This window comes from Zingiber officinale, chromosome 3A (assembly GCF_018446385.1).
Source record: "Zingiber officinale cultivar Zhangliang chromosome 3A, Zo_v1.1, whole genome shotgun sequence".
Classification (NCBI taxonomy): domain Eukaryota; kingdom Viridiplantae; phylum Streptophyta; class Magnoliopsida; order Zingiberales; family Zingiberaceae; genus Zingiber; species Zingiber officinale.
This window is the reverse complement of record NC_055990.1, coordinates 3,607,945-3,680,033: the sequence shown is the minus strand read 5'-3', so window position 1 is coordinate 3,680,033 and position 72,089 is coordinate 3,607,945. Positions and strand designations below refer to the sequence as shown.

General features: G+C 38.0%; 3 protein-coding genes and 1 long non-coding RNA gene across 8 annotated transcripts; 2 read left to right on the top strand and 2 right to left on the bottom strand.

Annotated features, from left to right (window-relative positions):
* Positions 1–15,183: 15,183 nt before the first annotated feature.
* LOC122053516 lies at positions 15,184–16,912 on the top strand. 2 transcript variants are annotated; one of them, XR_006132215.1, is made up of 4 exons: positions 15,184–15,204; positions 15,314–15,499; positions 15,867–16,035; positions 16,849–16,912. It is a non-coding gene; the product is annotated as an uncharacterized LOC122053516 (long non-coding RNA). The 2 variants fall into 2 exon arrangements; XR_006132216.1 differs by having other exon boundaries at positions 15,867–16,045.
* Positions 16,913–35,353: 18,441 nt separating this feature from the next.
* LOC122051065 (receptor protein kinase-like protein ZAR1) lies at positions 35,354–38,831 on the bottom strand. The gene is made up of 2 exons (XM_042611999.1): positions 37,217–38,831; positions 35,354–36,283 (listed from the first exon to the last, which is right to left on the bottom strand). The coding sequence occupies exons 1-2, from the start codon at positions 38,829–38,831 to the stop codon at positions 35,595–35,597; spliced, it is 2,304 nt and encodes a 767-aa protein (XP_042467933.1). The 3' UTR covers positions 35,354–35,594.
* Positions 38,583–48,187, top strand: LOC122051066 (very-long-chain 3-oxoacyl-CoA reductase 1-like). Of its 4 annotated transcripts, none has more exons than XM_042612002.1 (4): positions 38,583–38,717; positions 44,435–45,301; positions 45,660–45,729; positions 47,767–48,187. In XM_042612002.1, exons 2-4 carry the CDS (start codon positions 44,661–44,663, stop codon positions 48,022–48,024), a joined length of 969 nt encoding a protein of 322 aa, XP_042467936.1. In that variant the 5' UTR covers positions 38,583–38,717; positions 44,435–44,660; the 3' UTR covers positions 48,025–48,187. The 4 variants fall into 4 exon arrangements, with proteins under 4 accessions (XP_042467936.1, XP_042467937.1, XP_042467935.1 ...); XM_042612003.1 differs by having other exon boundaries at positions 38,589–38,717; positions 44,441–45,301; XM_042612001.1 differs by lacking the exon at positions 38,583–38,717 and adding an exon at positions 38,858–38,996 and having other exon boundaries at positions 44,441–45,301.
* A 911-nt stretch (positions 48,188–49,098) lies between these two features.
* Positions 49,099–55,319, bottom strand: LOC122051064 (protein RETICULATA-RELATED 1, chloroplastic-like). The gene is made up of 8 exons (XM_042611998.1): positions 54,741–55,319; positions 53,327–53,491; positions 53,028–53,120; positions 52,854–52,969; positions 51,055–51,153; positions 50,674–50,979; positions 50,419–50,583; positions 49,099–49,792 (listed from the first exon to the last, which is right to left on the bottom strand). Exons 1-8 carry the CDS (start codon positions 55,209–55,211, stop codon positions 49,519–49,521), a joined length of 1,689 nt encoding a protein of 562 aa, XP_042467932.1. The 5' UTR covers positions 55,212–55,319; the 3' UTR covers positions 49,099–49,518.
* Between the last annotated feature and the right edge of the window lie 16,770 nt (positions 55,320–72,089).

Here is a 72,089-nt window from a genome sequence, read left to right as displayed (position 1 = left end):
AGGACTTCCTTCTGCCTGGCTTCACTCACCAGGACTTTCATACTGCCTAACATCCCAGTTAGGACTTCCCAGTCAAGTATCCAGTCAACCTTGACCTACTTGACTCTTCTTCAATCAATATCTTATTGTCAAACATCTAAACCCAAACCAAGACTCAGCTTGGTTACCTAGGTCAACCTTGACCTGAGGGATATTGCACCAACAAAGATGTATGCTTAAAAGGTAATGATTCTTCAAAAAAAAAAAAAAACAAACAAAAAAAATTCATGTTAAATTCGATTTACCTGAACTTCAATCAGATTTAGAAAAGAGACTCAAAATTATTGATTTTATCCAAATATTCGTGAAAGAGTCTAGATAAAATACTATTTAGATGGTGCTTTCCAACCTCACATACATGAATTTCTATAAACATTAATCCAGGGAACTTTTAGAAGATTTAATCATGCGTGGTTTGATGAATTTAAATGGTTGATGTTGGACCCCATGGTAGTTTTGATGTGATCAACTAAGTTGGTTAGGTCCTGCTGTGTTTGATCCCTATGTCTGAGTGTGCAGGAGCTTAGGAACACAGGAAGTCGAGCGGAAGACGCAGCTAGTGAGAAGGACGGCACGGGAAGGGAGCCGACGGGCTCGGTATGTCCGAAGGACGAGAGAGCTGCGGAAGAGTACTCCGGTGGGCGTGAAGAGCGTGCGCGGCGTTCGAGGGACGTTAAGCCGGGATGGAAGGCTACTCGAGGAGAAGGCCGGGAATTAGGTTCGGGTGAGTCCTATTCCGGTTGGCTGCAATCACCCAAAAGAACAGAGCATCGGAAGCTGAAGAAACCAAGCTGAAAAATGGAGCTGCAAGCTTGGAGGCGCCTCCAGCAGGCTTGGAGGTGCCTCCATCATGAAGGCGCCTTCAACCCTGTTGAAGGCGCCTTCAACAGGTCAGATTTGACCGTTTGCGTTGCGGATAAAGTTTTATCAGCTGACCGAGCTGGAGGCGCCTTGAACCTTGTTGGAGGCGCCTTGGACCCTCAGGATAGACTTTCCAGAAGCTATATAAAGGCCCCTGGAGCTAGGAATTCAAGAAGAACTCAAGCAATCAATCTGTAATCAATTCCTAGCAACTAAGTGAGCGTTCTAAGTGTAAAAAGGCTTCTCCGCCTACAGTAAAGGAGATTCTGATAGTAGTGCTTTTTCATCGCCCTGGATTAACAATCTCCTTGGTTGTAACCAGGTTAAATTCTGTTTCTGTTTCTTTTTCTGTCTCCTTAATTTAGTTGTTATTTTATTGCTGATTTAAATTCTGAGTTGAAATCCGAGGAGGGTATAGTTTGTTTTTGTTTTCAGCAATTCACCCCCCTCTTGCCGGTCTCCGCTGCACCAACAAGTGGTATCAGAGCCTGATCGCCTCAGAAGGACTAACCGCCAACTGAAGCACTACGATCAAGACGATGGCCGGAGCGAACATCCATCCCCCGAAGTTCGGCGGAGACTTCGCCACCTGGAAGCGCAAAATAAGGTATTTTTTAAAACGGATTTTGATATTCTTATTACAATGAAATATGGTTTTGCAGCGCCGAAAGACAAAGAAGAAAACACATGGAGCAAGAAGGAGCAAGCCGATTTCGTCGCCAACGGAAAGGCGGAGTTCCACCTGCTTAGTGTGCTGCCACCACAAGAAGTAAATCGGATCGGAAGCTACGACTCAGCGAAAGATCTCTGGGAGAAATTCCTGGAGCTTCACGAAGGTACTTCCGAAGTGAAGCTAGCGAAGCGCGACATCCTCCGGAACCAGTTAACGAACCTCCGGATGAACCAAGGCGAGAAGGTAGCGCAACTCCAAGCGAGAATCAAGGAGCTAATAACGCAACTAACGAACCTTGGAGAAGAGGTAACCAACCGGGATTCCATCCGATACGCGCTCAATGCCTTCCCGAGAACTCCGGAATGGGCCTCCTTAGTAGATGCATATTACATCTCTAAGGACCTCGAGGTAAGTACTTTAGAACAATTATTTTCCACTTTTGAACTTCACGAATCTCGAGTTTCAGAACCCAACGGAGTAGAGAAGACAAGTCAGAACATTGCCTTAAAGGCAAAGCTGAACAGTTCTGACTCCGAAGTCTCAGTCGATGAATCTGAAGCGGCACTACTGGTAAGACGCTTCAATAAGTTTTTTAGTACTAATAAATTTAAATCGCAGAGGCATCATTGAAAGAAGAGGACGGTTCGCTGTTACAACTGCAACGAAGAGGGGCACATCAAAGATGACTGCCCAAAGCTAAAGAGAAAGGAGAAAGAAAGGGAAAAGCCAAAATACAAGAAGCCGGAACCCTCCAAACACAAGAACCTAAAGGCAACGTGGGATGATTCGTCATCCTCCGAATCGGAAGTCGAAGAATTCTCAGGACTAGCACTGATGGCCAACCACCAGCAAGAAGAAACGTCCAGCTCAGAAATGAGCATCGACGAAGGGGGAGGAACGTCAGAAGAAAGTAGCAGTGAAGGGGGAGCGTCACCTGATCAGGTAAGTAAGGTACGCAATCTAACCCCATCTCAGTCATTTCGATTTATTAAATCGCTTTCTAAAGATTTATTCGAATTAGAAAAAGAAAATAAAGAATTAAAAATGAAATTAGTAAAAGCATGTCCACTTGAAATGTACGATAGTATGAAATCAAAAAATGAAAAATTAAAATTAGAAATTGAAAAATTGAAAAATTGAAAAATTGAAAAATGATGCATGTTTAAAGAAATTTCCAAAGTCAAAAATTAGAATTTATGGTAAATTAAATTGTTATACAAGGAAGCATCAAGGACAACTTAGGAAAATACCAAGAAACAATGTACCCCCTAGATTTTTGAATAACCCTATAGGAAGGAACCTCTATTGGGTTCCAAAATCTGTATTTAATTAATCTATCAAAAATTAAAAAGCTTACAGTGAGAGAATTAAACATTGAAATTCTTTATGGAAGTTTTGTCTAAGGAAGTGGTTGTTGCTCCAATAACCAAGAAGGCTTAGTGCCTCGCCACGACCTGGAAGCTAAAATATTGAAAGAAAATGTTTAATTAACTTTCTGAAAAGCATTAAACAAGTATTAAATAATGCTTTAAAAGTTTTTAAATCTTTTTAAAATTCAAAAAAAAAAAATCAGATTGTGAAAATTCAAAAATTTAAATTTGACTTAGAAAATTTTTTTATTGACTTAGAAAATTTTTCTAAAAATTCAAAAATTTGACTTAGACATTTTTTTAAAAATTCATTTTGACTTAGATTTTTTTTTAAAAAAAAATTCATATTGACTTAGAAATTTTTTTTTGAAAATTCAAAAATATAACTTAGAAATTTTGTTTAGGAAAAACGAATTGAAAATTCAAAAATATAACTTAGAAATTTTGTTTAGGAAAAATTCGTTTTTGACTTAATTTGGACTTAGAAGATTTTTTTTTAAAAAAAAAAACTCAAAAATTTAAATTTGACTTAAATATTTTTTTTCCATTTTTAACTTAGAAAATTTTCAAAAAACTTCAATCTTACTTGAAAATTCTCAAGACCCCATTTTTGCTGTGATCAAAGGGGGAGAGAAAAGTACAAGTTTAGGGGAGTTAGATAAATTTAAAATTTCTTTTATTATAAATGTTTTGGGGGAGTTAAAAAAAAATTTAAAATTTCCTTTATTTTTATAAAAAGTGTTGCAATTTTACTAATTGCAAAAATTATGTTTAACTTATTAGTTTAGTAATTTTTCTTTAAAATTACTTTTTATATCTATTTTAACCCTAACTTGAACTTGGGTTGATGCACATCAAAAAGGGGGAGATTGTTGGACCTCATGGTAGTTTTGATGTGATCAACCAAGTTGGTTAGGTCCTATTGTGTTTGATCCCTATATCTGAGTGTGCAGGAGCTTAGGAACACAGGAAGTCGAGCGGAAGACGCAGCTAGCGAGAAGGACGGCACGGGAAGGGAGCCGACGGGCTCGGTATGTCCGAAGGACGAGAGAGCTGCGGAAGAGTACTCCGGTGGGCGTGAAGAGCGTGCGCGGCGTTCGAGGGACGTTAAGCCGGGATGGAAGGCTGCTTGAGGAGAAGGCCGGGAATTGGGTTCGGGTGAGCCCTATTCCGGTTGGCCGCAATCACCCAAAAGAACGGAGCATCGGAAGCTGAAGAAACCAAGCTGAAAAATGGAGCTGCCAGCTTGGAGGCGCCTCCAGCAGGCTTGGAGGTGCCTCCATCATGAAGGCGCCTTCAACCCTGTTGAAGGCGCCTTCAACAGGTCAGATTTGACCGTTTGCGTTGCGGATAAAGTTTTATCCGCTGACCGAGCTGGAGGCGCCTTGAACCTTGTTGGAGGCGCCTTGGACCCTCGGGATAGACTTTCCAGGAGCTATATAAAGGCCCCTGGAGCTAGGAATTCAAGAAGAACTCAAGCAATCAATCTGTAATCAATTCCTAGCAACTAAATGAGCGTTCTAAGTGTAAAAATGCTTCTCCGCCTACAGTAAAGGAGATTCTGATAGTAGAGCTTTTTCATTGCCCTGGATTAACAACCTCCTTGGTTGTAACCAGGTTAAATTCTGTTTCTGTTTCTTTTTCTTTTTCTGTCTCCTTAATTTAGTTGTTATTTTATTGCTGATTTAAATTCTGAGTTGAAATCCGAGGAGGGTATAGTTTGTTTTTGTTTTCAACAATTCACCCCCCTCTTGCCGGTTTCCGCTGCACCAACAGTTGAAATATAGCTTAGAAAAGGATGCAACATTCTGTCTTTATTGTTATCTTTTTAAGAATGAGTTGGGTCACCAAGGAGGTGGTGATACTTTTGTCATGAGGTTTCAGAGATTAGAAAAATAAAGATAAACTTCTTAAGCATGAGGGAGGACATAACAGTGCTCGTAAAAAAGCTTTGAGTAAATGTCAGGTTTTACTCAATTAAAATCAATATATTAAAACTAATTTAGCTAGATCATCTGAGCAAACCAGACTAAATTTTAGAATTCAACTAACTGTAGTAATTGATTGCATTAGATGGCTTTTGGCACAAGGACTTCCTTTTCATGGGCATGATGAATCTCAAAATTCAATCAATCAAGGAAACTTTCTCGAGCTTTTAAAATTTCGCGCGCATCATAATGAGGAAGTGGGAAAAATTGTATTTGATAAAGCCACTCGGAATGATAAGTTAATATATCACAACATTCAAAATGATATCATTAAAGCTTGTGCATTCGAAACAACCAATGTGATATTGTGGGGCATGCCTAAATCCATCAAATTCATTTGCTGCATTTGACAAACAACGATTGGTTAATCTGGCTTAATTTTACCCAAAATATATTTCACCTATTGAGCTTTTGCTACTTTCGGATCAACTTGAGAACTTTGTGATGGATATGTATGTGAATGTTGAAGCTTCTGAATTACATGAGCTTAATGATATTTCTAGAAAGATGGTTCAAATAAGAAGAGATGTTGTGGCATATCCATTAGTTTACAAGCTTATGACTTTGACTTTGATTTTATTGGTTGCAGCCGCTATAGTGGAGAGAACATTTTCTACAATGAAGATTATTAAGAATCGTCTTCACAGTCAATATTTGAATGATAGTTTAATTACTTATATTGAAAAGGATATATTTTGTAGTTTATTAAATGAAGTTATTATTAATTATTTTCATAATATGTCAAGTGTAGGAGTCAATTGTAAGTTAAATTTAAAATTAAAAAATATTATTTAATTTTTGTTATGTAATATATATATATATATATATATATATATATATCTCTTTGTCCCTCCTTGATAAAATTTTTAGATCCACCATGCGGTATATCAAAACTATATATACACACACAAATGTTACCCTACACATCTGCATGAGCACCCCTCACATGTTCGAGACGCCTTAGATGATCTAAGGGACCTCAATAATTTTTTTTTAAGTTTTCGGTTGTGTCAGTAAGATTTTTCCCTTTAGGTTTAGGGGTTACGTTATAGTATTATGCATAAAAAAAAAATTTGAGTGTACACGGAGTGTATAGAATAAGATGTGTAGTGTATATACATATATACAGAAATGATATGCCGCCCAACGCTTTGTGTGTGACCATGAGCGATGTGTTAGAATGTATACTAAAAGTCTAACTTTTGATATAAACATTTATCTAGAAACAAGAATCACATTGGTCAAATATCTACATTTATGATAAATGTAGTTGTTCAATTAATTTATATTATAGATAACATGGTGTGTGGTGTCACACACAGAGGATCATGTTATCAGTACCGTATAAATTATAAACAGTAGCTCACGACCAAGATGGAAAGGAACAAACCATTGGAAGGTCGTAGTGTAATTATGTATTAGTTTATCTTAATTATATAATTACACTAGTATACTTAGAGTGTATTGAGTAGGACCATTAGAGGTCGTTTCTTTTTATACTGACTTTATAAAGGAACAAGGACCTCAGTTATTATGGAAGTGTGTGCTCTTAATCCTAATATAATAACAAGCACATATATTTGATATTTATTTCTTTAATTTATCAATGGGTGAGATTTAGTTCGATAAATCAATAAGCCCGATAAGTTGGGAAATGATGTCACTTATAGTGTGTAACAAACTGACTTAACCGATTGAATTTAAATTCAGTTTAGTTATTTTATAATTTTATATTTTTTAAAAAATAAATTATATTGATTAATTCTGTTCAATTTCAATTTTAAAATTTTTTATTCAATTAAATTAAATAAACTAAAATTAAAAAAATTAATCAATAAATTCTTACATAAATGAACTTGTAAATTCCTAACTAAGCCACAAATCTATCATAAATTCAATTAATTGAGTTAATTCGATCAAATTAATAAATATTTTATTGGTTCAATTTGTTCAGTTTTTATTAGAAATTCACCAGTTCAGTTAGTTAAAAAAACTTTAGTTAATTTAGTTCGGTTCAGTTTGATTTTAACTAAAATACTTAATTCTATTTGAAGGTATGTTGAATCATGTATTTGTGTATAAATTATTCATTATTTTTATGCATATATTGATTTTGAGATAGCAGGAGAATTTGAGAGAACAAAACAACTTTATTATAGACTACTTGATCTGAACAAGCATTTGAACATCAGGATTAGTTATGACAAGTTTAAAGCTTTAGAAGATGAAGATATGGACAACAAGGTGCATAAGAAGAATGATGATAATGATCGAGCTACAAAGGGAGAAGATCAAACGATGCAAGGTAATTTAGCTCAATTTTTTTTGTTTGTGATTTCTTATCTTCAGTAATTGTAAAATCATAGCAGCCCTCAATCTCCTCTTTGATAAAAACCTCTCCTGTAACGTTTTTTATTATGAATAATTTTGATATTTATATACTTATGGACAAAATCTAGGCGAGAACATTTAATTTTTTATGGGTGGAAATTTTTCATCCAAATTGAATTTGACTGATAATATTTAATTTTTTATTGATAAAAGTTAGATTTCATCATTTTAATTTCTGTACTAATAAAACTTATTTGGTCAGTTTTACTCCTATCTAGAGGTGAGTAAACCTAATATTTTTAAAATTTCAATTTAGCTATTTAATTTTTTTCTAAAAAAATCAGTTCAATTCAGGTTTAATTTTAAAATATCTTATTTGATTGAATTGAATAAATCTAAATAAAAAATAACCAGTAAAAAGTTTAGTTACAATGAATTCGATTTAAGGTGATTTATGATAAATTTTTAGATTATAATTAGAAATTTTAAATTAGCAAAAGCAAAGCAAAATTAACTGAAAACAAAAGTTAATTTGTATTGCTATAGTACAGTTTGTATATGAGTCAAGAAATTTTTTAATGAAAGTTTGAATTGCTATCTAAAGGATCATACTATTCTTCTATATGTCTTAGTTTTACAAGGAAAATTCCTTTTGTCTCTCTTGATTGCAAGTCTAGCTAGTGCAAGGTATTGTGAGCCAGTGGATACGTACATAGACATTATGGGTATCGCAGTTGATCTAATTGCACATCTTAAGGTTATGTTTTTCTATATTCTAAAATTCAAATGGAAAACTTATTATGGCAAAAGGTGAATATGTTCGCCTCCAGCGCCCCCACCAATTCGTCCCAGGACCAACACAGAGGAGGTAAATCACGGGCGACTACTAGCCTTTGGAATAGTGACTAGCACATAAGGGAGGTATTTACCTCGGCTTTGTCGAGATTTAAACCTCAGACCTCATTATGATAACACCTCATGCGTTAACCATTAGACTCATCCGACGAGATTAATTGATCTCACTTACAAGAAATGACAAGAAATAATCTTCCGTACCATAAAAAGCTTCTTTGAGCTAGCAAGAAATAAAAGCAAGAGTCTAAGAAAGGGATGCAAATTAATGCATTCTCTCCGCGACGTTGAGAATATATATATATATATATATATCGCAACCCTACGCCCTAGGGGTGCTCTGGTTTTTATTTATTGACTGAGGTATCAGGTTGAGTTCCTATCTATGCATGCTCTTATCAATTTAAGTCATTATTTTGAGCACTGTTGACTGAGGTGCCGCATTCGAGCTCTCTTATCAACTCTTTATCCGTCGGATACGTAGTACTGAGGCTCCTCAAAACATCCCTTTGAGGATTTCTGAGATATGAGGCCGCGGAGCAATGAGCTCAGTTACATTAAAAAATTTATCCTACCTTAATCAAATGGAAAAATTATGATATCATATGTCGTCGTCATTTGTTTGATAAATTTTCTTTGAATTAAAACTTGTTTTTTCCTTTCTCCCACTTTTTTAAATCTTTGAAGTAGGGTCAAAACGGACTAAATTTAAAATTTTAATTTGAGTATTTTAAAATTTTATTTTTAAGAAAAAAACAATTATATTAGTTAATTCAGCTCGATTTTCAATTTTAAATTTCCTTATATGATTAAATTAAATAAATTAAATAAAAATTAGCCGATAAATTCCTAAGCAATCAACTTGTAAATTCCTAACTAATTGATAAATCTCCCATAAATGATTAATTAGGTTAATTCAATTTTTAACTGAATTAATGGATATTTTATTGATTCGATTTATTTAATTTTTATTGAAATTTCGGTAGTTTGGTTACTTAAAAAAATTGATTTATTTGATTTCAATTAATTTGATTCAGTTTAATTTAATTTTAACTGAATATTTAACCCTATTTGAAAGTACCGACATGTATCTGTGTATAATTCGTTCATTATTTTCAGGCATATATTGATTTTGAAATAGTAGAAGAATTTGAGATAACAAAATAATTTTATTTTAGACTACTTGATCGGACCAAGCACTTGAACATTTGGATTAGTTATGCCAAATTTGAGGCTTCTATTGGCATAGAAGACAGAAGATATGCACAATGAGATGGAGAAGAAGAATGATGATAATGTAGAGCCACAAGAGGAGAAGATCAAACGATACAAAGGTAATTTAGCTTAATTTTTCTTGTTTGTGATTTCTTATCTTTAGTAATATCATTAGTAATTGGAAACTCATAACAGTCGCTTAATCTCCTCTTTGATAAAAACCTCTTTTGTAAGGTTTTTTATTATGAATAATCTTGTTATTTATATGTTTACCTATTTTTTTTTCAACTCACAAAGAAAAGTTGAGTTTTATGGGTGCAAATATTATCTGCCAAAGTTAGATTTAATTGGCAATATTTAATTTTTTACTTATTAAATCTAGATTTAGTTGGTAATATTTAATTTTTTACTGACCTGATAATATGTAATTTTTCTAGTTAGATTTGTAATCTTTGACTTTTTATAAACTAAAATTAGATTTGGTCGGTAATATTTAATTTTTTATTGATGGTTAATGAGACTTCCTCTCCTATTTAAAGTTAGATTTGGTTGTTAATATTTAATTTTTTATTAATCAAAGCTAGATTTGACTAGTAATTTTAATTTTTTTTATTGAATAAAGTTATATTTGACTGATAAATTATAATTTTTTGGGGACTAAAGTTAGATTTCACCTGTAGTTTTTAAGTAGGGGTCTAATTAAATCGAGCCCAGTTGAATAGTAAGAGATTTGAGCTCGGCTCAATTGATTTTTCCTAAGCTCAAGTTTGACGTAAGCTCGATTCGAACTTTAATTCTATATATATAAAGAGAGATTTAATGGCCTACACATCACCTCATGGTGCATCTGAGACACCTCCGATTAACTTACTTACCTGAGCTTTTTTTCCTTTATTTTTTATAGTTTAGGATTTAGAATTTAAGATTTATATAGGGTATTGTATTTAAACTAATTTTTTTTTAAAAAAAAACACTTATTCACATAAGATAATTAAGGTAACAACTCTCTAGTTTTATAACAGTAGTTATAATTTAGGTGGATAAAATCGGGTTTAGGTTGAGTTGATTTTTTTTCTAAATTTAACTTGAAATCCTTAAATTTAAATTCAAACTGACCTGAATTATCGAAAACATAATTCAAAATGACTTTTTTAAAATTATTTTCCAGATAATTCTTCACTTTTATTTCAATACTCCATTATTATTATTCTATATATACTAGTGTGATCGTGCACACGCGTTGCGTGTGTAATATAATAATATATAAATTATTTAGGTCTTTGAAAATTCGAATTATTCAAAACCAAGAATTAATTATTTTAATTTAATATTATACTTATCTTAGTAAAACAAACTAAGAAAAATATATTTTTTAATATCATCGGCCTAAAATATTTATAAAAGTTTTTTTGATTATAGTGTCGTCAATTCTAAAATGTGGGACTAAAGAAATCTATAATTTTTTATATAAAACAACCAAAAAAAATTAATGATGAGAAAAATTCATAATAATACGTCGTAGCTGAGTTTCGAACTCTAGATCACTGATTATTTCGCTTGTGAAATTACTAATAAACCTTGAAATTATTTTTAGCGTGAATAGAAAAAAGGACAGTAACGTAAATTCATTTTAGGCTTCACCAAAGTTAGTTAGTAAAGGGGGGAGATTTTTAATAAAATAGTAATATATATATATATATATATATATAAACATCTTAATTTTTAAAATAAAATTTAATTTAATTTCAAAATTTTCACTAAATCCTAAATTTGTGTTAACCCTGGTCGATTCGAAAATTTTCAACCCAAAACCCTTCAATTTAAACTCGATCCAAATCTGAAAATATCCAATCCGATTTTTTTTTTTAATCAACTTAGATTGAGTCTTCAAATCGGATTTATTTTTGACACCTCTATTTAGGACGTAGAAAAATACTACATTACATAAGGGATTCTATATCATTTGCATAAAAAACAATGCAAATCTTGGCTCCTCGTGATTCATTTTTGGGAAAAGAAAATGAAGTAAAAAAGAAGCAAAAAGGGAGTAGAATTCCAAATCGATGCAACTAATGAAGAGTATGTTGGTCAATCCATAGGGAGACGAACTCTAGGAAGCTTGCAACCTCAACAACTCCTAAAGCTTACTCTTCTCACATCATTTTTAAGTGCAAATATTTCAAAATTCAATAGATGAAGTTGAACTCATTCCAACAATGTTGTTAAGCGAATTCAAACCTTTACATGTTTGGCCATCACCCTTCCTCTCCTTTAATGAATGAGAAGTTCAAATCCTTTGAATGCCTTCCTTACATGTAGAATCACCTTCCCTTTTGTCCATAGTCCCTCCTAGCAAGAGGCAACGATATACCAACCAAAATTGTACCATCAGCATAACCTAATGACAAGTCATGTTGTCACTCTTTGAAACACATTGATCTTAGCCTACCAAGCTCAATGCCACCCAATTGAGCATGGAAGGTGTTAGGATTTGGAGATGGAAACCGAGTAACTGACGTGGCTCTAAATTCAACTCCACCTCGCCCAAAGCACAAAGATGATGATATAAGTGTTAGAGTGTATACTAAAAGTCTAACTTTTTATAAACATTTATTTTGAAATAAAGAATCACATTGGTCAAATGTCTACATTTATGCTAAGTGTAGTTGTTCAATTAATTTATATTGTAGATACATGGTGTGTGGTGTCACACACAGAAGATCATGTTATCAGTTCATTATAAATTATAAACAGTAGCTCACGACTAAGATGGATAGGAACAAACCATTGGAATAGTCGCAGTGTAATTTGGTATTAGTTTATCTTGACTATAAAATTACACTAGTACACTATGAGTGTATTGAGTAGGACCATTTGAGGTAGTTTCTTTTTACACTGACTACATAAAAGAACATGACATCTGTTATTATGGAAGTGTGTGCTCTTAATCCTAATATAATAACAAGCACATATATTTAGTATTTATTTCTTTGACTTATCAAAGGGTGAGATTTAGCTCGTTGAATCAATAGGCCCGATAGGCTGGGAAATGATATTACTTATAGTGTGTGTTGTTGATTATAGAAGGAAACTATTGTTGGTTGGTCCTAGGAAGATCGTACCGGTTCCACTGTACAAAAATTTTATATAAGTGTCGAACCTTCCTAACAACCTATTGTGTTCTTTAGAAATTAAATTAGGAATTATAAACGGAACTTAACATTATTGATTCCAAATTTAACTTATTTGTTCTTAATAGTTTAGACTTGGATCGCAAACGATGCTTAACATTATTGATCCAAATCCACCTATGTTATAAATTTAATTAAATATTAATTTCCAAAATTGGCTTCCAGGACTGCATGGCGAGACACTAGTCCTTCTTGGGTATGAGATCATCCACCACCGCCTAGACAAAGCCTTTTAAAGAAATCTAATATTTAATTTCCTTATATACACTACAAGAACTTTTAGATTTAACCACACCTAATAGACAACAGTTTTTCGAGAAACTGTTGTCTTTTTGCCATTTAACAACGGTTTTATTGAAAACCGTTGTTGTTCACCATAATTTTTTTTAAATGACAACGGTTTTTAAAAAACTGTTGTCTAATGTATGTCAAAGACAACGATTTTTAAAAGACTGTTGTCTAATGTATGTCAAAGACAACGGTTTTAAAAAACTATTGTCTTTTAGCGTTGCTTACATGATAATATACAACAGTTTTATTAAACTGTTGTCTATTGAATGTTGTTGAATCTCAAAAAAATAATAGTTTTTTTTAACTTCACGAAAAAAAACTCACGAACAAAGAGTTTTTTTGTTCGCGTGAGGCTAGGTCATCACTGCTGATTCCCCTTTCCCCTCCTTCCCAACCCGACGCTGATCCTCGCCGCCTATCGACGCCGCGATACTTCTTCTCCCCGCATACATAACCACTAGCCAAGAGTTACTCAACGCCGGCTGAAGCCTCATTGAGTCGTGCCTTGCTCCAATCAACGCCATAGCTGCCGTCGCCGAGCCCTAACTCTTCCCCGACGCCGGAGCCACGAGGAAATCGATCGCGCTAGCACCAAGCGTCCACCGCCGGCTAAGGCTCTTCTCCACTGATCACTGGAGTCCATCCGGAGATTTCTCTTCTCCTAGAGTCGCCGACCCTGCATTGGTGGATCTCCGGTTAAGAGGGGTTTGAACCCTAGATCTAACCTCCTGCGGCGTCTCTCTACACATCGCAGCTTCAACGATCGAACCAGGTTTGCTCTAACCGATCTTTACTCTAGTGTTGGCATTGCCCTATTCCTTTGTCCCAGTTCACCGCCACAATAACCTCCCGAGCCCTCCGAGAGAGATATCAGATATGGCTCGAGGGTAAGTTGTTTTTAGTGCTAGATTTGTGTGGACTTGATTGTATACATTGTTTGAGATGTTGAGTTTGGTTGTGTGATCATTTATTACAGATCCGTCCAGCCAAAAAACATATGCCGCCTTCTCAATCGCCAACCGCAACTCCCCCACCGCGCCCTCACCGAGAAGCACCCTGACGCCTCCTCCGCCGACGGCGAAGACGATCCCCTCCACTTCTCTGTGACTCTTCAACAGTCTTTATGCTGCCTATGCTAGAACTGATAACTTCCATTAAAATCAAATGATTTCTCCCTTTTGCAGTAACATCCATTTAGTTCTTCGCTTCTGACTGATTAATATCTTTCTAGTTCCTTTGCTTTTTGAATTTTGGTGTATATGCAAGATCCAATGATTTTAAATCACATTTTCAGATTTGACTTAATGTGTAGTGTCCATCTCCATTCAATCCCTTAGTAGATCAAGAAAGTAACGACCCAATTTTCCCCATTTCAAGTTTTAAAAGTCCATAAAAATATTTGGAAATACTTTTAAAATATTCTAAAGATTTTTAGGAATTTTTAGAGTATTTTTACGTAATTTTTAGAGGTCGTTTAGTATGTTACAAAAAGAAAATAAGAAGTTTTGACCAAAAATGTTGAAGGTGAGACTCGAACCCAAGACCCCCGGCCGAACCCGACTTAACCTAACGCAGCCAACCAATTGGGTTGCGCGTGATTTGTTAACCAAGTATATAGCGAGATGTATTTAAGTTATAGTAAAGGGCAGAAATAAAACCTAGGTTATAAAGGGTTAATTTCTTTCCCGAACCCTAATGCTACTCTTCTTCCTCTTCGTGCGTGCGCGACTCTGCCCGAACGAAAAGCCGAAACCCTAGTTTCCTCCCTCCGACGGTCGGTGAAGGTTTTTCTCCGGCGAACCTCACAGATTCGAGCTTTCCCCGTCGAAGAGGGTCTGTGGGCGCAAGGGAGGTTGAAGATCCGAACTAACCGAAGCCCTAGAGTTTTTTTTCCCTTCGGTTGTAAGTCCAAGAAAGCATTGTAAGTACTACTCACCTGTGGTAGGAGTTGCTAGCTTCGATTTGCTTTCCTTGCTTTCGGATTTTCCTGTGCAGGGTAGGATTGTATGCTAGAGTTTTCCTTTCCTTGCTTGGTTTTGTCAAGCCGAATAGCTATACCTATTGGCGTGGAAAGTCTGAGTTTTCTGTGATTAATTTGCCTCGATTGTATCAGTCCGAACAGCCTCCAATTCTGGCACCTAACTCACGTTTTAAGCCTGCATCAATGGGAACAGCCGGACAGCCTTAATTCCAGCATGTTGTTCATGTTTCCAGCATGCCTGCAGCATTTCAGTGTAGTGTCCGTGTACATCTACTTACTGCTCATATTTTCCAGCAAGTTGTTTTCCTTTTTGGGCCACACAGATGAGCATAAACAGCCCTTGACCTTTAGCATTTTTGAGTTAGGTAATCCTAGATAATAAGTAGGCATGATCAGCAGATGACCCTTGGCAGTAAGCATGCTTCTACATTCCTAATGTTCTTCTCTTGTGTATATATATCTTCCATTTTCTATGTATAAAGTGGATATGTTGACAACTGGTGTTGTATAATTTTCTGCAGGGAATTTTGTGCTATGGTCCGTCAGATTTTTATATACACAAAAGAGGAGGTCCAGAAGATGGATTCAAGTACCTTGAACCCAAAAAATGAAGATTGTCCTGATATGAAAGAGAATGTCAAGGAAACAAAAGGCAGTCAATCTGCATCATCATCTAATTCAAAAAACTCATAGGCTTATCCTGCAATGTAAGTAGGAATCTCTTTTTGTTTAATATAAATTGCCGTGATAATCATTTTATCCCATCATTTCCCAAGTTATTGAGATGTTTTATTTGAAAACTATGATAGGTTAGGTCCTTCTCCATTAATTCAACATTTGAAAGATAACTCCAACAGTTAATCCCCGAGTACTTCATACTCATATTACAGCTAGTCAAGTATTTATGCAACATGTTATCTGTCAATGAAAATTAAACTGCATCCTTTGCAAGAAAGACTGACAATTAGAAAAATAGTTCAATATCGCTACTAGTATTTCATATTTGGAAATTGATTTAAGCGAGAAGTTTGCAGGCTGACGACATCTTTGCCATGTGCAATTCAATCTTTGTAGGATCTTGAAGCACAAACAAAGTGATTGTTTGTGCTTTATCTAAGTGATTGTTTGAACAGTTTTATAGCATGCATCTTGACAATTAATATAATTTTGAAGATCACTATCAAGGAAGAATGTTCAAAGGAAAGTAAAGGCTTAGGAGAAGATCACGTAATTAACTACACGGGTAGGTTTCCGTAAGAATTCAACTTTTTCTTGATCTATTCTTATGTAGTCCATGGTACACATTAAAGATTTCACTGTAGCTTATTTTCAGTATTCTAACATGTAAATTAATACACTTCTGTGGATCCTCCAAACAATCTAAGTTGTGATGGATTGATATCCCTTTATGTTCCAAACCTTTGTTTTTTTTTTTGGAGCTTGTAATTTTCATTGCAAACAATCCATATGGTGTATGAATTACATTCAGTCCAGTATAAACCTAGCACTTTCGCTTCAGAGGCAATTTATGGGTTTTATTCTACAATCATGTTTACTAATTGATCAGATTGATTAAGAAGGGCGTTGGAGTAGCTTGGTAAATTTGTTTTGCTAGGTTATGATAAATTAGCATTCATCAGAATAGATGTTTGGATTTCTTCTTCAAATCACACAGTAATATTTCTCTTGTCATTGGTGAAACAATCAATCCACTCTCATTATAACTTCCACAACATAAAATTTTATGTTATTTGCCTACTACTAATGCAGTTTAACTGATTTTACATTGACTGAACAAGGTTGATTTTATTTAGGTATCAAACTCTCCCATTTGTTTTAGATATTACATGTCTTGTTTGTTAATTTCTCCAAACCATTATTTCTCAATTTGTTAACAAGGAAACTCATGTTAGCATAGTCATGATCAGAGCCTAATTATAGTTTACAATTATCTGAGTGTTATTGATTAACTGTTCTGTCCTTTCTTCTGATTTTTTTTTTTTAAAATTTATACACTCATTTAGATGGTTTATTATTCTTGTTGTGATGAATTCAGGTCTAGTGAAAATACTGAAGAAGTATGACAAGAGAACAGGAGCACTTATCAGGCAACCCTTAATTCATCGAAAAGGTGCTGCAGCAACCATTCTTTACAACTGATCTCCTATACAAACTCGTGAAGGAGTGTGTGGCTATGCTCGACCACCTCTTCCCCAGCAACAACCTGTCAATTTCAGCAGAATGCGACGGACAAAATGGAGTGCCAAAGCCGGCACAATCAGGTGGGAGGGTTCCGGAGTTGGAGGAGATTAAATATATGCAGAGCTTATACATGAAGAGCACCGTAGCAGCGCTGCGGTCCTTGAAACATATTAGGAGCAAAAGTTCAACAGTCAAAACAGATTAGAAAATCTCGTGTTATATTGTTCTACCTTTGTTTTAATAGTGTTATCATTTTGTTGGTTGCTTATGAAATTTTGTTGGTTGCTTATGAAATTTCTTCAGAATGTTATAGATATTATTTTTGAATGTTAGAAAATTGTATATTAAATTTTATTTTGAAATTTAGTATTTTGAATGATTTATAATATTGGAAAATTGTGTATTAATTTTTTTTATTTTTTATCTAAAAAAGACAACGGTTTTTCACCGTTGTCGTAGATAGTTTAAAACTGTTGTTGAAGACCCTGTTATTAAAGATAGACGCTCAAAGACAACGGTGAAAAACTGTTGTTTTTGAAGGAAAAGACAACGGTTTTTCACCGTTGTAAAACTATTGTCTTTGCCTTCAAAGACAACGGTTAAAAACTGTTGTCTTTGGGCACCCATTTTAACAACACGACCTTTAACAACAGTCCGAAAGAGGCTACGACAACGGTGAAAAACCGTTGTTGTTAGGCTTTTTTCTTGTAGTGATAACTCTAGGTTTAACTAAAAGCAACAATCGAATCACAAGATCAAAATAAAATAAAATAAACACAACTTCGAATTATAAATCCGAAAATCTAGAATCATATGTCACTTGTGTTTGGAATTCATACAAAGAAAAACTAGCATGATGCGAAAAATAATTACTAGTTGTACCTTTCTTTGTATGCAACGACCTCTTGATCTTCTACCGTATTCCTCGCCTCCTCTTGGACATCGTGTGGGCGACGATCCTCCAAGATGAACACCACCCAAAAGCTCCTCCTCCTTCTCTAAGATTCGGCCACAACCACCACCAAGGAACAAAAGAGATCAAGAGGAAAGGGTAAGGGAAAGGGTCGGCCACAAGAGAGAGCACAAGCAAGAGAATAAGAATTGATTCATCATGAGGCCTCTCCTCCCCTTCTTTTATAATACTTGCCCAAGGTAAATAAGGAAAGATTTTTACAAAAAATTAAAATCTTCCTCTTGTTTTCCTTTCCTTCCTTTTAATTCCTTTTTCTCCTTTTAATCGATTTAATGGTCGGCCCCTTGCTTGGACACCAAGCAAGGGTGGCCGGCCTTTAAAAGAAGAAAAAAAATCTTGTAAAAATTTTATAAGTAAAGAAGGAAAGCTCTTATAAAATTTTACAAGCTCTCTTTTAATTTCCTAACGTGGATGTTTTTTTTAAAAGGAAAATTTTAAAACAAGTTTTAAGATTTAAAACTTCTCATTTAAAATTTCCTTTTTAACATAGTTACAAAAAAGGAAAGTTTCAAATTTAAAACTCCTTTCTTTTTTTTAAAAACCATGAGGATGGTTAAAAAGGGAAAGTTTTAAAACTTTTAAACTTTCTTTTAAATCATGTAGCCTAATTCAAATAAGGAAAGTTTTATAATTTTAAAATCTCTCTTTCAAAACTTGTAGATATCTGATAATGAACATTTTTATTGGTTATTTTGGCTCTTAGACTTAGTATTTTTACCTTCTCACATGCTTAATTTGGTGTTTATATTATATTTTGTGAGTAGGAATTCATTTTGGACTTAAATGTAAATTTCCTATAATTATGTAATTTAATCTCATGTTTTTACGTGGTTTTGTAGGAAATTCAAAGAGCCGTGGATTAGGGTCGAACCGGATCGAATTTGGTTTGATTTGGAGGTCAAACGGAGGAGATCAAGCTGAATTAATGTGGACCGTTGATCAAGATCCAGTGAGATTCTGCCCCTTCATTCAGATCTAAGTGATCCAACCCTTCATCATGATTTAAAGCGATCTGGACCGTTGATCTAAAGCTTAAGGCATCCAAGGGTTCATCCAAGGAGTGGAGCTCTAATTCAAACCCAATCCAAAAGTCCACTCTTCAAGCCCAATTTCAAAAGCCCAATTTCAACCTCTTAATGGATCCGGATCCCATTAACCCAAAACCTCAACTTCTCAACCCAATATCCAAAATCCAAAAGTCCACTTTTAATCCTATTGGTTATTGGATTCGGATTCCAAACCCGAAACCCAAACCCATTAAGAAACCTACCCTTCTTCTTCTCCTCACGCACGGCACAGTAGGGGGGAGATCCTATTCTGTTCGCGTTTCTTCTGGCGGCGTGCTAGGGCACGCGACACCAGCACCCACCGGAGCCTCTTCTTCTTCCTCTTTCTCCGGCCGGCGGCTCTTTCTTCTCTTCACTGCCGCCGGCCGGCCAGCCACATCCCATATTCCTCTTCTAGATTTCAATCGGCGAGCGACAGCGGCAGCTTTCTCGGCGGGCAGCAGGTTTTCGGCAGCGATTCCGGTCATCCACCTCACCGGAGGGGTTCTCCGGTGTGATCTCCACCGTCCAGCTTCTTCCTGGCAGCTCCACTGCTTGGGGTTCAGGCGGCAGAGCAAGGAGCAGCAGGCGGCGGTTCGTTCCAGCATAGCATTCCACCATTTCCCGCCAACTTCACCTTGCCGGAGGGGTTCTCCAGCAAGATTCGTCTCATCCATTGTCGTTGGCAAAGTTTGCAGCCACCAGCAGATTGTGCACTGTCCACCGGCTTTCGGGTTCGGAGTCGGGTCTTCGTGTGACGGCGGAGATAGTCGTTGGTATTTGAGAATTGAAGTGTGGATTGTGGTTGGATTAGTTTAGATTTTCTTAGTTTAATTCTGTTAATTTTGTTAATTTACTTGTGTTGAAGTTCTATTATTGAATGCTTGTAGTTAATTGGACCTTTCATGTTTAAATTGTACTTACTATGCTTAATTAGTTACACGCTTACAAAGTGTTCGATGAAATGCTTCAACCAAGTGTTAGGTTTATTATAATGCATTTTGGGTTGTTTAATTCTTGCTTTACTTTGCTTTTTTCAATTTCATCAAGTTCTAGTTTTCATTTGAATACCGTTAGGTTAGATTAGATTTCTTTAATGCTCTAGGTTTATTTCGATGCTCTGTTATTCCATTCCTTAGTTTAATTCTACCCATTGATAGATAATCTTGTATCGTAGTGTGACAATGCGATGTAGGAAAATCTTCAATGGTTAGTTAGGATAGATATAATTTTCTTTATTTGCATTGTCTTTCATTATTTAGATTAGATTTCATTTGATGCTTTGCTATTTCATTCCCTAGATTAATCGTGTTGATGATTAACCCATAGCGTAGAGTGAATGCGTTGTGGATTAGTTATTGACACCTAGTTAAATTTCATTCCAGCATTAGATTAGTTTATTTCTTGTTTTGCTTTTCATTTCTTAGATTTAGAATCAAAAACCCAAACCCCAATTCCATATTAAAAACCCCTAAAAAAATAGAAATAACACACGATCCTAAGTTTACCATCCTATCGTTGCTTTCGTTGGCGGACGACCCGAGTCATTCCTATGCTACATTAGCGTAGGAAGGGCTTGGTACTTCATTGTTTGATACCCAATTCGCGACAAAATTGGGCCCTAATCAATATCTACAAAGAGAAGATTTTAAAAAAATTTAAAACACCCCTCATACTTTGAATTATGTGGCTGACCCCCTTCACATTGCTTGTGGTCGGCCCCCTTTGAGAAAGTAGTGGCTGGCCCTTGGCTTAGTCACCAAGCCTTGGGCCAGCCCCCTCTTGGACATCAAGATGAGATTTTCATGGGTGGATATGAGACATTAATGAGGCTACGACAGGGACCTATAGGAGAAATTAGTTTTGACCTCCCGACGAGCTCGAGTATCCCGTGTTCGCCCCGAACACACAACTCAAGTTCATCAATAATAACTCATTCCACTAGAGAGTTATTATTGCACTACCGCACAAATCTCAAATTACATTATGGGCTCCTTCTTATCATGAGTGTGTTAATCTCCCTGTGTTTAAGATATCGAATGTTCATTAATTTAATGAGTTACTGACAACTCATTTAATTAACATCTAGCTCCGAGAGTAGTACCACTCAACTTTATTGTCATGTCAGACTAAATCCACCTGTAGGGTTTAACATGACAATCCTTATGAACTCCTCTTGGGGGCATTATCAACCTAGATTACTAGGACACTGTTTCCTTCTATAATAAACAACACACACTATAAGTAATATCATTTTCCAACTTATCGGGCCTTTTGATTTATCGAACTAAATCTCACCCATTGATAAATTAAAGAAATAAATATTAAATATATATGCTTGTCATTATATTAGTATTAAGAGCACACACTTCTATAATAACCGAGGTCTTGTTCTTTTATTTAGTCAGTATAAAAAGGAATTGCCTCAATGGTCCTACTCAATACACTCTAAGTGTACTAGTGTAATTATATAGTCAAGATAAACTAATACCTAATTACACTACGACTATTCTGATGGTTTGTTCCTTTCCATCTCGGTCGTGAGCTACTGTTTATAATTTATAAGGAACTGATAACATGATCTTCTGTGTGTGACACCACACACCATGTTATCTACAATATAAATTAATTGATAAGGAACTGATAACATGATCTTCTGTGTGTGACACCACACACCATGTTATCTACTATATAAATTAATTGAACAACCACACTTAGCATATAAATGTAGACATTTTTGACCAATGTGATTCTTTATTTTAAAATAAATATTTATAAAAGATAGACTTTTAGTATACACTCTAACAATTGTGTCCTAGTAATCTAGGTTAATAATGTCCCCAAGAGGAGCTCATAAGGATTGTCATGTTAAACCCTACAGCTGGACTTAAGTCCGACATGACAATAAGGTTGAGTGGTACTACTCTTGGACTAAGATATTAATTAAAGTGAGTTGGCAGTAACTCAATTAATTAGTGGACATCCGACATCTTAAACACAGAGAGATTAACACACTCATAATAAGAAGGAGCCCAAAAATATAATTTGGGATTGGTACGGTAGTTCAATAATAATTCTTTAGTGGTATGAATTATTATTGATGAAATTAAGTTGGGTGTTCAGGGCGAACACGGGAAGCTTAATTTCATCAGGAGACCAAAATCAATTCCTCCTCTCGGTCCATATCGTAGCCTCTTATTTATAAAGTATTATACCCACCTATACCCACCTTCTTACCCACCTTAAGGTGGCCGCCCAAGCCTAGCTTGGAGCCTAAGCTAGGGTCGGCCAAACCAAGGTGAGTTGGATCTAAGGTGTGGCCGGCCCTAGCTTGAACCCAAACTTGGTGTGGTCGGCCACATTAAATAAAAAAAGATTTTATTTTTTAAAATTTTTCTTATGTGGAAGCTATGGTTTTAAAAGAGAGTTTAAAATTTAAATCTTTCCTTTTATAGCTTTCTACAAAAGATTAAGTGAAAGGTTTGATATCTTTCCTTATTTATAGTTAAAAGGAAGATTTTAATTTTTGATAAAACTTTCCTTTTATGAAATCATCCTCATGATTTTAAAAGAGAGTTTTAAAATTAAATCTTTCCTTTTATAGTTTCTACAAAAGATTAAGAAAATATTTGATATCTTTCCTTATTTATAGATTGAAAGGAAGATTTTAATTTTTGATAAAACTTTCCTTTTATGAAACCATCCTCATGATTTTAAAAGAGAGTTTTAAAATTAAATCTTTCCTTTTATAGTTTCTACAAAAGATTAAGAAAAGATTTGATATCTTTCCTTATTTGTAGATTGAAAGGAAGATTTTAATTTTTAGAGAAAATTTTCCTTTTTGTAAATCATCCACATGTTTTAATAAGAGAGATTTTAATTTATAAAAGTTTCCTTTTATAACCAACGGAAAAGTTATTAGAGAAATTTTTTTAAAAAAATTATGGAAATAAATAAGGAAGTTTAAATTTTGAGTTTAAAACTTGCCTTATTTGGAGTATGAATAGGGCCCGGTCATAGAAGGGGTTAAAAGGAATTTTTATTAAATTTTTCTTATTAACCAATGGCAAGGAAAATAAAGAGAATTTTAATTATAATTAAATTTCCTTATTTGTCATGACCAAGGATTATAAAAGAGAGGGTAGGGGTGCCTTCATGGGTGACAACTCTCTTCTATTTTTCCTCTCTTTTCCTCCTTGGTGGTGGCTGGCCCTAGCATCTTCTCCTCCTTTTCTTCCTCTCTTGTGGCCGAACCTCATCAATCTCTAGGAGCTTGTTTTGGTGGCCGGATCTAGCTTGGAGAAGAAGAAGAGAAAGGAGGTTTTTGTTTCCTAGTTTTCCTTGGAGCTTGGTTGGTGGCTGAGACTTGTTTTTCTTGGAGAAAGTTGCTTAGCCGAAACTTGGTAGAAGGAAGAAGAAGGACTTGGGTGGTTCTCGTCTCGGTAGATCGTTGCTCACACAACGTCTAAGATAAGAAGAGGAATACGATAGAAGATCAAGAGGTTGTTTCTTACAAAGAAAGGTGATCCCGTCCGGAAGCTAAGTCAGACGGACCGTCAGGTGAGGTGGCGAGAATGTTGACCGAGTCGCGATGTCCCGGTGGGGGGGGGGGGGGGGTGCTGAGATGGCTTCCGTGTTGACCAAGTCTTCAAAAGTCCTCTGGTCAACGCTACCTGCAGCCAGCGACCGGGTTGACCCGGCCCCCGGTACCCCAATACTCGAGGCAGATTCAACGAATATATGAGTACCAGACTAAACCATAAAATAATGAAATGTGAACAGAAAACGTACCCTGGCCTTGGGGGGCGCCCTCGGATGGGACGCTGCTTGAGTTGTCGCGACCCGGAAGAGTAGATGATGCCTGATCAGGATAAAGGGTGGGATCTGACGAAGCGGAGTCGGATGCGTCATGGAGCTGGAAGTCGAGCTGCAGGTCGAGATAAAACATCGGCACGTAGGCCGGGAGGTACTAACGGCACGCAGGCTTGGACATGAGACTGGCACACAGGCCAGAACATGAAACCGACACACACAGACCGGGATATAAGATCGGCACGCAGGCCGGGACCCCAGATCGGCACATAGACCGAGATAAGACGTTGGCACGCAGGCCAAGACACGACACATATATAGAAGCAGCGCTGGGGTGGAACACAGTATACAGGCAAGGTCGGCACCAAGTCGGAACACCATAACGGCGCATAGACCGGACACACAATCATGGCACACAGGTCGGAGACATACAACGATGAGGAAGCTAACACCGGATGAGCGTTCGAGTCTTAAAGATGGCGACGACCAGCCATAACGCGGAAGAGGCAGTAGTCTGCCCCGCGGTGGCGCAGCGAGGAGGAGGAGCCGACAGTGATCTACCCGGTGACAGCGCAGCGAGGAGGAGGAGCCGACAGTGATCTGCCCGGCGACAGCGCAGCGAGGAGGAGGAGCCGACGGTGGTTGCAGTGAGGAGGAGGAGCCGGCAGTGATCTGCCCGGCGATGACGCAGCGAGGAGGAGGAGCCAGCAGTGATCTGCGCGGCGACGGCGCGGCGAGGAGGAGGAGCCGGCAGTGGTCGCAATGAGGAGGAGGAGCCGACAGTGATCTGCCCGGCGACGGCGCAACGAGGAGGAGAAAGAGACAAGGAAAAGGAGGCGCGGCAGCTAGATGTCGCAAAGGCAGCACTCCGTTCGTGGCGACGGCGGCGTGTCCAGCGAGAGAGGAGAGGAAGAAGAAAGCAGTGGTTGGCCTTGCGCGGAGAAGAGGGAGAGGAAGAAAGGTGGCGGTCGACGGTGAGGAGAAGGAGAGGAGCAGAAGCAAAGGCCGGCGGTCGGTGTCGGCGTCGGCGAGGATCGTGAGAGGGAGGACGTTTCCCTGTGGCGGCGGCGCAAATCCACGAAGAAGCAGCCTTCCCAACCCAAAACGTCGTTTTCTCTCCTTTGCTACAGTGCATCCTTTCCTCTCTTAAAGCCCTAACCCACAAAATGACCAAAATGTCCTCCCTTTCTCCCATAATTTCTTCTCTGCCCTTCTCCCAATATCTATATCAAAAGGTATAACTAGTAATTCTTTTCCGCCTCATATTAGTTTTTCTTTGTATGGATTTTGAAATATCAAACACAAGAGGCTAGAGATTCTAGATATTCGGATTTGTTTCGAAGTTGTGTTTTTTTTATTTTCCGATCTTGTGATTCGATTGTTCTTTTTGGTTAAACCTAAGGTTATATAAGGAAATTAAATATTAAATTTCGTTAAGAGACTTTGTCGAGGCAGTGGTGGATATTCTCATACCCAAGAAGGTCAAGTGTCTCGCCATGTTTGACCTGGGAGCCGATTTTCGAAATAAATATTTAATTGAATTTGTAACATAGGTGGATTTGGATCTATAATGTTAAGCATCATTTGCGATCCAAGTCTAAACCACTAAAAACAGATAAGTTAAATTTGGAATAAATAATGTTAAATTTCGTTTGCAATTCCTAATTTAATTTCTAAAGAACACATTAGGTTGTTAAGAAATGTTCGACACTTGTACAAAATTTTTATATAGTGAAACCGGTACGATCTTCCTAAGGCCAACCACCAGTTAGTAGTTCAAATCCTTGTGTGGGATGATTAGTGCCAAGTGCAACAAAAAAAGGTACGGTGGCTTGAGATGTACAACTCACTCGAGCACTTGACTGGGGCACTCGGATCAGGAAGTCAGATCGACTCAACAGGTCAGATTGGCTCGATCGATCAAATCGACTTGACAAGTCAAGTCACCTTGACAAGTCAAATCGACTCGGCCAATTGAAGATTGTCAAATCTTAGATATGTATCAGTTTTTTTAGTCCTTTAACATGTCACATAGCCTGTGTTTCTTGAGTCCTGAAACATGGCCCCGTAGTCACTACTGTACCAGTCCAGTCCCATGAAATTTTTCCATCGGTCACTAGGGTAAATCAGAAAACATTCGTAGTGGGCAGCCCAGAAGCCTAACATCCCTTGGTTGCGCATCCTATTTGGAGGACAAAAGCCTACAAATACACCATAATTGAGGATCGAACCGTAGATACCTGGATGACAAGTACTTAGACGCCCATGATGGCAAAAAGCGAATACGCTCGCCCCCAGCACCCCCGCCAACGCCCATGATGGCAAAAGACGAATACGCTCGCCCCCAGTGCCCCCCGCCAACCCGTTCCAGGGTCAACACGGAGGAGGTAAATCACATGCGGCTACTAGTCTTTGGAATAGTGACTAACACATAAGGGGGGCATTTACCTCGGCTTTGCCGAAATTCGAACCCCGGATCTCATGATGACAACTTCTCATGCGCTAGCCACTAGACCCATCCGAGGGGGCATTACATAGCCCAAGGACATCGCCACCGTATTAATGTAGTTATGTGATGATTATATTCGCTTATCAATCAGCTAATTAGAAGTTATGCATTCAGCTGCAGCAGCATTAGCTATTTCCCTGCTCCTCTCCCAACTGCGGCTGCTACGGAAGATGCCCGACGAGATGCAGCGCGCTGGAGATGGCCTTACCCTTCGGCAACTAAGTGTTCCTTGGGAATAGGCTTCAATCTAACATGCAATGAAGCTACGCCGCCTTGTTGGAGGATTGTTCCCGTTCCAAACATCTTACATCACCACGAACCAATTGATGCAGATGAATAACTATCTTTGCAATGGAACGTGCATCCCAGCAGAGTCGACTTAGAAGCTGCCCATAGGTAAGAAGAGATTACTTATTTGTGCCTGTACAACTGTTAATATATCAGTTGTTTAGTATGTGTGTTCTTAATTCTTACATAAAAGAAAATTAAAAAGCATATAAGGAGATGCATATTTTGTTCTTCGTTCTCTTTATCTCTTTAGTTTTTTTAAAAAAGGATTGAGAAAAAAGATTAGGGAATTAAAAAAAAACTTTTGATATCTATTTTTAGTTTTCTTCTCTCTTTCGTTCCTGCAAGAAAAATAAAATATATCAGTTGTTTAGTATATGCCTGTACAACTGTTAATATATCAGTTGTTTAGTATGTGTGTTCTTAATTCTTACATAAAAGAAAATTAAAAAGCATATAAGGAGATGCATATTTTGTTCTTCGTTCTCTTTATCTCTTTAGTTTTTTTAAAAAAGGATTGAGAAAAAAGATTAGGGAATTAAAAAAAAACTTTTGATATCTATTTTTAGTTTTCTTCTCTCTTTCGTTCCTGCAAGAAAAATAAAATATATCAGTTGTTTTATATCAGTTGTTTAGTATATGCCTGTACAACTGTTAATATATCAGTTGTTTAGTATGTGTGTTCTTAATTCTTACATAAAAGAAAATTAAAAAGCATATAAGGAGATGCATATTTTGTTCTTCGTTCTCTTTATCTCTTTAGTTTTTTTAAAAAAGGATTGAGAAAAAAGATTAGGGAATTAAAAAAAAACTTTTGATATCTATTTTTAGTTTTCTTCTCTCTTTCGTTCCTGCAAGAAAAATAAAATAAAAAATTATTAATTCTTACTTCCCCCGGGATTCGAATGCGGATCCTCTTAGATAAATATTAAATATTCTAACCAACTGGACTGCAATTATTGTTGCTTTTATAAGTCAGTTAATTATATCATAATTAATTAATAGTTTCTTTTCCTAGATTATTATTATTATTAATTGAAACATAGGCCACAAGCTTATTCATTTATTAATTAATTTTTAATTATTATTAAATCAATAAATAATTTTATTTATTAATTATTCTTAATAAGTTCAATAACATGGGCTCCGACCAACCATTTTATAAATTTATATTTTTTTTTTAAAAAAAAATAATAATCTTGAAATATGGTAAATCGTGATGAATCATGCACAAACTATGAACTAGTAAGTTCAATCGGTAAATTATAATAGTCTTGAATGATTAAGATTAAAGGTAGACCCTCAATAATTATTAAATTGATGGTTAAGAACCGTCGATTTCAAATCGACAGTTCTGAATTGGATTTGTATGTATAAGTTTGTCAATTATTTTTAATCAAAATGACCCTTAAATATTGAAATTATAAAATATCCACAGTTGTCATTTCACCCACTTTCTAGCTTTAGGTTGAATCAGTTAACTATCTATATATGATTAGTTTTTTGCCATCTCTTTTGAATGGATATATCTTATTTCTTTAGAGTTTTTATTTTGGTAATTCACCAAGATCATTCATCTCTTGCATAACTCGCATTCAATGATTGCTATTTCACTTGACCATGCTGTGAGAGGTTACCCTTCACCATTAAACATCAAATAGTATGATCGATATTTTCCATTAAAAAAATACAATATAATCCTAAAAATAGAACACCAACTGTGATAATCTGATATTTCACGTTAACCTCGAAACATCTTTAAAACATGTTACCATTGACATCTCATTGGTGGATGGACGCCACCAGGTTAACCATTAAATACCATGAGTGCATTTGGTTAATCATATCAAAATGGTAGGCTCAAACAGTTAGTAGTTCATAACTACGAGTACCCGAGAGTTTCCGATTCAATTCCGATCTTCATTCCGCAGCGATACTAGATCAATTTGATCAATTGATCTAGTTAAGCGATTTACAGAATTCATCCTCTATTCTTTGAGTGATGAGATTGTCAGTTGATTGTGAGCTTGAAGGGAGGCACCTAGGAGCTATGAGCGTCATCTGATAATAGTTGAGAGCTTGGACATTCTTCATAGGATGCTTAAAAAGGAAGGTACTCAGGAGCATTTATGTGTCACAACAGAATGAATGGATTGTATCTCAGGTTTGGGATGTGAAACGTGTTTTGTTTCTATTATACTTTGATTCACATTATCTTTGATTAGATCTGATAATCTGATTAGTTTAGTTTGCTATATTATTTCTGTTTTGAATTTGTCATTTCGGTTATTGCAATTTTTGCTTAGTTTCAATTATCATTTCAGCAAATCCATGTCCTATGAAATTGATCTGTTATGATTAGATATGTGATCTGTATTGGAATAGGAGATTTAAATGTTAAATGTTTTGACTTGAGCTATTAATTGTTTCAGCTGTCGAATCTGAAATCTTAGGTTCAAATTTAATGATGCGATGAATTTGAATTTTATTGTGTTAATTTGATGAAGTGATAGTAAATCATGAGATCTTTTGGATTTGATATTAGAGCTAGATGAAGAAAAGTTTGATACTAATTATAAACTTGAATCTAGAATTTACACTTATTAGTTATCTTTGAAAAAAAAAATACGACTTGGGACTCCTTATTACAACTCTTCTTTTTTTAGTTTAATGGATTTCCAATCGTTATTAATTTTGAAGTGCCTAATAAGATACAAAAAAGACAATATCACAAGGGTATTAGGAAAGAATAGAAGAGGAAAGAGATCAAATTTGTGATAGAAAATTGAAAAGACGGGAGACAATTTACTTAAATTGCTTAGTTTGATGAATAACAAGATGAAAAGGAAAGAATAATAAAAGTGCAGATATGTTTTGTCCACCTTGAAGATCAATTTGATACACGATCACCTATACACCTTTCCTTATTATCTAAGGATGAGTAAAAGTTAGATTAAATTGAATAAATTGAATGATTTTAAAAATTTGATTCCATTATGTTATTATTTTCTAAAAAAAATTAATTATATCAATTAATTCAGTTCGCGTTCGATTTTAAAATATCTTATTTTATTAAATTAAATAAATTAAAATAAAAAAATGAACTGATAAAAAGTTCGATAACAATGAATTTAATTTAAACGCTAGTGTAATTTATGATAAATGGTTAGACAGAAAAATTCAAAGTTAATGTGTATTACTATCTAAAATATAGGATATTCAATTGGTTAGAGGGTAACCACTTTATTATAATAGAGTAAGAGGTCAATTTTCAACGGGTACATGTCCATAAGAAAAACACATCTTCCCATCCTCTAGTCACTTGACGGTTAACTATAAATTGACCCTATAAGTTACCTTCTTTCACATAGTTTGAAGACGAACTACAATAATTATGAATACTATTTTCCTATGTCTTAGTTTTATACTAGTACGTAGCCTCACTATCCCAAGGAAAGTTCCTTTTGTCTCCCTTAATTACAAGTGTAGCCAGTTCAATGTATTCTGAGTATCCACTATCAATGTATTCTGAGCCAGTGGATACGTACATAGACCATGAGCATCCCAGTTGATCTAATTTCCACATCTTAAGATTCTGTTTTTCTGTATTCTAAAGTTCTTAAATTTTGGTTCAATTTAGTAAGTTTAGCAAATTAATTTGACGAAGGTAGATGGAAAAATTATGATATCATTAGTTATCGTCATTTTTTTAGGTAAATTTTCTTTGAATTAACATTTATTTTTTCTTTTATCTTAATTTTTTTTTATTTAGAAAGTAGGAGTGAACAAAAATTTAATTAAATCGAATAAACTAACTTAACCGACTCAATTTAAATTCAGTTTAGTTATTTTATAATTTTATATTTTAAAAAAGTCAGTTATATTGGTTAATTCAATATTTTAAAATTTTTTATTCAATTAAATGGAATAAACTAAAATAAAAAAATTAATCAATATATTTCTACATTAGTGAACTTATAAATTTCTAACTAATCCACACATCTATCATAAATTCAATTAATTAGGTTAATTCAATTTTCGTTCAAAATAGATATTTTATTGGTTCGATTTATTTAGTTTTTATTAGAAATTCACCGATTCAAGTAGTCAATAAAAAAGTTTAGTTAATTTAAGTCAGTTCAATTTGAGTTTAACTAAATACTTAATTCTATTTGAAGTTACGTTGAAACATGTATTTGTCTATAAATCATCCATTATTTTTATGCATATATTGATTTTGAGATAGCAAGAGAATTTGAGAGAACAAAACTTTATGATAGGCTATTTTATTGGACTAAGCACTTGAACATCGGGATTAGTTAATGAAGAGCCACAAAGGAAGAAGATCAAATGATACCGAGGTAATTTAGTTAATTTTTTTTTTGTGATTTCTTATTTTAGTAATTGTAAAATCATAACAGCCGCTCAATTTCCTCTCTTATAAAAACCTCTTGGTAAGGTTTTTTATTATGAATAATTTTGATATTTATATACTCATGAACAAAATTTACTATACGAGGACATTTAGTTTTTTTTTCAACTTACCCTACAAGGAAAAGTTGGTTTATGAGTGGAAATTTTTTGTCCAAATTGAATTTGACCGATAATATTTAATTTTTTTATTGATAAAAGATAGATTTCATCATTTTAATTTCTATATTAATAAATAATTATTATTTGATTTGTTTTCCTAGGTGAATAAAAGTTCAGTTAAATCAAATAAATCTAATATTTTTAAAATTACAATTTGACTATTTAATTTTTTTATAAAAAAATCAGTTCAATTCAGGTTTAATTTTAAAATATCTTATTTGATTTTGATTGAATTGAATAAATCTAAATAAAAAATAACAGTAAAAAGTTTAGTTACAATGAATTCGATTTAAGGTGATTTATGATAAATTTTTAGATTATAATTAGAAAATTTAAATTAGCAAAAGCAAAGCAAAATTAAAAACAAAAGTTAATTTGTATTGCTATCTAAAATTAGATGTACATTTTGAATATGATTCAAGAAATTTTTTAATGAAAGTTTGAATTGCTATCAAATGGACTGATTATGAATATTATTCTTCTATATGTCTTAGTTTTACAAGTAAAGTTCCTTTTGTCTTTCTTCATTGCAAGTCTAGCTAGTGCAAGGTATTGTGAGCCAGGGGAAACGTACATAGACTATGAGTATCGCAGTTGATCTAATTGCACATGTTAAGATTGTGTTTTTCTATATTCTAAAGTTCTTCATTTTGGTTCAATTTTATTAAGTTTATCAAATTAATTTGATGAAGACGGATGGAAAAATAATGATATCATCTGTCCTCCTCATTTGTTTGTTAAATTTTCTTTGAATTAAAACTTGTTTTATCTTTTTCTCATTTTTTTTAATCCTTTGAAGCGGGGGTGAACAATATAAACCGATTAAATTTAAAAATTTAATTTGATTATTTTAAAATTTTATTTTTTTTAAGAAAAAAACAGTTATATTAGTTAATTCAACTCAATTTTTAATTTTAAAATTCGTTATACAATTAAATTAAATAAATTAAAATAAAATTAGTCAATAAATTCCTAAGCAATCAACTTGTAAATTCCTAACTAATTGATAAATCTCTCATAAATTCGATTAATTAGATTAATTTAATTTTTAACCGAATTAACGAATATTTTATTGGTTCAGTTTATTTAATTTTTATTGAAAATTTGGTCAGCCGATTACTTCAAAAAAAAAAATAATGATTTATTTAGTTTCAACTAATTTAATTCAATTCAATTTAATTTTAATCGAATACTTAACCCTATTTGAAAGTATGCCAAAACATGTATTTATGTATAATTCGTTCATTATTTTCAGGCATATATTGATTTTGAGATAGTAAAAAATTTTGAGAGAACAAAATAATTTTATGATAGACTACTTGATCGGACCAAGCTCTTGAACATCTGGATCAGTTATGCCAAATTTGAGGCTTCTATTGGCATAAAAGACTAAGATATGCACAATGAGATGCAGAAGAAAACGATGACAATGCAGAGCAAAAAAAGAGAAGATAAAACGGTACAAAGATAATTTAGCTTAATTTTTCTTGTTTGTGATTTCTTATCTTTAGTAATATCATTATTAATTGGAAACTCATAACAGTCGTTTAATCTCTAACATATAATTTTTTTTTCAACTCGCACTATAAGAAAAGTTGGGTTTATGGGTGCTTACGGGCAAAAGTTAAATTTAATTGGTAATATTTAATTTTTTACTAATTAAATTTAGATTTAGCAGTTAATATTTAATTTTTTACTGGTCAAATTTATTTGACTGGTAATATGTAATTTTTTAGTTAGATTTGTAATATTTAATTTTTTACAAATCAAAATTAGATTTGGTCGGTAATATTTAATTTCTTATTGATGATTAACGTGACTTCCTCTCCCATTTAAAGTTAGATTTGGTTGGTAATATTTAATTTTTTATTAATCAAAGTTAGATTTGACTAATATTTTAATTTTTTTAATTGAATAAAGTTATATTTGAGTGATAAATTATAATTTTTTTGGGGACTAAAATTAAGTTTGATCTATAGTTTTTAAGTAGGGGTCTAATTGAATCGAGCCGAGTTGAACAACAAGAGATTTGAGCTCAACTTGGTTGGTTTTTCCCTACGCTCAAGTTCGGCGTAAGCTCGATTCGAACTTTAATTTTATATAAAGAGAGATTTAATAGCCTACATATCATCTCATGGTGCACACTTGAGACTCCTCGGATTACCTTAGCTTACTTATCTTAGGTGAGTTTTTTTCTTTAATTTTTTTAGTTTAGAATTTAGAATTTAAGATTTATATAGATATTGTATTTAAACTAATTTTTTTTTTAAAAAAAAATTACACTTATTCTCATAAGATAATTAAGGTAACGGCCCTCTAGTTTTATAACAGTAGCTTCATTGTCCCAAATTATAATTTAGGTGGGTTAAATTGGTTTTAGGTTGAGTTGATTTTTTCCCGAATTTAACTTGAAATCTTTAAATTCAAATTTGATACCGATTAATCTGAACCCGACCTGAATTATCCGAAAACTCAATTCAAAATGATTTTTATAAACTATTTTTTAAATAATTCTTTACTTTTATTTCAATACTCCATTATTATCATACTATATATATATATATATATATATATATATATATATATATATATATATATATATATATATATATATATATATATATATATATAAAAGTATCTTAATTTTTAAAATAAAATTTAATTTAATCCTAAAAAATCCATTAAACTCTAAATTCGGATCCCTGATTGATCCGAATCCTATCCGAAAATTTTCAACTCAAAATCCTTCAAACTGAACTTGACTCAAATCTGAAAATATCCAATTCGAACCCTTTTTTTTTTTGATCGACTTAGGTTAAGTCATCAAATCGGATTTATTTTTGATACTTTAATTCTATTTAGGACGTAGAAAAATATTATATATCATTTGCATAAAAAACAATGCAAATCTTGGCGATTGATTCATTTTTGGGAAAAGAAAATGAAGTAAAAAAAAAAAACCAAAAAAGGAGTAGAACTCCAAATCGATGCAACTAATGAAGAGTATGTTGGTCAATCATAGGGAGACGAACTCTAGGAAGCTTGCAACCTCAACAACTCCTAAAGCTTCCTCTTCTCACATCATTTTTAAGTGCAAATATTTCAAAATTCAATAGATGAGGTGGAATTCATTCCGATAACGTTGTTAAGCGAATACAAAACTTTACATGTTTGGCCATCACCCTTCCTCTCCTTTAACGAATGAGAAGTTCAAATTGTACCTTCCCTTTGAATGCCTTCCTTACATGTAGAATCATCTTCCCTTTTGTCCTTGGTCCCTCCTAGCAAGAGGCAGCGATATACCAACCAAAATTGTACCATCAGCATAACCTAATGACAAGTCATGTTGTCACTCTTCGAAACACATTGATCTTAGCCTACCAAGGTCAATGCCACCCAATTGAGCAGGGAAGGTGTTAGGATTTGGAGATGGAAACCGAGTAACTGACGTGGCTCTAAATTCGACTCCACCTCGCCCAAAACACAAACAAGATGATGTTTGTAGCTCAAATGCTCGTGTGGGATGATTAGTGCCAAGTATAAGTGCGACAAAAAAAAAGAAGATAAAACTAAAACACATTAATGTTGTGCTTCAAATACCCCACTATTACTCTATGATCATAATCCACCCGATGGGCACTCTTAAAAGTTTGCTACAACCACCCCTTGATAAGGGGCCACAGGGCAAGTCAATGCACACTCAAAAATAACAAAAGAAAACTACGAGTAGCTAGATTATTGGGAGCTTGAGTTAAAGCTTTTAACCTGAATTTAAATCCTTAGAGTCCATTGAGCACTTGATGCAAAAGAATTCCATTGAACATGTGCTACAAGCTCTACAATAACTTTTATAATAGAGGTTTCAACAACAAAATGGAAAAGACCTCTGATCCATTGGATGATTAGATATAGATGGGTAGAAACTTAAGGTTCTTTGGTTAGTCAATTGGTCAATACAGTAGTCTAGTCTCTAATTAATGAATTAGTGCAATAGATTATTATTTAAATAAAAATAAAAATATTATATTCATCAAAACTTAAATTGAATCTAGTTCATAGTTGATCAACATGTTCAAGTCTGTCATACATTTATTCAGCTTAAAATTATAGTAAATCTAAATGGTCAGCAGAATATGAATTAAAATGAATAATTTCCTTGTTGAAGATTTTACAACCAACAACTCATTTCGTAGGCTACTTCTATGTTAGAAAACAATTCCATTTATAAATGATTTTGCTAGGGAATATAGAACATAATGGTACGTTTTTTATTTCATGTTATTTTCATTTCATTTTACTGTCATTTCATTATATTTTTTTTCTTCTTAGTTTTTGTATTTATTTATTTTAATTTTATTATAGACAACATTGCGATTGATCTAATCGCACATCTTAAATTTTACACTAAGTTTGCTGCTGCAGTTAATCCTATCGAGCTTTTCCGATACCGTTTTCATCCTCGGCCTCGCCTCCGGGTCCGCCTCCGCGCACGCTAGGGCCACGTGGAACGCCGCCGCCACCTCCTTCCTGCCGTGCACGTCGTGGACCGCCACCGTCGGGTCCACCAGCTCCGCCAGCGGCCTCGCCTCCTCCAGCGCCTTCCTCGCCCACTTCACCACCCCCGGTTCCCCCGACGATGAAGCCGCCTCCGGCGGCTTCCCGGTCAGCATCTCCAGCAGTAGGACGCCGAAGGAGTAGACGTCGGACTTCTGGGTGGGGCGGGAGGCGGCGGCGCGTGTCTCTGGTGCGCTGTAGGGGTTGGTTTTGTCGAGGAAGGGGGAAGAGGGTAGCCCGAAGAGGCCGCCGCCGCCAGCAGCGGCTGCGACGGAGGAGGAGGAGGGGGTGGCGGCAGATGAGGATGGGCGGGTGATGAGTGAGATTAGGCGGAGGAGGCCGAAGTTGGAGACGTAGGGGTTGAAGTTGGCATCGAGGAGAATCTTGGAGGGTTTGAGGTCGCCGTGGACGAACTTGCGGGAGCTGCAGTCGTGGAGGTGAGCGAGGCCGCGAGCGGCGCCGCGGGCGATGCGCAGCCTCACTGGCCACGTCAGAGCCGGCTGACCCGGTCGACCTGCCCATTTCCCCCACAATATCAATTATCAATAAATCCAATAAGCAAATTTTAGAAGAAAACATTCAAAAACTATTTTTCTATTAATTATCCATCAAAAGGCAATCTTGTCCGATGATAGAATCCGGATTGGACATCTTCTTCACGGAAATTTCACTGGGCTTAGCTAAGCAATAGAAATCCGATTCTGTCCCTCGATGCCCTGTCCGAGGAGGCTCACCTCCTTTTCGACCCCACTGTAAAGAACAAAAACCAAAAGCCCCCACTTTTGCCACACACTTCAAGATAAATATGTTTGTCCCTAATATTTTCGTCAATACGTCTCAGAGAACGCCGAACAAGATATTGTGGCAAAAAAAAAAATGAATACGTTTACCCCTAGTGCTCCAGTCAACTCGTCCTAAGACCAACACTGAGAAGGTAAATCACGGGTGATTACTCATCTTTGGAATAATGACTAGCACATAAATGAAGTATTTACTTCGACTTTATCGAAATTCGAACTATAAATCTCATTATGACAACATTTTATATGTTAATCATTAGACTCATCCCAGAGACACTATGGGATAAGATATTAATGACAAAAGATGAATATACTCGTACTCGACATCTCCTCAATCCGTTTCAAGTTCAACACGGAACACGGGACATAGGACAAGACATGCACCTGCGTTTAGTCGCTTTTGTCGACTCAATTAAATGGCCCGTGTCAATCCGCTTCATAAATGAGAAAGGACCCACAGCGACCTTTGCCCTCACGACGAGGGCAGGAGAAGGACGAGGAGAAGAAGCCTGAGTCCTGACCCAAATAATTAATTGAACAGCTAAACTGTGTTGGTAGGTGCGGTTTCGTTTAATTGTTTTTTATGACGCGTAATTAACCAACCGTAATTAAATGGGAGTTTTGACCTAGAAGGTTCGGTTGCTAACCTCGAAGGGCGGTGGCCAGATTGCCGTTGGCGATGTAGTCGGCGATGAGAAGTTTCTCGTCGGGAGCCCAGTAGTGGGCCCGGAGTCGCACCAGGTTCGGGTGCCGGACTCGCCCCATCGCCCTCACCTCCGCTGCGAACTCCTTGGGCCGCCCCCCGCCGCCGCCGCCCTGCCCTAGCCTCCGCACGGCCACCGCCGTCCCTTCCCCTACCACCACCTTGTAGACGATCCCCTTCGGGCCTTTGCCGAGCACGTACGCCGACGCTCGCAGCAGCTCCTCTAGATCTACCTTGAATTCCTTGTCCATCGCCACCAGCTTCCCCTCCGCCGCCTCCGACGACGACGATGATGACGCCGAATCTTCTTCTTCTCCCCCCTTCTCTGCTGCCGGCTCGCCGCAGCACGTGCAGCGCTGGATCCGTCGGCCGAATCGGTCGCTTCTTAATTTGGCGCACCCTTCGTTCCGACTCTTCATCTTCCGGTACGCGCAGACCACCACCAGCCCCACCAGCGCCACCCCGGCCGCGTCCGCGACCGATATCAGCACGATCAGTCCCGCCTTCATCCCCCTCTCACCCTCCCTCGCTGCCTCCTTATCGGTGCTCGTCGCCGCCGCGGAACCCCGCACCGGGCCGGGCGCCTCCGCCGCCGGCGCGGGCTCCAACTCGCAGGGGATCAACAGCGGGACGCCGCAAAGCCCCGGGTTGTTCAGGAATGCCGTTGGGCCCTGGTTCGCCAGCGATCCCCCACCGGGGATCTCCCCGGAGAGGTTGTTGAAGCGCAGATCGAGGCTGACCGTGGTCGGCAAGTCGCCAAGCGTGCTGGGGATTTTGCCGGAGAAGCGATTGTGGGAGAGGTTCAGCGTGCCTCCGAGGGAGTCCAACTCGCCAAGATCGGGCGGGATGGGCCCCTCGAAGGCGTTGGAGGAGAGATCGAGCTGGGCGAGCTTCTCCATTTCGCCCCAGATCCCGGCGGGGATCACGCCGGACAGCCGGTTCCCCATAAGAATGAGCCGCTGCAGCTGGCGACACCGGCGTAGCGCCGGCGGGAGGGGGCCGGCGATGGCGTTCCTGGAGAGGTCGAGATTCTGGAGACGAGGGACGTCGCAGGCAGCAGCGGGGAATGTGCCGGAGAGGAGGTTATCGTTGAGCAAGACCGAGCGAAGGGAGGTGGCGTTGAAGAGCTGGGCGGGGACGGGGCCGGTGAGGCGGTTGCCATGGAGGTTGAGGCGTCGGAGGAAGAGGAGCGTGCCGAGCTCGGAAGGGATGTAGCCGGTCAAATTCTCGTTGAAGATGCGAATGCCGACGACGCGTGGGTCGGCGTACCCTGTCACATTGGCGCAGGAAATGCCAGGCCAGCTGCAGGGGTCGTCGTCGACCTCCGTCCACCCGGCCAGGGAGGATTCGGGGTCTTCGGACACGGCCGCCTTGAAGGCGAGGAGGGAGAGGCCGTCCGGCGACAATGCAGTTATGTGAATGGTGCAAAAGATGATAGTAAGCAGGTACCCTCTTATTCTCTTCATCTCGCAGTAGCACTTACCCGTCGATGCTAATGGTAATGGTGATGGTGATGCAGTAGAAGTAGAGTGGTATATAAGAATACTGAGTGCAGGCATTTTGGAATGGAAGGTGAGTGGTAGGTGTCGGCGTGGTTTTCAGCGCAAGTGGGATTTTATTGCTGGGGCCAGAAGAGGAGACGAAGGTGAGAGCGTGGAGAGTGGCACAAGCAAAAAGGAAAGGAGAAGAAGCTAAGGGAATTTTGGAAGGGGGATCCATCTCAGGTATGTATAGTTTTTTTTTTCTTTTAAAATATCTGATTAATATGGTCCGGTCCCACGTATTTATCATCGGGTAAATTTGGGAAGTTTAGATGAGTCTTGGCGCCTTCGTAGAGGTATTGCATAGGGATGATAGTTTTTTTCGCGGGTTTGGGATCTGTGGGGAAAATTCGAAATGGGGATGGGGATCTCCGATTTTTCGGGGATGGGGCGGGTTTAGGACGGGTATGAGAATATTATCCCCATCTCCGAACCCGCCCCGAATATTATTATTATTAATATTAATAAATAATAATATGATTTTTTAAAAAAATATTAATAATAGTGTTAACATTAATCTATTGGCTTCAAATAGGCAACAAGATCTGTGAGGTCTGTATGTACTTCATGATTTACCTGAGCTATTATTTGGAATCATGTCTTCTGTATTTCCCTGTTTGTCATCCTTGCAAGAAATCGAGCTGAATAAGACTAGCTGGAATGCACTGTTTGAGCCTTACCTTTTCTTTGAGACATACAAAAATTATCTCCATGTTGATATTGTTGCTGTCGATAGATCATGGAGATGGGACGGGGATGGGGAATCTCCGAACCCGTGGGTTCGGGTTCGGGGAATCCCTGAACCTGAAAAAATGAAAACGGGACAGGGATGGGAATGACAAACCCGCCCTCGTCCCGTCCCATTGTCATCCCTAGTATTGCATGTAAAAAATGATAATTCTTATTTTGGGCTCTCTTTTAGGATTATCCAATCTGTTTGATCAGAAGATGATATTGCTCATCTCAAACGGTCCATATCATCAGCCCTACAAATCATAAGGGCATTTTACTTTAGCACATTGGCTCTTTACATGCGGAGATCATACATCTAATAATGTATTTTACATTCACTAAGCATTGACCCTAAGACTTATTGACCTAAACATGTATGTATCAATTTTATCAAAAAAATAAAAATAAAAATAAAAATAAAAATAATAATAATAATAATAATAATAAAGCTATGAATTTATGGAGTCCAATTTGTGCCGATCAAATCTTGGTTGTTCTTTGTTAATCAACTGGTTGAGATTTGATTCGTCTGGATTGGCCGGAATGAAGAGCTCGTAGAGGGAAATCATAAGGAGGAGCCATTTTCCTCCGTCTAATTAGTTGGATGAGCTTCTGGTGTAATTTATGTGTGGGTAGAATAACGGTATAATAAAGTGCAGACAAAGTCAAGGTTAGAGACGAATTTAAAATTATCTGGTAAGATACAGTAACTTTTATATCATGATAGTAGGTATACAAATCACAAGAACTTAGAAGAAAGATGCTTTTAGAAGTCTCCAGAAATGCAAGAAAGGATGAATATGGAATGATTGGATGATTCTATTGCACTCTAAGGTATGAAGAGTTGAGGGGCCTTTTTCATGAATACTTGAGTCTCTTGGATCAAGTAGGTTTGGTCATCCATCTTGAATCCAAGGATCACAATGTGTGGATTGTGCCCTTTCATCTGGGCGAATCAAACGAATGCCTTGATCGTGTCCTTTCATCAAGCCGAGTCTGATATGCCCATTTTGAATCAAATCTATATAAAGAATGACTCCTCAAGAAGCTCCTCGCCTGCAAAGTGCGCTCTAAATCGCCCAATGCGGCATGCGCGGCCTAGCAGCCTATAGCACTTTGTCCTAAAAAACACAATGATTTACCTCAGCTTAACGTGGTGGTGGTTGGTGGGGTTAGTTTTTTTTTTTCCTTGGTCGGGGATAAGTGGCTTTTTAGCCTTCATGAGTATGCATCATAACGACACATTTTAGTAGCACGCGTTATATTTTATTGTCCAGATCGCAACTACTGAATGTCATGATCTACATTGCGTGTTCAGAGTCCTACTTTGTTATTTTGTTCGACCACGAGCTAACACTTGCAATGGCACTCGAATATTTATTTCCAATGGATTGAGGTTTTGGTGGACTTATCCTACGACAGAGGACAACATGAATCGAGTAAGAGTAAAGGTCTCATATATTCTATTTGTTGCATAGTTACAACTTCAATGGGGGTTAATCTTGGTCGGAAGCTAAGTCAGACGGAGCCGGTGACAAAGGCAGGAGCATTGACAGAGGGAAAACTCAGCTCTAAGACCTGAAGATGCGTGACGGACTTTAGGTCTTCGAGCGAAGCAAGGTAAGATGATCGAAAATGATACTTATGGACTTACGTACACCACAAAGAGATCACATGAGAGCGTTAGGTCGAGAACCAGGGAAAGAGTCTTTGGTATAAGTACTTCGACGCTCAAGTCAATACGGTGGTCGAATAAAAAGTGGAGAAGAAGATGAACAGTAAAATTGTAGTAGATGCATATGTGCGCGCGTACTTGGCTAAAAGACAGAACCCTTTTTATACTACCTCTTATAATTTCTGTAATAATGAGGCCTCAGAGAATGTCGGGTGTTGGAGAATTACGACGGACTTCCATTTGATAGAGGAAGGTTCCGTGGTTTGTATGTGGCAATGTATCAGAATATTTTCTGACGAATATCTATTATTCTCTGATAAGTGGTGACGATTTTCTTACAGCGTTGTCCCCTAGTGATAGCATAATCAGCATTGGGGCCAACCAAGAGTACACTGAGAGTTATGCTTATGAAAAGTGATGGGTTGAGCCTTGGGGGGTCCGGCTAGTGCTTGAGCCTCTTGGGAGGAGACTAAGAGTTGTGCCCATGAGAAGTGATGGGCTAAGTCCTAGGGTTCGGCTGACATATGAGCTAACCGGGAGCAAACTGGGAGTTGTGTCCATGAGAGGTGATGGGCTGAGTCCTGGGGGTCCGACCGACGCTTGGACCGTCCGAGAGGAGACTGAGAACTATCCTTAGAGAAATGATGGGTTGAGCCCTAGGGCTCGGTTGGCGCAGGCGTCGATCAAGAGTAGACTGAGAGCTGTGCTTATAAGAAGTGATGGGCTGAGCCCTCAGGGTCCGACAGGTGCTTCGGCTGCCTGGGAAGAGGTTTTGGTGGACTTATCCTACGACAGAGGACAACATGAATCGAGTAAGAGTAAAGGTCTCATATTCTATTTGTTGCATAGTTACAATTTCAATGGAGGTTGATCCTGGTCAGAAGCTAAGTCAGACGGAGCCGATGACAAATGGAGGTTGATCCTGGTCAGAAGCTAAGTCAGACGGAGCCGATGACAAAGGCAGGAGTTGACAGAGGGAGACTCAGCTCTAGGACCTGAAGATGCGTGGCGGGTTTTAGGTCTTCGAGTGGAGCAAGGGAAGACGATCGAAAATGGTACCCATGGACCTACGTACACCACAAAGTGATTGCATGAGAATGTTAGGTCGAGAACCAGGGAAAAAGTCCATGGTGCAGGTACTTCGACGCTCAAGTCAGTACAGTGGTCGAACGAAAAGTAGAGAAGCAGATGAACAGTAAAATCGTAATAGATGCGTGTGTGCGCGCGTACTTGGCTAGCAAACAGAATCCCTTTTTATACTGCCTCTTATGACTTCTGCAATAATGAGGCATCAAAGAATGTCGGGTGTTGGAGGATGTACGATGGATTTCCATTGGATAGAGGAAGGTTTCGTGACTTGTATGTGACAATGTATCAGAATATTCTCTGACGAATATCTGTTATTCTTTGATAAGTGGTAACAATTTCCTTACAGCATTGTCCCCTAGCGATAGCTCGACCAGTATTGGGGTCGATCGAGAGTAGATTGAGAGTTATGCTTATGAGAACTGATGGGTTGAGCCCGGGGGATCCGGTTGGCGCTTGAGCCTCTTGGGAGGAGACTAAGAGTTGTGCCCATGAGAAGTGATGGGCTGAGTCCTAGGGTCCGACGGGAATAAATTGGTAGTTGTGTCCATGAGAAGTAATGGGCTGAGTCCTAGGGTCCGACGGGAATAAATTGGTAGTTGTGTCCATGAGAAGTGATGGGCTGAGCCCGGGGGGTCCGACCGACGCTTGGACCACTCAGGAGGAGATTGGAAACTATCACCATGAGAAGTGATGGGTTGAGCTCTAAGGCTCAGTTGGCGCATGCGTCGACCAGGAGTAGACTGAGAGTTGTGTTTATAAGAAGTGATGGGCTGAGCCCTCAAGGTCCAATAGGCGCTTGGACTGCCCGGGAAGAGATTGGGAGTTGTGCTCATGAAAAGTGATGGGTTAAGCCTCGGGGGTCCAGCTGACACTTGAGCCAACTTGGAGCAGATTAAGATTTGTGCCCATGAGAAGTGATGGGCTGAGTCCTGTGGATTAAACAGACGCTTGGGCCGTCTGAGAGGAGATTGAGAGTTGTGCTCATGAAAAGTGATGGGCTGAGCTCGGGGGTCCGATAGGTGCTTGGGTCATCCGGAAAGAGATTGGAAGTTGTGCTCATGAAAAGTGATGGACGGAATCTTGGGGTCCGGTCAGTACTTGAACTATCCAAGAAAAGATTGAGAGCTGTGCTCATAAAATGAGGAATTAAGTCTTGAAAAAATGATCCATTTAGACATATACTTCCCGACCTTAACTACCGTTTCTTGACTCTTAACCACCATATCTCCTTAATTATTGACCTCACATCATTATTCCTGGACCATCCATTACTCGTATAAGTGGTAATTGTGGAAACAGCAGCATAAAGGAAGATCATCATGCTTGTTGCCAGTGGAAGAAGGGAGCAGCCCTGGCACTGGCAGCTCCACTAGTTGCTTCATGATGAAACCTTGCTTGGGAATTTAACCATACATGTTAGTTCCTTAGCTTCTTCATTTGCCAGTTCGTTAACCATCCTCACGGTACATAAGGCAAATCCTTAAAAATGTCCAGTAATTGTAGATACCTTTGGGGGTCGATCACTTAGACAGGAGATATCCAAGAGTGGGAGTTAACAATACATTGTGCAAAAAAAGGTGGATCCCGTCGTCCAGTGACCCCCTAGGCCTGGCTTCATAGGGATCGTAGAAGGAGGTAAATTAGCGGTGAATGCTGGCCCGGGTAAAGTGTGGTGTCTTCGAAATTTAACACAGCCGGTCCAGATTATTCATCCAGTGCGTGTCTGTGGACCTTCGACCCTACGACTCATTGTGCAAGGATGTCACGTCTTAACCGGATGATCCAGCCCGGGGCTGGGTGTTAACAATACATGCAGATACATAACATGGTACTTGTAGTCTAGACATGGAACTGACAACTGCATGCTTGTGCAGTGCAGAAAGCCATAGGTATAATGACATCCGATCTGTCTTCTAAGAACAGAAGGCCACAGAATACTGCCTTTCTGACACCAATTATATGTCGAATACTTTCCAGATTAGTCATGGTTTATATATATATATATATAAACAAATATTCAAACTAAATTTGAATTAAATTAGCTCTTATAAATCTGGAATATAATATAATTTATATACATTAAGAAGTTAATCTTTAAAATACTTATTTTATTTGAAATTCAAAGTCACAGGAAGGATGTGTTCCAAAAGTAAACTGATCGGGTGTGATTTTGAGCTGCCTTGTGACTGACGAGTTCTCCGATCGCTCATCAACCTCAACAGAACGCAACCGTTTCCAACTCTCTCTCTCCACGTCAGCCGTCAGTCGGTTCAATTTGAGTTTATTTTGCCCCTTCGCCACACAACAAGAAGACAGAAGAAAGAAGAAAGAAGAAAGAAGAAGAAGAAGCAATGGCTGCCTGCTCCTATCATCAGCACCTCGAAACCCTACCTACGTGGGTCCTCCTCCTCGCCGGCGTCGGCCTCCTCGCGCTTCTCAGGATTTCAATCCTCCTCCTCCGTTGGGCCTTCGTTACCTTCCTTCGGCCCGGCAAGGACCTCCGCGGCTACGGCTCCTGGGCCCTCGTCACCGGCTCCACCGACGGCATCGGCAAGGCGTTCGCTTTCCAGCTCGCCCGGGAGGGCCTCAACGTCCTCCTCGTCGGCCGTAGCCCCGAGAAGCTCCGCGACGTCTCCGACGCCGTCCGCGCCGCGAGTCCGGACGTCCGCGTCGACACCGTCGTCGTTGACCTCTCCGGAGAGCTCCACGACGGCCTCGCCCGACTCCGGAAGGCCGTTCGGGGCCTCGACGTCGGGATACTAGTCAACAACGCCGGCGTTTCCTACCCCTACGCCAGGTTCTTCCACGAGGTGGATGAGCAGCTGCTGAGGGACCTGATTAAGGTGAACGTGGAGGGGCTGACCCAGATCACGCAGGCCGTGCTGCCGGGGATGCTCGAAAGGAAGAAGGGCGCCATAATCAACATCGGTTCTGGCTCCGCCGTCGTCATCCCATCTGATCCACTATACGCTGTTTACGCTGCAACTAAAGCGTAAGATTTGTTCCCGTTTAAATTCCAGATCTGATCTCTGTTCGCTATGTTTTCTAGGCAAAATGCACATCTTTGGTCAAGCGAATGAAGATAAAAAAAAATATCATGCTGTGTTAAATGAACAACAAAACGATTTGAAGACTAGTTCATTCAAGATTATCTAAGGAGATTAGTTTAAGGCATAATAATAACAAACGGTGCAAGGTGTAGTTCATCTTTGATTATTACCTCAGTTGCTTTTCTTGGACTAACATGGAAATTAACTTCACTTCTTTTCTTCCTTTTTATTTCCTGAGTTTGGCTGGCTTGTAGCCTATATGATCTTTTGCTTGAAACTGATCTTTAATATTTTGTTCAGGTACATTGATCAATTCTCAAGATGCTTGTACGTTGAATATAAAGGCAAGGGGATAGATGTGCAATGCCAGGTAGTATTCTATCTGTTTTGTATGTCCTAGATATATTCTTAAGACTAAATCATTTCATGCTCTTCTCTGGCCTTACCTTTTTACAGATGACATGATAGACTCTAAATATGCTCTATGATACTTGACATTAGTACTTTTCCGCAGGTACATTATACTTGTGCTCTTACAAACTTAAAGTAAGAATTATGGGATCGAGTTACATTTTAGTTAATGTTGGCTCAATGAAGGTTATGGTACATTCTACGACGACAATAACTTTGTGAGGTTTTCTGTTTAGAGAGTAACTCAGATGATATATTGTGAAGATTTGTGCCTCTACTTAGTGTAACTAGTATATAGTAGGATTCGGTATCATTAGTACCAACTAGCAATGTTGCTTTGACCAATCACGTCTTTGACAAGGTGATAATGGACGCAATTCGCTTTGTCTCTTCCTATGGAACATTTGATCCTCAGTCAAATGAATGACACTGACTATCACAGCAACCAACAGTCAGTTCTTAATTCCTAAGTTTACAATATCAACCTCTAAGCCAAAACAGCCACTTTCATAGCCTCAATTACAGCCACTTTTGATTAACTATATTAGTGCCTAAAGCAAAATGTATTACTCACGACTCTCTTTGTCCAAATCTTCTGCAAATAACAAGGTTTTGCAGAATCTTTCAAGTATCTGAAAACACATTTCATTATTCACTATTGATTTTTCTCAGGGTTTACCATATATATATCTAACTCATTGCATGGGGATATTAAGACAATTACATGCCCTGACATACACGAGATCGCCTATAACATTGGAGTATATAACATGTAGCATCTCTTCTCATGAGTCTATATGGTGATAGAGCTGCTGAAAGCCCAAAACGGATTAAAATGTACTAACAGATTTGACATCTTTCACGTCAATGTGGCTCAAATCTTCTCAATGTATCTCTTCTCTGTCAAACAATACATAAATAATCCTTTGTTCACTTCTTGGAATAAACAAAAATTGCATACCTAATTCTTGAGAAACTATGATTAATCACAAATATATCAAACCTCTTGTACCACTTTCATAGATGATTTGGTTAAGTCAATATAAAGATTGCTTCAACCAGTAAAATGGTCTTCCTTGCCTTCAACAACAAATCCAGCAGGTTGTTGTATGTGAATGTGTTCTTTTAGGTTTCCGCGTAAGAATGTTGTTTGATATCTAGTTCTAATTCCAAATCATGCATAGCTATTACAGAATGCAAAACTCAAATGGAATAGTGCTTTACAACAGGAGAAAACACATCATTAGAATCAATACCTTGTACTTGATTGTATCACTTTCCAATAAGTCGGGCATTATATCTAAAATATACTTGATCTTGAAGACTCAATTGCAGCCAATTATCTTCTTCCACTAGGACTTGGAACTAACTCCCAAATACTACTCTTACGCAGAAATGTCATATTTTCTTCCATGGCAACTAACCATTTCTCTGAATTATCACTGGAAATGGCTTGAGAATATGTATAAGGTACACCCTCTTCTTGATGTCCTTAATAACATCAGTAAAATATAGAGAACCAAACTTTGAATTGATGGTATATTTGTTTGGTTTCTTTCTTCATTAACCCTAGTACTGGGATATGATTGTGGATTATATGAACTGTAGAGACCATTTGAACTTAATGAAGGACCAATTTGAGGAATGGATAATGTTGTAGAATGTATGTCTTGCTGTATGCCTTCTAACTCCAAATTTAGGAGACTTAAGATCATCACACTGCAATCGATAATCTTTTAACTCCTGAAGTATAACCTCAAAGCAAACATTATTTAAATCTGGATTATGTGGAATGTCTTTCTATCTTCCAATTTTTCTCAATTACAAATGCATGTATATTTCAGTGATATCTGAGTTCTCGACATCTTTGTGAAAGGCCTGTAAAAAAAAAACTTGGAAGTCTAGAACACTATCCTTGTTCTAGAAGAGACGAGTTGTTGCGCGTATCTTTTCACTGATTTTGGTCTGTGCATGATTTAGTTTCTACTATGAACAGGTGCCCTTGTATGTGGCTACAAAGATGGCATCCATCAGGAGATCTTCCTTGCTTGTTCCATCGGCAGACACTTATGCTCGTGCAGCTTTACGATGGATTGGCCACGAGCCAAGATGCACACCCTACTGGCCTCACTCACTCATATGGTGTCTGCTTTCACTGATACCGGAGTCCCTGATCGATCAATGGCGCTTGGGCTTCTGCATGAAGATTCGTAAGAAGGGGCAGCTCAAGGATGCTAATAAGAAAGATCAGTAGGAGAATGTTAGTGAACTTGTATGTGGTACTTCGTTTCACTATTGTTTCACCTTCATTTGAGGTTGCCTACTTCATATTGAAATTTCTGTTTGCAAGTTATACAAAGACACCGGAAACTCCTTGGGCAACTATTCGATTGATATCCTTCAAACCAATTATTATATTAATTTTTAATGTTATTTTTTATTAATTAAATGCCTTTGAGGAATGTCTTTCTTTCTTCATATTAGAACCGAATATCAATTTCATAAATTATAAATTATAGAAGACAGTTCAATCAATTTACAGTCTTAAGCTCAAGATTTGGATTTTATTTCATTTTATTCTAGATTTCATTCTGATTTTATTTAATTTCATTTTACCGTACCAAACGCCCCCTTTCAACCGGTAGTAGCTCACCTAGAAAAGTATTTCAAGGCCATGTCAATACAGTTGATCAAATGTAATATCAAAAAATAGTTGACCTAGAAAAGCAATTGAATGTCTTGTGTTGTAGAGTTGATCAAACGAAATCATCATTGGACGGAACCCGAGAATGTTGATGTGCACCTTCTTAATCGGTTGAAAATTTTCATAGGACAGGACGAGGAAAAATTTATCCTACTTCTAATCACTTGACCGATTTATCTCCTTTTCACAATTTAAAAACAGACCAGGAGGAACGCAGGATAATCACTGCAATTATTACTTCATGTCCCTACATCCCTCCCGATAGTTGAAAGTATTTTTAAGGTGGAATTTTTTTCTTCTATTTATTTCGTAAAAATAAAAGGAAGATTATTTTTTTTTTAGCAGAGAACCACGATCTATCTATTTCAGCTGTTATTTATATAGATTTGTGCTATCATTCACCTACAATTAATGTTTGATAATACTAAAGAAAACAATATTTAGTCAATATCTCTCTCATTTTGGGGAAATATTACCAGGGAAATCTTTTAAGTGTAAGCCGAGTATTATGAGTGATCAAGGTGATACTGATACTACAATTATTATGGAAGCACAGATAATTGCTCTAGCATCTCTGCCCCAGAAAGCAAATATTATTTTACCAAACAACTGGTACAAATTGACTGCGAGGTTAAAACGAAAGGTTGAACAATTAAATCAAAGCTTACATGCTTTAAAATTGATACAACCTAGGGAAGTTGAGTTATGGCAAGTTCTTGGCAGCAATAATTATGGATCCACCATGAATAGGGAAAGCAGATAAAAATTCAACTGACTCTGACACTCGAAGATTACAGCTGTAAGAAAGAATATCTATTCCTCTTTTCTACAAAAAGAAAAGGAAGAAATTTAGACAATGCGCAAGTTTTATATGGTCATTAGATCATTTCCTCAGTGAATTGACATTTCAGGGGCATTGTCCGGTGACTATGATACCCATATTGCCATCCTCAGTTCAATCTAATATTGCGAGAACGTAACCGCAAGCTAGGCCTAACACCTCCCGTAAGAAAATTGTTGCAGTTGTCTTAGGATAAACTAAGACTATGCTGAACTAGCATTCACTTTTTTCCTAACGATTCTCTTGCGGCGAGGTTTTGTGGGTGTGGATTCAGGTTCGCCACTCTGCTTGATTCCAAGCAACCCAAGACCAGAAATTACTGCATTCTTTGAGATGAACCATTTCGAAGGTGAGCTTTCCACTGAATCTGAATGTCTGCTGTACGCCTTCAACAAATCCTCTGACTGAACAAGAGGATCTGGTTCTAGGCCAAGCCAAGCGTGTCGTGATGTTTCTCCCAGCTGAGCATTCAGTATTCTGCAAAGAAATTTTAGGAAAAATGTAACCAACCAGTAGACAGTAGCCTCTGCTATGTTATCTATAGAAGTTCTTAAAGATGACCTTCAGAAACTGTGAGCTGATGACATACTTTATTTATATAATATTTAAGAACTTAGCCTTATGCATAGCCACAACACCCGCCAAAGTGGTTACATGTTTAGTCAATCAATTTTAATTATAGTTGAAAGAAATTTAAGAGAAACTTTTGGATTTTCTTTATTTGGTTAACTTTGTGAGAAAATTGATTGACTATATTTAGCAATTTCAGCCAAGCAGAAAATTTCATTTGGTCCATTTCAATTGTATTATGAAACTGCAGTTGCTTAACTTGGATAAATCAAGGAAAAAATAACAAATAAAACCAGAGTGATGATGTCAAGACCATATATTAGCTATTGGAAACATAGAGAACAACTATTGAAAAAGACTAAACAAAGAGAAGTTGGAGGCATCAAACTACCATATTGAACTATGGTAATGTTAAGTAACGTGCAAGCATCCATTAGTAAGTTGTAATGGTATCATTAAAATAAAACATAGTACTAGTAACTTAGAAGTTCACACAAAAAAAAAATTCAAGTGCATCAGCCAGATAGGAATACCTCAATGCTGTACTAAAGAAGATTGCAACTCCAAGAACATCGAAGTGGTTGAGCATAGTTCTATCAATCCCATTTAAAAGTTGATAACGCATGTTTGCATATAATCCTAAAAAGGCGCCATAACCAAGAGCATTGCTACTTACAGAAGGAATTGTCACTGATAACCTACCAGAAAATTGAGTTAAGAAACCATATAATTAAATTATCTTCAAAGAGTTATTCACAATAAAAGGGGGGAAAATAGAAAACACCAACCTTCCCTCCTTCTTGGCACCAAAAGCTTTTGATATAGCACCTTGAATTGTCCCTGCAGCTAGGCCCAGTAAAGAAAATTCTGCTGCTTTGTAGAAGAAAGAATAAATTCTCTTCTGCAAGTCAAATTCTCTCATAGGATAGCTATTCTCAAAAATATTATTGGGAAGTTTCTGAATTGTATTTTCCAAGTCAAAACGGAATGTATTCCCATATGAACGACAAGGTGCAAGGGACCAAACAATTATTCCATTACAAGTCATTGCAGTAAGGACATTGACGAGTGCCAATTGCCATTCTTGCTTGATTCTACATCACGGAGGAGAACAGATTAATAATCAGAACATATAAAAACATCTCCCTTTCGTGTGATTAAGGTAGTACCTCTCTTTGCGATTTTTGAACTCCCACCAAACAGAACAAGCACAGGTCATTGTCTCTTCTAGCAATAATTTAAGTAAGAAAGCTGGATCTGCAATCATTCTGCAAATCACAATAATCAAACCACAAACATGAGAATAGTAGTTTAACAGATATTGATAGGTAGACAACTGATTGAGAAACCAATAAACCATAAACAACTGACATTTAGGCAACGACTATCAGCTCATTCTAAGATATTCTGCTTAAACTTTTACTCAGCACTTTAGCAACTATAGGTACACGGATTCTAGAAACTTTAGATGTCACTTTAGTATATATGTCAATAAACAAGCGTTGGCAAATACAAAAAAAAAAAAAAGATATGTGAAATTCACTGCCTGTGAACCAACCAAGTTAAAACTATGGCCACCATTCATGTGTGCAACTCATTAGCTTAGAAGCAAAATTTACATGATGGTACTTCATTTTTTTTTTTTTTTTGAGAAAAAGGATGATTTGCACAGAAGAAAATCACAGAAAACAAGAAACATGAGTAACACAATGAAATTTGTCTAGAACATTAGCATATTCTGTGCCAAGTCAGTCATATCATATTTATGTAAATCCAGATGTGCAAATATATGTCATAAGGCACATCAAAATACTACAAGGGCCATATGATTTGTTAAGATTTCACAAGCACAAGGGAACACCACAGATGATAATCATTTAGATGACATATACTAGTTGATATCTGTGCATACTCAATTGGGAGATAAAAAAGAGACAGAGCAAGTCCATGGTTATATTTTAATGCTTACCTATGTCAAGGAGAAAAAAGTTCCAATGTATACTAATTTGTCTGAAGGGCTATCAAGATTAAACATGATAAAAGAATATCTAATTACAATCATTCAAAGTGTTATACAAAATGATTAGATTTATCATAAAATTAAAAAGAAATATTGGTAATATAGAGCAAACAACATATTAGATGAATAACCTCCATCACCTAAACCAAGCAAGAAAACCATCAATATAACTCAGGAAGAAATGTTCTTAAGGAGTAACAAACATCCACCCCCATTGGCATTGCAGATACCCCTGGTATCTGTTACAATTATATGCAGTTTCCTTCTTTTAACTACGAAATATTACCGAAAGTTCTGCATATTCTTCTCCAGCTTCATCTTAAAATAATCTATTTCAAAATGGATAGTTAAAAAGGACTTTGTTTGCAAGTCAATTAGACCACTAGTATTTATTAACATAAAAACTAGCATAATTGTAAAAGGTTGAAGGGGGGAGTACTTCCCAATCTATTGCATAACGACAAAACAACACAACTTAGAATAAAGAGCACAAGATAACAATTTCACAATAATTGTTATAGTTTATCAACATGTAACATGTATACTAAAATATCAGGAAGATATTCTTCCCAAGATAGTGAATTCATACTTTCATTCTTTGAATATGAGCCGGTGCCTAATTATAGTATTCTAGGATAATTCAACCGACCAGAAGTTAAGACTTAAAACATTATATGAAGAAGAGGATGTGTGTTCTTTTTACCTTGCAGTTGATTATTCATTTACAAACAAATCAAAAAACTTTTAGATTAAAATATCGAATCAAGAATGTTGAATTAACTCATTAAATTTATATGCTTAGTAAATAATGTTGCACTCCATACTACAAACATCATATAAGAATCGTTGAGATTAGCCATTGGTAGCTCATTAAAATGAAGCACTAAAATCAACAGTGCTATTGTTCATAAAGTTATATAATTATTGTTGACATTAAAAGTTAAATACCTTCCAATGAAAGCCCTAGATAACCATTCGGGAACCGTTCGAGAAATGGCTCTAGAAACAGTTGGTCTTGCATTAATTGCCAAAAAGCGCACCATCTGGGCAGAACTCACCAATCCCTGTGGCATTCATAAATTTAATACATTTCCTTTCAATGATTAATATACAGGATATTACCAATTCATAAGCTTGTCTAAGACCAGCTGGCAAGTTTGTCATGCTCTTGAACCATTCCTGAAGCACAGCATCCACGAACTTCTTGTCAAAAAGCTACATGAACGAAAAGACCATTAAATTTGAATATGGACGTGGAAAAAATGCATTGCTCTTAAATAAGTGGTTGCTCTACAACATATGTGACAAGTAAAATTACAGATTTTAGATTACATCAGATGCTCAATACAGTTGTTTATGAAAAACAGTCAAAGGGAAAAAAAATTTTGAATTTCAAAAGAAATTTTAAAGAATTTACAAACCTCTTGAATAACTATGCGTCTTCTGAACAATCCACCTTCCTCTCCATCATCCTCTTCATCAAAATCATCAAAGTAATCATCATCATCACCATCGTCATCTCCTCCATCACCTCCTCCATGGAAATTCTTTTTTCCTATATCTCCTCCTCCACCACCAATTTCTAACTGAATAACACCGCAAATGAACAACAAAGACGTTATAAAAAGTGAAATATTGTTCTTAAGACAAGGCAATCATTTAATCAGTGACAATGACATGCCCTTTACAAAGATAATGTAAGAAAAGGCACATAAACGTTCCAATCTTGCATCCTTAGATTTAGTGTTTCCAAATCAATATAGAGGGAACTTGAAACATTTTGTAAGATAGTGATGCAGAACTGAGGAAAGGAGAATAGGTGGATAGAAGGCAAAGACGAGATAAACCAAGGAGTAAATATTAACTATAATAATGAAATTACGACATCCATACACCTATATATACACTTCGAATCAAGGAAAACATGGGGACGGAGAGTCAGTGAAGGTCATGTGAATCCTTACCAATGAAATTACAAGTTTACCCAAATGACATATAATAAAGTAAAATATAAATAGGTGGTCGAGTCAGTTATTTTACCACTTCAACAAAGATTATAAAATTTTCAGATAGACAAAGATAGTGCATGCCAACTAGCAGTTATCACAGCATGACAGTTGCATTCAAGATCAAGCGTCTGTAAGTGGGGTAACTGTACTCTGTTGGAGAGGAGAGAACACAAGATCTCCTGAAGAGAAAGGAAACTGAGTCCTAAAATTTATATACAAATGAGAACTAGACTGGAGTATTGGATAAAATTGGCAACAATTGTTGACAAAGATTGGAGACAATCCAAAATCTTTCCCAGAAACAACACAGCAAAATTTAACAGGTTTTATCAACTTCATCAATTATTTGATTTTTGGCACTTTAGGTAGTGTCAGTTTGGACATCCAGATTTTACAGTCGACAGTTATAATTTCCAAAAGACAGACAATAAGTTCTGTAGGCCTCAACTCCAGATCCACATATGTTTAAACAAGCATTAGAAAGAGCAATATACAAGAAGTACAAAGCAATGAAAATATGATTCTTTTTATAACTTTACACTATCAAATAATTGCCAAACGTCGCTAATCTCCATCAATATCTGCATAAATTGGATGGAAGATAGCCGACATTCCCAAGCTAGAGCTCACTTCCTTAATGAAGGCAAAACATACGCAGCGAAAGGATAGTATTAAGCAATAGCATAGCAACATCCAGAACATTAAATAATACTAGAGGGTGAAGAACGAGAGGACAGAACAAAGGAGAAGTTAATACTATCCAAAAACGAAAAATTCTGGAAATTCCACCAAGAAAAAAAAAAGAATCCTAAAATTACTCCAATACCTGGGGATTCGACTTCCTCGTCTTCTGCGACAGATCAAGCTTCGACTTCTCCAGCGTCACAGCGCCAATAGCCCCATACTTCTTCCCCCCTTTCATCACCGTCGAGGACCCGGAACTCACAGCGGACGAGGAGCAGGATGGCGTCCCGGAATCTGGCGACAGAGAGAGACACCGCTCCATCGATTCCACAGGCGACAGCGAGAAGCACCGCTCCAGCGCCTCCCTCCCGTCGGAATCCACAGGCGCCGGGGCATAAGCGGACGCGACGAGAATAATTCCAGCGCGATCCCTACCAAAGCCGAGTCCTACGGGAAAAAGAGCGAGGCGGCGGCGGTGACGGCGGCTGAGATTGGAATTCTGGAGCCGCAAGAAAGAGAGGGCTCTGGGCGGCGACGCGAGGTGAGGGCGATGGAGAGCCATGACAGGCCGCGGCGACGCCGAGGACTGGAAGGCGGCCTGGGAAGCCATCATCTCCGCCGCCTCCTTCCTTCCTTCCTTCCTCCTTCCTCCGCTCCTGTCAGCTGTTATCCCCTTTTCCCCTATCACCAATCTCCTCTTCGCCCCTCCCTTCCCAACTGCTGTTATTATATCGTAACCCTTCTTTTCCTTCCCATCCAAATTCCGCACCGTGACCTAAATCCCATTGGACAATTTTAATGGACCCACGACGACATCATCTTGAAAGCCACTCACAGCTCTCGTTTATGTGACTTGTGAACTCGACAGAATACGGGATTCTCCACCGAGGCTAGGGATCGTTGAACCAGTCCATCGACCGGAACGCAAACCGACTGAAACGAGCCGAGACCGGTCTCGATCACAATTTAAGTGTCTAATTATCTGATATTAACTCGTGGTTATTCTCATTCGGACAAGAAAAAAGAGTAACTAATGTAAAAGAGGACGATAATGTCTGGAAGAGGGAAGGTAGAAAATTAGAGATGTGATGATTTTACTGATCGATTGTAGAGTTCATTTTGCTCTATAGAATAAGTAATATCAATGTCGAGTCAAGAAAAAAATTCTTGGTGTTGACCCTTCGATGCTCAAATCAGTCACCGGAACTGTAGAAGAAGTGGAGTAACAGTAGAACTATCGCAGACAATAAATAATACATACATCCGTCGGTGATGGACCTCCCTTTATATAGAGCTCTAGTGGGCGATGTGCACGCTTCTCAAAGCATGGACATATTCTCCAATATGTTCTATGAAAGGACATGTCAGAAAAGTACCTCTGACATCATACCTTAACAGAGCATGTATATCCCTGACAAAATAATATAAGCTTCCGTCGTATGATTCACCTATCGACAATACCTCATGTCAATGGCACTATCTCCCAAAAGATGTCGAGAGATATTACAATGATCTCGTTGCTTGGCCGAGCAGGGTAGCCGCTCGGTTGGGACTCCGCTTCGTCCATGGTCAAGCTCCATTGCTTGGCCGAGCGGGGTAGCTGCTCGGCCGGAACTCCTCCGCTCTGTCGGCCTCAGTTACTCTTCCTTGTAGTGAGGTTGTAGTAACATGTTCTCCCCCTTTCAGACAAGTTATTCGGTCTCCTTTAGCGTCCTGTTGTTCCGTACTGAGCGTCGGTTGTCTTACGTGTTGGATCGAAATGCACTAGAGAGGGGTTAATAGCGCTCGTGACTTTCATTTTTCATATTCGGAAAACTTACGAGTAATTGCAGCGGAATAATAAATAACACACGCAGAAAAGAGACTAAGATTTACTTGGTTCGGAGTCTAGGGCGACTCCTACTCCAAGGTCCACGCTCGTTGAGCGTTTACTTTGGGCAACAACTATAATAGCGCAAATGTTTACAAGAAGTGATTACAAAATAATATTAAAAGCTATACCAACAACAAAGATTTGAAGTTTCGTAGCTTCGAGTCGTCGGCATCTTGTTGTAGCTTAGCTGGAACGTCTCGTTAGCCGCGCGCCGAAGAAAGAATGCTTTCGAATTGATGAATAGAGCTGCTGGTCGAGACCTCCATATAAGGGATGTTGAAGGTGCCTCCAAGCCCCTTGAGGGCGCCTCCATCACCTCTGGATCCGCAGCGCAGATAAGCTCCAAAGCAATCTTCGCCTATCCACTTGAGAGTGTTAGGATCCTTCGTACGAAGGCTAGAGAGGGGGTGTGAATAGCCGACCCCAAATCGTCGCGTTTCTACAAACTAGGGTTAGCGCAGCGGAAAATAACACGTAGAAACGAAAGGGAAAGAAGACAAACCTCAAACAAACCGATGTAACGAGGTTCGGAGATACACTCCTACTCCTCGGCGTGTCCGTAAGGTGGACGAAGCCTATCAATCCGTCGGTGGATGAGTCCCCGGAGAACCGGCTAATATATACTCCTTGTGGGTGGAGAAACCTCGCCATAATAACTCTTGCAACAACAAGATAGAAGTATACAAAATACAAAGAAGCACAAGACAATATGAATGTAAAACAAACACGCTTGCCTTCTCGTCGACTGGTTGAAGCAGCAACTTCACGAGACGCCTACAACAGCAGGAACCCAGTTGAAGAAGCTCACACGAAGCTTCGGAACTCAACAAAGCTCAAGAGCACAGCAGCAGCTCAGTTGAAAGAAGAGAAGGAAGAAAAAGGCTCGCAGCAGCAGCCCTCCTTTTATAACCTGCGAAGAAAGCGAAGAAATACAGAAGAAATCTAGCCGTTGCGTCGCAACGGCTAGTACTCGATCGTGGACCGATCAGGCTCCATGTGGATCGGTCCACGGACCGATCCATTCCCTCCTTTGCGTCACTGATCGGTCCATGGACCGATCAGGAACCTCTGATCGGTCCGGGGACCGATCTTGATCGGTCCCGGACCGATCAGCCCCTCTGCGCCTCGCTCTGTTCGGCCGATCGACTCGATCGGTCACGGACCGATCGGTTAACACTGATATGCTACGATGTATTCGATCGGTCACCGATCGAGAATATTCGGTATCACCGGATCGATCACCGGATCGATCCGACTCATGGTTTTCGCCCAAACCAAGTCCAAACAAACATCCGGTCAATCTTGACTGTTGGTACATTGCGCCTAGCATCCGGTCACTCCTTGACCTGCTAGGACTCCCCGCTAAGTGTCCGGTCAATCCTTTGACCCACTTAGACTTTTCTCTCCGTGCAAGTATCCGGTCACTCCTATGACCTACTTGGACTTCCCATCACCAGATGTCCGATCACCCTTGATCCATCTGGATTTTCCCTTGCCCGGCTTCACTCACCAGGACTTTCACCTAGCTTCACTCACTAGGGTTTTCACCTGGCTTCACTCACCAGGATTTCCACAACTGCCTGGCTTCACTCACCAGGACTTTCCAACTGCCTAACATCCCAGTTAGGACTTTCTCATTCACCTAGCTTCACTCACTAGGATTTTCACCTGGCTTCACTCACCAGGATTTTCCCGAATGCCTGGCTTCACTCACCAGGACTTTCACCTTCACCTAGCTTCACTCACTAGGATTTTCACCTGGATTCACTCACCAGGACTTTTCCCCGTGCCAAACTCCCTGTTTGGACTTTCCCCGTGCCAAGCCTCCATACTTGGACTTTCCGCGTGCCAAGCTCCTGCTTGGACTTTTCCCCGTGCCAAGTCTCCGTACTTGGACTTTTCCAGTGTCAAGTCTCCATACTTGGACTTTTCGCGTGCCAAGCTCCCTGCTTGGACTTTTCCCGAATCAGGTCAACCAAGTCAACCTTGACTTACGGTTGCACCAATAATCTCCCAAACATCTATTCTTGTCCCATATCAAGAATAGAACTCTCTCACGAGTGTCAAACATCAACATGCAACTCAACTAGGTCAACCTTGACCTAAGGTTGCACCAACAATCTTCCCAAGTCAAACATCAAAATACAACTCGAGTCAAGTCACCTCGAGTCGGGTCAACCAGGTCAACCTTGACCTAAGGTTGCACCAACAATCTCCCCCTTTTTGATGTTTGACAAAACCCATAATCAAGTTAGGTTAACCTGATAACCTAACTTAGGTTTTCCAACCATCTTCCAATGTCCAATGTTCTTTCCTTGAACATTCTCTGGACATTCTCCCCTTAGGTTAACCCGATAACCTAACTTGGTTCTCCATAATTCTCCCCCCTTTTTGACACACATCAAAAAGAGTTCCAATGTTCTTCCTCGAACATTCCTTGACATTCTTCCCCTAGCTTAGGTTAACCCGATAACCTAACTTGGGTTCTCCAATAATTCTCCAATGAACACTCTCCCCTTTTTGACACATATCAAAAAGAAAAAGGAGAGTATCAAGGTCAAGAGTTTCTTCCTAATGAAAGTCCCATACTTTTCATTGAAACTCTTAATTTCCCCCTTGATACTAAACTTAACAATCAACTTAGTGATAATCCCATATCACTAATCCTCAAAAGTCTTAAGGAGTAAAAACTCCCCCTAAAAGTCAACTCCCCCTTGACAATTAGTTAAGACTCCCCCTAAAGGTCAACTCTCCCTTGACCATTGCACCAACAATGTCTTTGAGAGTTCCAAACCTTTAGAAATCCAAAAAACACCACTTCCATAACTGAAATTTCAGACAACAGCTGAAAAATCAGAAATTTGGCACACCTTGATCGGTCCCCAGACCGATCAGCCCTTCACCAGATCACACTCGTGCTATTGGAACTCACTGGATCGGTCTGCAGACCGATCCACAATACTCTGGATCGGTCCGCAGACCGATCAGATCTTCTCTGGATCGGTCCCCGGACCGATCCAGCCACTGAAATCAGAACTTCTGATTTCCCCTTCCGGAAAATCAGAAACTCCTAATAAATTCAAGAAAATTCCAAAAATTACGAAACTTTGAGGATACATTCCTCATATCATACACTATCATGGAAAAATAGTTTTCTATGAAAATAACTTCCATTTTTCAATCTTGATACAAAGTTCAAAAAATTTTGAAATAGTTCAAGTTTAACTAAACTTTGTATCACAATGTTCAATGATGAATGCTATCACTAGAAAAGCTTCATCAAGGTTTTTCAAATCAATTTTAAAATGATTTTAAACCTTTTAATTTAGGACCACAATCTTAGGGCTATATGTACATGACTTGTACATAAGCTTTCCCTATGATCCCCCATTTCTTGAATTAGGCTAATCTAGGTACAAGAACTATGCACCTTGATCCTAACTCATGATCCTAATATCTCACACACATCTAAAGTGTATCAAACACATCCAAGTCAATTTTGATGTGAGATATGGGTTTAGGTCATCTTAGGCTAAGTTCTCATGCATTTTCTAAACACCAACTTGATCTCATTATCAAATTGTGTTTCTATCCTTAAATCAATTTAAATTGATCATTAATGCAAGAGATGATGACATGGCATGAAATACTATCATAAATAAAAACATGTGCCAATGTCATGATGTCATGGCATAAAGTTTGAAACTTAAATAAAGCATGACATATAAACTAGCCTAAGCATTATCATGACATTTCAAATGATAATAAAACTAAACATGATGTCATGACATGTGAGGGCAAACAATCATGGCAAGATTTAGCATAAATAAATATACCTAGATTACCTATCTAAGTATCCTTAACCACTTTGCTAACCTAAAATTTTACCCTTGATTGCCTTAAAATGCCAAAATCCTAATTTTGACACTTCTTGAACTCTAGATTAATTCATGCCACTTAAAGATCAAATTTATCCTCAAAACTTGGCATGTTTCATTTTTCCTCGAGAATTCTCTAGATTTTCCCAAATTGTGCCAATTAAAATCATTCTTTTCCATAATGGCACATTTTACTCTTCCAAGGAGTAAATGATAATTCCATTTCATTTTCAAAAGTTCTCAAAACCTTGAAAATGCTCCTTGAGTGTCAATTTCCTCAAAGTTGGGTTAACTACCCTTCTAATCGGAGTTGACACTCTCTAACCCATCTATGAGGTAGAGAGGATGCTCCTAGGAACCCAATACCTATTTGAGCTCATTGGGTTCACTAAATATTCACTAGGGATGACTTCCCTAGTAACCCTCCTAATGACCCTCCTAGGCTTTGAAGCCTTGGTCATTTGGGACTCATCAAGATCAACTCTAGGGGTGACTCCCCTTGTGACCTTGGTGGTGGTCTTCCTAGCCCTAGGTTTTGTTCCATAATCGAATGAAACATTATGATAAGAGGGCTTGACCAATTGGGACTTAGGTTTGTGACCCAAACCTTTCTTGTCCTTGGACTTTGGTTTTTGACCCTTAAACCCTAGAGATGACTTCTCCAAGTTCTTAAGAGCCTTTTCCAAAGTATCAAGTCTTGACCTCAAGACTTGATTTTCCTTCTCTAATACCTCAAGTTTTAACTTGTCATTTGTCTTTGAGGTATTCCTAGGCATATGTCTAGATGATTTGGGATTTCTACCTAAGTTATCCTTAACCTTAGATGAGTTGATCCTAGGGTTGGCTTTCCTAGTGTTATCCTTATTTAGGCTCACATGTTTGGCACCTAAGCATGTGTATCGATTTCTATAATTATCATGCTTATCATTATTGTTAACAATTGCAATCAGACTACTAGCATGTGTTCTATTTGAATTGCAAAAATAAGCCTTAGAGATTACCTTAGGGTTTACCTTAGCTCCCCCTATAGACGTGCTCGGTCTCTTGTCCTTGTGAGATTGTCTCCCCCTCGGACATTGACTCCTATAGTGTCCCCTTTGATTGCATTGAAAGCACACCACGTGCTCTTTGCCTTTGCGTATCGGGACTCCGACTTTCTTGACCTTTGGCGCCGGTGGAGTCTTTCTAATCCTCTTTGGACACTTACTCTTGTAGTGCCCAAATTCCCTACACTCAAAGCACATTATGTGTAATTTGCTAGAAACTAAATGGCTTGAGTTACCTAGAGGTGAGGATGGATGAACGCTCTCTCCTTCATCCCTTCCGGAGGTAGAAGCTTCTTCTTGCTCCGAACTTGAAGAAGAACTCTCCTCCTCTTCTTCTTTAGATGTTGAGTGTCCCTCAACTTCTAAATCCACATCTCCATGAAGTGAGCTACTTGGCTCACTTGACTCCTCTTCATGGCTTGAAGTGGAGTTCCCCTCAAGGAACTTAGCCAAGTTGTTCCACAACTCCTTGGCATTGTTGTATCCACCTATCCTACACAAAACATCATTAGGTAAAGAAAATTCAAAAATCTTCAATACCTCATCGTTGACTAGGGATTGGTGGACTTGTTCCTTGGTCCGCTCCTTCTTCTCTAGGGTTTCTCCTTTCTTGTCCATCGGAGGCTTGAAACATAATTGTACACAACTCCAATTTTCAATGTTAGTCATAAGGAAATATTTCATCCTTACCTTCCAATACGCGAAGTCGTCGCGATCGTAGAAGGGTGGAATTGTGATGTCTTCTCCGAGTTGATCCATCTCTAGCTCGTGCTCCCCCGGGTGTTGATCCAACGAAGAGCGACCTCGCTCTGATACCACTTGTTAGGATCCTTCGTACGGAGGCTAGAGAGGGGGTGTGAATAGCCGACCCCAAATCGTCGCGTTTCTACAAACTAGGGTTAGCGCAGCGGAAAATAACACGTAGAAACGAAAGGGAAAGAAGACAAACCTCAAACAAACCGATGTAACGAGGTTCGGAGATACACTCCTACTCCTCGGCGTGTCCGTAAGGTGGACGAAGCCTATCAATCCGTCGGTGGATGAGTCCCCGGAGAACCGGCTAATATATACTCCTTGTGGGTGGAGAAACCTCGCCACAATAACTCTTGCAACAACAAGATAGAAGTATACAAAATACAAAGAAGCACAAGACAATATGAATGTAAAACAAACACGCTTGCCTTCTCGTCGACTGGTTGAAGCAGCAACTTCACGAGACGCCTACAACAGCAGGAACCCATCACACGAAGCTTCGGAACTCAACAAAGCTCAAGAGCACAGCAGCTCAGTTGAAAGAAGAAGGAAGAAAAAGGCTCGCAGCAGCAGCCTTCCTTAACCTGCGAAGAAAGCGAAGAAATACGGAAGAAATCTGGCGGTTGCGTGCAGCTGAGTACTGAATCGATGCGTGGACCGATCGGGCTCCATGGATCGGTCCACGGACCGATCCATTCCCTCCTTCGCTGATCTGTCCCCGATCGGTCCATGGACCGATCAGGAACCTGATCGGTCGGGGACCGATCAGGCTTATGATCGGTCCCCGGACCGATCAGCCCTGCGCCTGCTCGGTCCCACGCCCGATCGGTCACCAGACCGATCGGTTAACACACAGTATGCTACTGATGTGTTACTGATCGGTCCACCGACCGATCAGAATATTCGCTGGATCGATCACCGATCGATCCGACTCATGGTTTTCGCCCAAACCAAGTCCAAACAAACATCCGGTCAATCTTGACTGTTGGTACATTGCGCCTAGCATCCGGTCACTCCCTTGACCTGCTAGGACTCCCGCTAAGTGTCCGGTCAATCCCTTTGACCCACTTAGACTTTTCTCTCCGTACCAAGTATCCGGTCACTCCTATGACCTACTTGGACTTCCCATCACCAGATGTCCGATCACCCTTGATCCATCTGGATTTTCCCTTGCCCGGCTTCACTCACTGGGACTTTCACCTAGCTTCACTCACTAGGGTTTTCACAGCTTCCTGGCTTCACTCACAGCTGCTTGGCTTCACTCACGGGACTTTCCAACCGCCTAACATCCAGTTAGGACTTTCCCATTCACCTAGCTTCACTCACTAGGATTTTCACCTGGCTTCACTCACCTGGATTTTCCCGAATGCCTGGCTTCACTCACCAGGACTTTCACCTTCACCTAGCTTCACTCACTAGGATTTTCACCTGGATTCACTCACCAGGATTTCCCGACTGCCTGGCTTCACTCACCAGGACTTTTCCCCGTGCCAAACTCCCTGTTTGGACTTTCCCCGTGCCAAGCCTCCATACTTGGACTTTCCGCGTGCCAAGCTCCTGCTTGGACTTTTCCCCGTGCCAAGTCTCCGTACTTGGACTTTTCCAGTGCCAAGTCTCCATACTTGGACTTTTCGCGTGCCAAGCTCCCTGCTTGGACTTTTCCCGAATCAGGTCAACCAAGTCAACCTTGACTTACGGTTGCACCAATAATCTCCCAAACATCTATTCTTGTCCCATATCAAGAATAGAACTCTCTCACGAGTGTCAAACATCAACATGCAACTCAACTAGGTTAACCTTGACCTAAGGTTGCACCAACAATCTTCCCAAGTCAAACATCAAAATACAACTCGAGTCAAGTCACCTCGAGTCGGGTCAACCAGGTCAACCTTGACCTAAGGTTGCACCAACAGAGAGCGCCTCCAATCCCTTGGAGGGCGCCTTTAATGCCGTCCGAGGCGTCTCAAGCCTCCATGAGGGCGCCTCCAGCTTGGCTTCCTGCGCAGCTTCTGCCTTGCACCCGAAGCACCTCCAAGCTCCATGGAGGGTGCCTTGGGTATTGTTCACCCGAGATAAATTTTGTTATTTTATCCCTACAAAATATGGTAGTCCACAAAATAACAACATATCTTATAAAACAAAGTTAGCACATAATAATGACATAAAAATAAATATATGATAGTCACCGAACTGTCCGATTCTGACTTCGAATTTTCGATCGAAAATCCTAGGTCGAACCGACGTCTACTGTTCCCTCCGCGGGGAACGTGTCCTCACCTACTCCACTCAAGAGAGCATACCTGCTACCAATCCGGTCCTCCAGACTGACTGGACTATCTGCCTAGGGTTACCACCCCATAGGACCTAGGGTTACCACCCCCTAGGATTTTCCGCCACCTAGGGTTATCTCCCCCTATGACTTAAGATTCCCGCCCCTTAGGGTTACCACCCCCTAAGACCTAAGATTGCTGCCTCTTAAGGTTTTCCATCACCTAATGTTACCACCCCCTAGGATATTGGGTTACCACCTCCTAGAGTTTTCCTCCTGCCTAACCGTAGTTAGGACTTTTCTGAAAACTCATTCACACATATCAGATAACAATTAGCCTTAACTTTGAATCCTTTGTCATTATCAAAACTTGGGTTCGATCGTCAGATGCTTCCCGCACCAACAATCTCTCCCTTTTTAATTATAGCAACTTAAATTCAAAGTTAAGTAAAAAGACATGACATAAAGAATAATGCTATAAAGAAATTTTAAGTAATAGTGCAAGCATGAAACTGAATTTAAATAACAGCACAATCATAATTTTAGTGCAAAGCTCCCCTTTGATAGAAGTTTAAATGAAAAACTACCCCTTAATGAAAGCTCCCCTTTAATAGAATTTTCTTTAGACTTTTTAAATTTTCAAATTTTCTTTGATTTTTCTTATACTCTCCCCTTTTGTCATATATCAAATAATAGCTTAAAAGAAAGTATATGAAAAGTTGATCATAGGCCTTAGGTAGCAAAAACTTAGTTTTAGAAAGATAAAGGATAAATCGTTAAAAAAGGAAGGGAATTAATAGGGGATGAAATAAAATATGTGGCTTTGAAGACCAATTTTCTTGTAAGACTTTTTAGTTAAGTAAATAAAAAGTTTATCAAAAAGTTAAGTAGGAAAACTAATCTGTTTTTTTTAGAAAGTATTTAGATTTTACAAGAAAATATTTTCCTTAAAAAAATTCAGAAACTAAGTTTGTAAAGAAGGTTCTAGCTAAGCAAAAGTTTTTGACTTTGAAAATACTTACCTAAATTTCAAACGCTTTTGAAAAATACTTAGCTAAATTTGAAAAACTTTTAGCTAAACTTAAGCTTTTGAAAAATAATTGCTATTTGACAAACTAAACTTTGAAAAAGATTTTGACAACCATTTAAAAGTATTGATAAAAACATAACTTAAAAAGATTTCTTGATAGAAGTTTAATTTAAGTACTTAAAAGGAATTTCATAAAAACTTAGCTTAAGTACTTAGCTTTGAAAACATTTAGCTTTTAGAAAGGTTTTTCGATAAGAAGCATACTTAAAAGATTTTTTAAAACTTGCTTTTTCAAAACGCATCAAATTTCTTTGAAGTCCCCCTTAAATTAATGCTTTAATAAATTCTTTGGGTCCTAGAATCCAAGCATGAGTAATTAAAACTAAATACTTAACTTTCTTACCCAAATGTCTAGTCATTAGCTACTAGCTGTTTACCTAGAGAGCAACAACTTTCATTTGGTTAGTCAAGTTCAGTCAGCGATCCACTTAGATTTGACTAAGACACGATAACTTAACTTGATTAATGTAAGTTGATATTTATAGCCCGGACTTATGTCGATGCACAGATATAAACATTCTTAAGTCTAGGCAGTGCTTGTGAGATACTCTGGCTGAAACTAGGGGTACATGATTTCTAGGGAGTAACTTTCTAAGCTAAGTCTAAATTTTTTAAAAACTAACAAAATTGGGATTTTGAAAACTATTTTTCCTAGAATTTTTAAGGACAATTTTAAAAGCAGGCTGATTTAAAAACATAGTAAGCAGAAATAAGTTCTATTGTAGTAAGCACATCCCTATTTGTCTTCTAAGTGTACTGAACTCAAGTTCAGGTAAGAGCTTTGTGAATATGTCAGACAGACTTGATTTGGACTCAACATAGTTAAGCACAATATTATCCTTAGCTACGTGATCCCTTACAAAATGGTGTTTTACTTCTATATGTTTAGTTCTTGAGTGGTGAATTGGGTTCTTGGTTAGATTAATTGAACTTGTGTTATCAATTGAAATTTTTGTATTTTAATATTCAAGTTGATAGTCTTTTAGGGTATACATCATCCATAATAATTGAGATGCACATTCATCAGGGCTATATACTCAGCTTTAGTGGTAGATAAAGCACGGTCGTGTCTTCCTTCAGCTCGGGTTTGCATTGCACGGTCGTATGAGGTTCACACAGCCGTGTGCTTCTTGTCTATTGGTCGTGAGGCACGACCGTGCGAGGTTGCACGGTCGTGTGCTGCTCTCTCTCGGGAATGGCCACACGGCTGTGCAGGGTTACACGGCCGGTGTCAAGTGGCTCTCTACTTTACTCCGATGCATCGACAATCGCTGTTTTCGCTCCAAAAGTTATCCTTATCAACACAAAACGAAACAAAGAGCAGATCTTCGACAAAAGAGTAATTAATGCAGAATAAACAATAGGAGAGATGATCATGTAAACAATATATGCAAATTAAGCAAGTGAATGTGTGTTAAAACTGTTGGTTGCTACTCGGAAAGCCTAATGGTTCCACTGTACAAAAATTTTGTACAAAGGTTTGAACCTTTCCTAGCTACCATGTGTTCTTTTAAATTAAACTTGGATCGCCTGCGAAACTTAACACGTTTGATCCCAAGTTTAACTTATATGTTCTTTTAGGTTTAGACTTGGATCTCCTGCAAAACTTAACACGTTTGATCCAAATCACCTAGGTCACAAAGTTAATTAAATATTAATTTCCAAATTTGACTTCCAGGACTGCATGGCGAGGCACATGACCTTCTTGGATATGAGAACAACCACCACCGCCTAGACAAAGCCTTTTAAGGAAAGTTAATATTTAATTTCCTTAAATAACTCTAGGTTAACCAAAAAGAATAATCGAAGCACAAGTTCAAAAAGAAAACAAAAGAACACAATATCGAAAACTAATTCGAAATCTAGAATCACATGCCTCTTGTATTTGGTATTTTTACAAAGAAATAAAACTAGTATGATGCGGAAAATAATTACTAGTTATACCTTTCTTTGTGAACTTTCAATGACCTCTTGATCTTCTACCGTATCCCTCTTCTAACCTTGGACATTGTGTGGGCAATGATCTTCCGAGATGAGAACCACCAAGGCACCTTCTTCTTCCTTCCTTCAAGTTTCGGCCAAGCAAAAACTTCCAAAGGATGAAGAACTTTTTCCACCAACCAAGCTCCAAGGGATGCAAGAAACAAGCCTCCTTTCTCTTCTTTTCTCCAAGCTAGATCCGACCACTTCTATGTCTCCAAGAGGTGATGAAGTCTCGGCCACAAGAAGGAGAAGAGAGAAGGGGAAGGGGAACCTCTAGGCGCCGGCCACACCTAGGAAGAAAAGAGAGGAAGAAAAAGAATAGAGTCGTTCACCATGAAGGCACCTCTACCCTCTCTTTTATAATCCTTGGCATTGTCAAATAAGGAAATTTAAATAAAAATTTCCTTAATTCCTATGCCATGAAAAAGAAAAATTATTTTAATTAAAACAATTTTCTTTTTTTTCAATTACAATGGTTGGCCACCTCTTTCCCCAAAACAAAGAGAGTTTTAATTAAAACAAAAATTAAAACTTCCTAATTTGTTTCCAGAAATTTATAAAAATTTCTCCAATAATTTTATCCCTTCATGATTGGTCAATAAAAAGGAAATTTTATAAATTAAAAGCTTTCTTTTAAACATGTGGATAATTTCCAAAATGGAAAGTTATCTCTAAAAATTAAAATCTCCTTTCAATCTACAAATAAGGAAAGATATCAAATCTTTTCTTAATCTTTTGTAGAAACTAATAAAAGAGAATTTTTAATTTTTAAACTTTCTTTTAAATCATGAACATGATTAAAAGGAAAGTTTTTACCAAAATTAAAATCAACCTTTTAATCTACAAATAAGGAAAGAGATTTAGCTCTTCTCTTAATCTTTTGTAGAATCTTATAAAAGGAAAGATTTAAATTTTTAAACTCTCTTTTAAATCATGTTATCCACATAAAAAAAAATTAAATTAAAATTCCTTTTTATTTTAATAGGGCCGGCCACCTAAGCTTGAGTTCAAGCTAGGGCCGGCCACATGAATTCACCCATGAACCAAGCCATAGCCGGCCCTTGCTTGGTCTCCAAGCTAGCTTGGTCGGCCCCTATAGGATGGGTAAGAAGGTGGGTATAGTACTCTATAATCAAGAGGCTACGATAGGGACCGAGAGGAGGAATTGGTTTTTGTCTCCCGATAAAATTAAACATCCCGTGTTCGCCCCGAACACACAACTTAATTTTATCAATAATAATTCATTCCACCAGAGAACTATTATTGAACTACCGCACCAATCCCAAATTACACTTTTGGGCTCCTTCTTATTTGAGTGTATTAGTCTCCCTGTATTTAAGATAATGAATGCCCACTAATTAAATGAATTACTGACAACTCACTTAATTAATATCTTAGTTCAAGAGTAGTACCACTCAACCTTATTATCATGTCGGACTGAGTCCACCTGCAGGGTTTAACATGACAATCCTTATGAGCTCCTCTTGGGGACATTCTCAACCTAGATCACTAGGACACAGTTTCCTTCTATAATCAACAACACACACTATAAGTGATATCATTTCCCAACTTATCGGGCTTATTGATTTATCGAATTAAATCTCACCCATTGATAAATTAAAGAAATAAATATCAAATATATGTGCTTGTTATTATATTAGAATTAAGAGCACACACTTCTATAATAACTGAGGTCTTTGTTCCTTTATAAAGTCAGTATAAAAAAAACGACCTCTAATGGTCCTACTCAATACACTCTAAGTGTACTAGTGTAATTATATAGTTAAAATAAACTAATACCTAATTACACTATGACCTTCCAATGGTTTGTTCCTTTCCATCTTGGTCGTGAGCTACTGTTTATAATTTATAAGGTACTGATAACATGATCCTCTGTGTGTGACACCACACACCATGTTACCTACAATATAAATTAATTGAATAACTACATTTATCATAAATGTAGACATTTGACCAATGTGATTCTTATTTCTAGATAAATGTTTATACCAAATGTTAGACTTTTAGTATACATCCTAACAATCTCCCACTTATACTAAAAGACTAAGTTGTTATATCTGCTGCCATACATCTGATTCTCAACCCTTCAACATGCCCATCAAAAGCTCTTGCCTTAAGGGCCTTAGTGAAAAAATCTATAGGTCATCATCTGATGTAATCTAGGTGACAACAACTTCTCCTCGTTTATACGATTTCTCGTATTGAGTGGTACTTGCGCTCTATTGTGTTTACTTGCCTTATAGACTCATGGTTTCTTCAAGTTTGCTACTGCACCACTATTATTACAATAAATTGTAATAATCTTTGGACAAACCAGAAATCATATCTAAGTCTATCTTGAGGTCATTCAGCTTTTATGGCTACCTCAGAGGCTTGCCATATACTCAGCTTCTATGGTGGAGTCCAGAAAAACACTTATGCTTATCACTCTTCCATAGTTATGACTTTACCTCCTAAAGTAAACACAAAACCCCGACGTTGACTTACTATTGTCCCTATCTGATTGGAAGTCAAAATCCGTGCAACCCACAGGGACCAAATTAACTGCCTAGGTGATTATAGAGTACTATACCCACCGATACCCACCTTCTTACCCATCCTATAGGGGCCGGCCAAGCTAGCTTGGAGACTAAGCTAGGGTCGGCCATGGCTTGGTTCATGGGTGAATTCATGTGGCCGACCCTAGCTTGAACTCAAGCTTAGGTGGCCGGCCCTATTAAAATAAAAAGGAATTTTAATTTTAAAAATTTTTCTTATATGGATAACATGATTTAAAAGAGAGTTTAAAAATTTAAAATTTTCCTTTTATAAGATTCTACAAAAGATTAAGAGAAGAGCTAAATCTCTTTCCTTATTTGTAAATTAAAAGGTTGATTTTAATTTTGGTAAAAACTTTCTTTTTAATCATGTTCATGATTTAAAAGAAAGTTTAAAAATTAAAAATTCTCTTTTATTAGTTTCTACAAAAGATTAAGAAAAGATTTAATATCTTTCCTTATTTGTAGATTGAAACGAGATTTTAATTTTTAGAGATAACTTTTCTTTTTGGAAATTATCCACATGTTTAAAAGAAAGATTTTAATTTATAAAATTTCCTTTTTATTAACCAATTATGAAGGGATAAAAATTATTGGAGAAATTTTTATAAATTTCTGGAAACAAATTAGGAAGTTTTAATTCTTGTTTTAATTAAAACTTTCCTTGTTTTGGGGAGAAAGTGACCGGCCAAGAAAATTGAAAAAAGAAAATTAATTTTTAATTAATTAATTTTTCTTTCATGGCAAAAGAATTAAGGAAGTTTTTATTAAATTTTCCTTATTTGCCAAGACCAAGGATTATAAAAGAGGGGTAGAGGTGTCTTCATGGTGAACGACTTTATTCTTTTTCTTCCTCTCTTTTCTTCCTAGGTGTGGCCGGCCCCTAGAGGTTCCCCTTCCCCTTCTCTCTTCTCCTTCTTGTGGCCGAGACTTCATCACCTCTTGGAGACATAGAAGTGGCCGGATCTAGCTTGGAGAAAAGGAGAGAAAGGAGGCTTGTTTCTTGCATCCCTTGGAGCTTGGTTGGTGGAAAAAGTTCTTCATCCTTTGGAAGTTTTTGCTTGGCCGAAACTTGAAGGAAGGAAGGAAGAAGGTGCCTTGGTGGTTCTCATCTCGGAAGATCATTGCCCACACAATGTCCGAGGTTAGAAGAGGAATACGGTAGAAGATCAAGAGGTCATTGAAAGTTCACAAAGAAAGGTACAACTAGTAATTATTTTCCGTATCATACTAGTTTTATTTCTTTGTAAAAAAATACCAAATACAAGAGGCATGTGATTCTAGTTTTTCGAATTAGTTTTCGAAGTTGTGTTCTTTTGTTTTTTCTTTTCCTTGTGATTTGATTGTTCTTAGCGGTTAACCTAGGGTTACTATGGGAAGGTTAAATATTTAATTTCCTTAAAAGGCTTTGTCTAGTCGGTGGTGGTTGCTTTCATATCCAAGAAGGTCAAGTGTCTCGCCATGCAGTACTGGAAGCCGATTTTGGAAATAGATATTTAATTGTCTTCGTGACCTTGGTGATTTGGATCGAACGCATTAAGTTCCGCAGGAGATCCAAGTCTAAACCTAAAAGAACAAATAAATTAAACTTAGGATCAAACGTGTTAAGTTCCGCAGGCGATCCAAGTTTAATTTAAAAGAATACATGGTAGCTAGGAAAAGGTTCAGACCTTTGTACAAATTTTTTGTACAGTGGAACCGTTAGGTTTTCCGAGTAGCAACCAACATTCTCCTCTCGGCTAAGATCGCACGACCCATGCATTCTTCTCCTCGGGTGGCTTCGCACAGTCGTGCCAGTTGGCACGGCCGTGTGTTGTTCCTTCTCTGCATAGGTCACACGGCCCGTGGCAGTTCCTCTTCTGCTAGCTTCACATGGTCGTGTGGAATTACACGGTTATTCCCTTACGCGTGTTGTATCTCGCCTTTCTTCTTTTTAACCCCTCCGACGCCCCCATGCCCATGAAATGATCACGGCCAGCTCGTGGAGGCTAATGCACACCCTGAAAACAAAGACCCAACAATAAAAAAACTCGATTGAACT

What these genes read in the sequence shown, in the direction of transcription:
- LOC122051065 (XM_042611999.1), bottom strand. Translation starts at nt 38,831, where the DNA reads ATGCCTGCACTCAGTATTCTTATATACCACTCTACTTCTACTGCATCA. An exon ending in TCTGGCCACCGCCCTTCGAG is followed by an intron (nt 36,284 to 37,216) that starts GTTAGCAACCGA and finishes GGAAATGGGCAG; the next exon opens with GTCGACCGGGTCAGCCGGCT.
- LOC122051066 (XM_042612002.1), top strand. Translation starts at nt 44,661, where the DNA reads ATGGCTGCCTGCTCCTATCATCAGCACCTCGAAACCCTACCTACGTGG. An exon ending in GTTTACGCTGCAACTAAAGC is followed by an intron (nt 45,302 to 45,659) that starts GTAAGATTTGTT and finishes TATTTTGTTCAG; the next exon opens with GTACATTGATCAATTCTCAA. An exon ending in GGATAGATGTGCAATGCCAG is followed by an intron (nt 45,730 to 47,766) that starts GTAGTATTCTAT and finishes TACTATGAACAG; the next exon opens with GTGCCCTTGTATGTGGCTAC.
- LOC122051064 (XM_042611998.1), bottom strand. Translation starts at nt 55,211, where the DNA reads ATGATGGCTTCCCAGGCCGCCTTCCAGTCCTCGGCGTCGCCGCGGCCT. An exon ending in TTAGACAAGCTTATGAATTG is followed by an intron (nt 52,970 to 53,027) that starts GTAATATCCTGT and finishes TGAATGCCACAG; the next exon opens with GGATTGGTGAGTTCTGCCCA. An exon ending in TTCTTTAGTACAGCATTGAG is followed by an intron (nt 49,793 to 50,418) that starts GTATTCCTATCT and finishes ATTTCTTTGCAG; the next exon opens with AATACTGAATGCTCAGCTGG.